The sequence below is a fragment of the Haemorhous mexicanus genome, chromosome 28 (genome assembly GCF_027477595.1).
Source record: "Haemorhous mexicanus isolate bHaeMex1 chromosome 28, bHaeMex1.pri, whole genome shotgun sequence".
In the NCBI taxonomy this organism is placed as follows: domain Eukaryota; kingdom Metazoa; phylum Chordata; class Aves; order Passeriformes; family Fringillidae; genus Haemorhous; species Haemorhous mexicanus.
The window spans coordinates 5,473,282-5,541,444 of record NC_082368.1 but is presented as its reverse complement, the minus strand read 5'-3'; the positions used below and the strand labels follow the sequence as shown (position 1 = coordinate 5,541,444).

Sequence of the window (68,163 nt, the reverse complement as noted above, 5' to 3'; positions counted from 1 at the left end):
AGGATGGGAACAAACACCCAGGGATGGGCAGGGACGATCTGGGATGGACAGGGACCCTCAGGGAAGGGCAGGGAGGATGGGAACAAACACCCAGGAATGGGCAGGGACGATCTGGGATGGACAGGGACCCCCTGGAAAGGGCAGGGAGGATGGGAACAAACACCCAGGGATGGGCAGGGACAATCTGGGAAGGACAGGGACCCCCTGGAAAGGGCAGGGATGATGGGAACAGACACCCAGGAATGGGCAGGGACGATCTGGGATGGACAGGGACCCCCAGGGAAGGGCAGGGAGGACGGGCACAGCCCCGGGCAGGCTCTCAGGCCGTTTCCCCCTCTCTCCCAGCAGCTCCCAAGGCCGAGGGCAGCCCCTACTCGGCGCTGCCGGCCAGCAAGCAGGAGGAGGTGGAGAAGCTGCTGGGCAGCTCGGCCGAGGACACGTGGCGGCAGCTGGCCGGGGAGCTGGGCTACAAGGAGGAGCTGATCGAGTCGTTCACGCGCGAGGAGGCGCCGGCGCGGGCGCTGCTGGCGCACTGGGCCGGCCGCGAGTCGGCCACGCTGGACGCGCTCCTGGCCGCCCTGCGCCGCCTGCAGCGCGGCGACATCGCCGACAGCCTGGCCAGCGAGTCCACGGCCACCTCGCCCGTCTGAAGGGTGGCCCCGGAGGGGCTGTCCCCGCCCGGTTTTGGCGGGGATGTGGTGGGGTCACCCCCGGTGCAGCTCCCGGTTACGGTACCGGCTCCTGATCTCAAATCCCGGCTGTGGGATGGACGGACAGATGGACAGATGGACACGGGAGAGACCGCCGTGCTCTCAGCCCTCTCCTCTCCTCTCCTTCCAGCTCCTTCTTCCTGGGGCTCCTCTTCCTCCTGCCTCGCCCGTTTCCCTCCAGCACCCCCAAATCCGGCGGCTTTCCCCCCAAACCGGGGGCTCTGGAGCCGCCCCCCGGGATTTGGGGGCTCCGAGGGGCTGGGGGAGGGGACCCGGCTCCCCACACTGTGAAATTCGGGGTGCGGCCCCCCCACAGCTCCACGGGGATTTGGGGGGAGCAGCCGGGACCACCCCAGCCACCGAGGAGCAGATTTTGGGGTGCCACGACCCCCCCGTGGGGGCTGCAGGGGACACCGAGGGGACACCGAGGGGACATCGAGGGGACACTGAAGGTGGAAAGCGCTGACCAAGTGCCTGCCCCGCGGGGACACCCCCAGGGCTCTGCTCCTCCCTCCCGCCCTGTCCCCGCTGTCCCCGAGCTGGACCAGGCCACCCTGCCACCACTGCACTGTCCCCGAGCTGGGCCAGGCCACCCTGCCACCACTGCACTGTCCCCACTGTCCCCACCCTGCTGAAAGGGCTCCTGCTGTGCCAGCACTGTGAAGGGTGGCTCGGGAATGTCCCCGCGGGTCCCTCTGTCACCTCCCGGGGAGGTGACATCACTCAAAGGGCGTTTTGGGGGCCCGGCTGGGTGAGCTGGAGCTGCCACCAGCCTGGGGAGTGTCCCCTGAGCTGCCACCATCCTGGGGAGTGTCCCCTGGGCTGTCACCATCCTGGGGATGTCCCCATGGCTGTCACCATCCTGGGGAGTGTCCCCTGGGCTGTCACCAGCCTGGGGATGTCCCCTGGGCTGCCACTGGCCTGGGGATGTCCCCTGAGCTGCCACCAAGCTCCCAGCAATGTCCCCAAGGCCAGGTATGGGCACTGCCCCGGGCCAGGTGTGGCCGCTCCCTCCCCTCTGGATTCATCCCAAAATTCCTCCCCGAAGGCAGAACGGAATTTTCCCAGAACAGGATTTTCCCAGAACGGGATTTTTTTTCCCAGAACGGGATTTTCCCAGAACAGGATTTTCCAGGAACGGGATTTTCCCAGAACGGGATTTTCCAGAACGGGATTTTTTTCCCTGAACAGGATTTTCCCGGAATGGGATTTTCCCAGAATGGGATTTTTCCCAGAATGGGACTTTCCCAGAACGGGATTTTCCCAGAACAGGATTTTCCCTGAGCAGGATTTTCCCTGAACAGGATTTTCCCGGAAGGGGATTTTCCAGGACAGGATTTTCCCAGAATAGGATTTTCCCAAAACAGGATTTTCCCAGAACAGGATTTTCCCTGAACGGGATTTTCCCTGAACAGGATTTTCCCAGAACGGGATTTTTTTCCCAGAATGGGATTTTCCAGGAACGGGATTTTCCCAGAACGGGATTTTCCCGGAACGGGATTTTCCCAGAATGGGATTTTCCCGGAACGGGATTTTCCCTGAACAGGATTTTCCGGCCCTCCCAGAGGAGAGATCTGTAAATAGGACTTTGGTGTTTGACCAGTGCTCGATGTGACCCCCTTGGGGACAGCCCTGTCCCCTCTCCACTTCCCGCTGGGAATTCCCATCCCAACCCTTTGGTCCCTAAAGGCTCCACGGGGAGCCAGAGGAACGTTCACCCCAAAACCCCACGGCAGGGTCGGGATGTGCCCGGCAGAGCTCGGAGTCTCCCGGGGGCTGGAGCTGCATCCATGGGATTCCAGATCCCCCAGATTGTTCTGGAAATTTCCCTCCTGCTGTGCTCTGGATGGTGGAGAACCCAGGCTGGGATCTGGAGGGTTCCAGCCAAGTTTCCCCAGAATGTTCTGGAAATTTCCCTCCCTGCTATGCTCTGGATGGTGGAGAACCCAGGCTGGGATTTGGGGGATTCCAGATCCCCCCAGAAGCTTCTGGAACTTTCCCTCCCTGCTGTGCTCTGGATGTTGTTGAACCCAGGCTGGGATCTGGAGGGTTCTAGCCAAGATCCCCCCAGAATGTTCTGGAAATTTCCCTCCCTGCTGTGCTCTTTATGATGGAGAACCCAGGATGGGATTTGGAGGATTCCAGATCCCCCAGAATCTTCTGGAAATTTCCCTCCCTGCTGTGCTCTGGATGGTGGAGAACCCAGGCTGGGATTTGGGGGATTCCAGATCCCCCAGAATGTTCTGGAAATTTCCCTCCCTGTTGTGGTCTTTATGATGGAGAACCCAGGCTGGGATTTGGAGGATTCCAGATCCCCCAGAATGTTCTGGAAATTTCCCTTCCTGCTGTGCTCTGGATGGTGGAGAACCCAGGCTGGGATCTGGAGGGTTCCAGCACCCAGATCCCCCAGAATGTTCTGGAAATTTCCCTCCTGCTGCACTCTGGATGGTGGAGAACCCAGGCTGGGATCTGGGGGGTTCCAGCACCCAGATCCCCCAGAATGTTCTGGAACTTTCCCTCCCTGCTGTGCTCTGGATGTTGTTGAACCCAGGCTGGGATCTGGAGGGTTCCAGCACCCCCAGAATGTTCTGGAAATTTCCCTCCCTGTTGTGGTCTTTATGATGGAGAACCCAGGATGGGATTTGGAGGATTCCAGATCCCCCAGAATCTTCTGGAAATTTCCCTCCCGGTTGTGGTCTTTATGATGGAGAACCCAGGCTGGGATTTGGGGGATTCCAGATCCCCCAGAATCTTCTGGAAATTTCCCTCCCTGCTGTGCTCTGAATGTTGGAGAACCCAGGCTGGGATCTGGGGGATTCCTGCCAAGATCCCTTGGGAAGAGCCACCCCGGGCTGGAAGGGCTGCAAATCCCAAATCCCGGTCCCAAACTCCTCCCATCACCCAAATCCAAGGAAATTTACCCCAAATTTCCAACCCCACTCACGGTGGGCACCTCTGGGCTGGGAACCCCCAGCTCCGGCCAGACCGAGCCACACGAGGGGGTGGATTTGGGGTGGATTTGGGATGGATGTGGGTGATGGATTTGGGATGGATTTGGGAGATGGATTTGGGATGGATTTGGGAGATGGATTTGGGGTGGATTTGGGGTGGATTTGGGGGATGGATTTGGGAGATGGATTTTGGATAGATTTGGGGTGGATTTGGGATGGATTTGGGGTGAATTTTGGATGGATTTGGGGTGGATTTGGGGTGAATTTGGGATGGATTTGGGATAGATTTGGGGTGAATTTGGGATGGATTTGGGAGATGGATTTGGGGGATGGATTTGGGATAGATTTGGGGTGAATTTGGGATGGATTTGGGGTGGATTTGGGAGATGGATTTGGGATGGATTTGGGGTGGATTTCGGATGGATTTGGGGTGAATTTGGGATGGATTTGGGGGATGGATTTGGGGTGAATTTGGGGGATGGATTTGGGGGATGAATTTGGGATGGATCTGGAATGGATTTTGGACTAATTTTGGGATGGATTTGGGATGAACTTGGGATAAATTTTGGACTAATTTTGGGATGGATTTTGGATGGATTTGGGGGATGGATTTTGGACTAAATTTGGGATGAATTCAGGATGGATTCGGGATGAATTTGGGATGGACTTGGGGGATGGATTTGGGGTGAATTTTGGGGATGAATTCAGGATGGATTTGGGATGAATTTTGGACTAACTTTGGGATGGATTTTGGATGGATTTGGGGGATGGATTTGGGGTGAATTCAGAATGGATTTGGGATGGATTCCGTCACTGGCCACCCTCAGGTATTTCCCATTGTTCTGGGTTTTTTGGAAAGCCACTCCAGGACAAGCTGAGGGTGCCTGGAAGGAGCTGCCCAAACCCAAACTGAATTTCCTGGAGGATCCAGCCCAGCCCGGCCTCTCCCACAGGGAATTCCATTCCTCAGGACATCCCTGCCTCACCCTCAGGTTTTCATTGCCACGGGAAGGGATTTCAGCACCCCCAATCCCAAAAATCAGATTTTCAGGGCTGTGGGAACCGGGACAAACTCAGCACCCAAAGAGGAGCCGGGGGCTGCCTCAAACCCCCCTGGCTGAGGGGAAAAAAATGAAATAAAATTTAAAAAAAAAACCCAAAAAAACCACCAAAAAAACACCAAAACCCCAAAGCCAGGAGGGAAACCCAAGCCAAAGTCAGAGCTCGTTTTGTGTCGTACCAAGCCTGTGTGTTCCTCCACTCCCCACTCTGTAATTCCAGGGCCGATTTCGTAGGAAGTAGAAGGATTTGGGGGGGTCTGGGGGGGTCTGGGGCAGCATGAGCCGGGGGGGATGCACGGGGGAGGCCCAGGGGGGTGGAATTTGTCCGTGTGTATCCTTGGGATGCCAATAAAGAGCATCGTTGTCGTCGTCCCGCTCGCTCCTTCCCGCTCTCCCAAAAAATAAAATCCCGGGAAACCAGGATGGGAATGAGCCCTGGAGGCCTTCCTGATGGGATTTTCACCCTTTTCCATTTCCCATTCTGATCCTAAATCCCTGAATTCCCAGAGCAGGAAACGAGGCGGGCTTCGTGTGTGGGATCAGGGACAGCAGATTTATGGGGAGAGAGGAAAAAAAAAAGGGAAAATTGGGAATAAATCTGGGAAGGGGCCTGAGGGAAATCCCTGGAAAAGCTCCTTCCCCTTTTTTATGGGACACTGGGGAGGGCCAGAGCTGCTTAATCCCACATCTGCTGCCAGTGGGGGGAGACAGGGCCAGATCCCCGCTGGATCCACCGGGAAAAATCCCAAACCCCTCCCCAGCCCCAGGCCCTGGGAAAACGCAGGAATGGCTGGGAAAAAACGAGGGGAAAATTCCAAATTAAACTCGGCAGAGGCGCTTTTCCCTCACCCCCCGTGGGGAGCCGGGAGCTTCCCTTGGAGAGGGACCGAGCAGGGAAAGGAAATCCGGGAAGGGAAAAGTGGGAAGGGAAAAGTGGGAAGGGAAAAGCGGGAAGGGAAAAGTGGGAAGGGAAATCCGGGAAGGGAAAAGTGGGAAGGGAAAAGTGGGAAGGGAAAAGTGGGAAAGGAAAATTGGGAAGGGAAAAGCAGGAAGGGAAAAGCAGGAAGGGAAAAGTGGGAAAGGAAAAGTGGGAAGGGAAAAGTGGGAAGGGAAAAGCGGGAAAGGAAAGTGGGAAGGGAAAATTGGGAAGGGAAAAGTGGGAAGGGAAAAGTGGGAAAGGAAAATTGGGAAGGGAAAAGTGGGAAGGGAAAAGTGGGAAAGGAAAATTGGGAAGGGAAAATTGGGAAGGGAAAATTGGGAAGGGAAAAGCGGGAAGGGAAAAGCAGGAAGGGAAATTTGGATTTCCCGGGCCAGCTGCAGATGACGATCCCAAATCTCCCCCGAATTCCCTCCCGGAGCTGCCCCCAAACTTCCCCCGTGTTCCCGCAGGTTCCTCCCGGTTTCCATCCCGGATTTTGGGGCGTTCGGAGCCGTTCCCGATCCCCCGCGGGATCTGAGCCCCCCGATCCCCCCCAAAGGCTCAATCTGCCTCCCAGATGGAGCCGCATTCCCCAATAATGGGAAGCAGTTGGAGCCAAGGGCGCTGCTCCATCCCCCGGGCCCAGCTGGAGCCCAGGATTTTCCAAAATATCCCGCGGGAAGCTCATCCCGGCCACTCTGCACCCGCTTTAACCCCTCCAGGACCCTCGGGCGAGCCGGGAACGCCCCCCCTGGGAGGGGATTTAATTCCAATTTCCTCCTCTGGGATCGCGGTTGAGCCTTTAATCCCCCCCTGGCGCGGGGGTCGCGACCCCGGCCCCGCCTCCCGCTCCCATTTCCCGATCCCGGCCCCTTCCCAGTCTGGACTGGGACAGACCGGGCCGGGCCGGGGTCCTGGGGATCCCCTGGGGGAGGGGACCCTGCCCCAGCCCATCCCTGGGATCCCCCCGGGATGGGGGAGAACCCAAAGAGCCCCAACCCCCACCTGGGATGGGCACGGAGGGGTTTGGGATCTGCAGGGGTTTGGGATCTGGAGGGATTTGGGATCCAGAGGGATATGGGATCTGCAGGGGTTTGGGATCTGGAGGGGTTTGGGATCTGGAGGGATTCAGAGTCCAGAGGGATTTGGGGTCTGGAGGGATTTGGGGTCCAGAAGGATTTGGGATCTGCAGGGATTAAGGATCTGGAAGGATTTGTGGTCCAGAGGGATTTGGGATCTGGAAGGATTTGGGGTCTGGAAGGATTTGGGATCTGCAGGGATTCGGGATCCAGAGGGATTTGGGATCCAGAGGAATTTGGGATCAGGAGGGATTTGGGATCTGGAGGGATTTGGGATCCAGAGGGATTTGGAGTCCAGAGGGATTTGGGATCCAGAGGGATTTGGGATCTGGAAGGATTTGGGGTACAGAGGGATTTGGGATCTGCAGGAATTTGGGATCTGCAGGGATTTGGGATCCAGAGGGATTTGAGATCCAGAGGGATATGGGGTCTGCAGGGATTTGGGATCTGGAAGGATTTGGGATCTGCAGGGATTTGGGATCCTGAGGGATTTGGGATCTGCAGGGATTTGTGGTCCAGAGGGATTTGGGATCCAGAAGGATTTGGGATCCTGAGGGATTTGGGATCTGGAAGGATTTGGGGTCCAGAGGGGTTTGGGATCTGGAAGGATTTGGGATCTGCAGGGGTTTGGGATCTGCAGGGATTTGGGATCCCGAGGGATTTGTTCCCCCCGGGTTCCCAAACCCCAATCCCGGTTTAGGAACCCCGGGGACATCTTGGGGCTGCTGAATCCAGGGGGGCTCCTCTGGGTGGGGATGGACCCGCAGCTCCCCGGGACCACCTGGAAAAGGAGAATTTTCCCAGGAAAAATTCCCGGCTCCAGCTCCCCCCACACTTCCCACACTCCGGGAGAGCCGAGGAAAATCCAGCTGCACCTGCAGGGGGGATGGAGGGGGGGATGTGGGAATTTGGGGGAATTTAGGGGGGATGTGGGAATTTGGGGGGATGAGGGAATTTGGGGGAGATGTGGGAATTTGGGGGGATGAGGGAATTTGGGGGGGATGTGGGAATTTGGGGGGGATGTGGGAATTTGGGGGAATTTAGGGGGGATGTGGGAATTTGGGGGGGATGTGGGAATTTGGGGGGATGTGGGAATTTGGGGGGGATGTGGGAATTTGGGGGGATGAGGGAATTTGGGGGGGATGAGGGAATTTAGGGGGGATGTGGGAATTTGGGGGGATGTGGGAATTTGGGGGAATTTAGGGGGGATGTGGGAATTTAGGGGGGATGTGGGAATTTGGGGGGGGATGAGGGAATTTGGGAGGATGTGGGAATTTGGGAGGATGTGGGAATTTGGGAGGATGTGGGAATTTGGGGGGGATGAGGGAATTTGGGGGGATGTGGGAATTCCAGGATGGATACAGGGCCGGGACTGGGATCCCTTATCCTTTGGGAAGGGACTTGACTCCCCGAGTTCCCTGGAATGGGATCCCTGGAATGAGATCCCGGGGATCCACAGATGAGACCTTGGCTGGATTTGCGTGGGAATCTCAGGACGGGATTTCGTGGGAATTCCGAGGCTGGAAGGAGCTGGGAGCTCTTTCCCTGGATTGATGCCGGAAGGAAGGAAAAATCCCGGAGCTTTTCGGCAGGAAAAAAAATTCCCCAGCTGAGGCCGAGGGAAAAGCTGCGGGGTTTTAGTGCTCCATAAATCCCCCCCAGGCCGGGATCATCCCGGGAAATCATCACCTCCTCCCGAACAAAGCCCAGCACCGGCACCACGGGAAACCTTATCCCGATTTTCCTCCCCGCTTCCCCCCCGGGAGAGGTTTGGGGCGAATATTCCCAGAATCGGAGTTTCCAGCAGCTGACACTTCCCTGCTTTCTGTCAGCTGCGGGGGCTCGGATTCCCAGGGAAAGGAAAGAGACAAAGGAATTCCAGCTCCTTAAAAACCGCCCCGCTCCGAGGAGATCGGGGCTGAAATGGAAACCCGGCATCCTGCTGGCCAAAAAAAAAACCGGGAGAGGGGGAAAGGAGGGAGAGGAGCAGCTCCCGAGGCTCCCTGGGCTCGCATCCCGGGTTTGGGGGGAGAGGAGAGGAAAAACTGGGAGCAGGGAAGGGCTGGGAGCCGGGAATGCCGCGGAATCCTCGAGTTTTGGGGTGCTCCCCTTTCCCCCATTCCCGGGGATCCATCCTGGGCCATTCCCGGGAATGTCCTGGGAGCCCAGTCCCAGCTTCCCCGGAGGGAGGGAATTCGGGAAATGTTCGGGAAATATTCGGGAATTAGGGAAATACTCGGGAAATATTCGGGAAATATTCGGGAAATACTCGGGAAATATTCGGGAATTCGGGAAATATTCGAGAATTAGGGAAATATTCGGGAAATATTTGAGAATTAGGGAAATGTTCGGGAAATATTCGGGAAATATTCGGGAATTCGGGAAATATTCGGGAAATATTCCGGAAATACTTGGGAATTAGGGAAATATTCGGGAATTCTCCCTTTTCCTCCCGCTCCCGGGGCGATCGTTGGCTCTGGATTGATTGGAGCCATTTCCTGGCAATGCCTCGGGGATAAATCCTCCGGGATCGATGGATGCCCCGAGGGTGCCCGGGAATTCTGCTGCCCTCAGCAGGACCTGCGCAGCCCCTCATTAATCCCGAATTCCTGCTAATTAATTAACCCTGCCACAATTAACCCCGCCCCACTTTCCGAGCCTGGATCCCGGGAGTTCACGGGGTTGAATCCCAGATTTGGGGTGGGAGCGGGATTTGGGGTTCCCCCTTTTGCACCCCAAAGCCGGAGGAGGCCGCGGCGGCTCCCGGAGAAGATTCCAGAGCCTCTGCTCCGTCCATCTGTCCGTCCGTGCCGCGGGTATCGCCTTCCCGGCGGGCAGAGCTCCCGGCCCGGGGGCGGCGGCGGGATGGGAAAGGCAGCTGGACACAGCCCCGGCCCGCGGGAGGTCCGGGAGGAGGAGGAGGAGGAGGAGGAGGAGGAGGAGGGGGAGGAGGAGGAGCAGATCCCTGTGCCAGGACATGGATATCCCAGCCAGGCCTGGAATCTGGGAAAGCGCTCAGCCCCATCCCAGTTCATCCCAGCTCCATCCCAGCTCATCCCAGTTCATCCCAGCTCCATCCCAGTCCATCCCAGTCCATCCCAGCTCCATCCCAGTTCATGCCAGTTCATCCCAGCCCTTCCCAGTCCATCCCAGCCCATCCCAGTCCATCCCAATCCATCCCAGTTCATCCCAGCTCCATCCCAGTTCATCCCAGTTCCATCCCAGTTCCATCCCAGCTCCATCCCAGTTCATCCCAGTTCATCCCAGCTCATCCCAGCTCCATCCCAGCTCCATCCCAGCTCCATCCCAGCTCCATCCCAGCTCATCCCAGCTCCATCCCAGTTCATCCCAGTTCATCCCAGTTCATCCCAGCTCCATCCCAGCTCCATCCCCACGACATTCCCACTTCTCATCCCTGCCCAAATCCGTCCCCTTTTCCCACCTGCCCCATAGGATGGGCACGGAGAGGCTCTGACAGCACCCGGATCACAACCCTGGGTGAATCCCAATAAAAATCCCATTCCACTGAAAATCCCAAGTGAATCCCAATAAAAATCCCATTCCCAATGAAAATCCTGAGTGAATCCCACCAAAATTCCCATTGTGACTGAGAATCCTGAGTGAATCCCGATAACATCCAAAGACACGTCAAAAACATCCCAAAACATCCCAGAACATCCCAAAAATATCCTTGAACATCCCAAAGACACCCCTAAGGCATCCAGAAACATCCCAAAAACATCCAAAAAACATCCCAAAACATCCCAAAACGATCCCAGAACACCCCAAAACATCCCAAAACCACTCCAAAACATCCCCAAAACATCCCCAAAACCATCCCAGACCATCCCAAAACCATCCCAGAACATCCCAAAACCATCCCAGAACATCCAGAACATCCCAAAACATCCCCAAACCATCCCAAAACCATCCCCAAACCATCACAAAACCATCCCAGAACATCCCAAAAATATCCTAAAACATCCCAAAGCCATCCCAAAAACATCCCAAAACATCCCAAAACCATCCCAAAACATCCCAAAAACATCCCAGAACATCCCAAAACATTCCCAAACCATCCCAAAACGTCCCAGAACATCCCAAAAATATCCTAAAACATCCCAAAGTCACCCCTAAGACATCCAAAACCATCCCAAAACATCCCAAAACCATCCCAGACCATCCCAAAACCATCCCAAAAACATCCCAGAACATCCCAAAACATTCCCAAACCATCCCAAAACATCCCAGAACATCCCAAAAATATCCCAAAACATCCCAAAAACATCCCAAAAACATCCCAAACACATCCCAAAACCATCCCCAAACATCCCAAAACCACTCCAAAACATCCCAAAACATCCCAAAAATATCCTAAAACATCCCAGAACATCCCAAAAACATCCCAAAACCATCCCAAACCCATCCCAGAACCTCCCAAACCATCCCAAACCATCCCAGCCCAGAGCCAGGCCAGGCCAGACCTCCCAGACTCCATCCCAGCCCTAATTAACCCGGCGTTAATTAGGGATCCCAGCCCAGCCGAGGCCGGGAGGAGCTCTGGGCTCCCGGGGGATTTTCCCCGTTTGTTTTTCTGGGATTTTTCCGCTGCCCTGACCCTGCAGATTCCGTTCCAACCCCGGGCTGGGATCCTAAAAATATCCCTGATTATCCCCGGGTGATTCCCTGCTGATTTCCCAGCCCTGGGGTTGTTTTTTCCTTCCCAATCCCGACCTCCCAGATCCTGCTCCCGGCTGGTCCCGCAGCCGGAGGGGTTCGGAGGAGCTGCGGAAGTTTGGCCACCCCGAGTGGTGTCCCTGGGGACCCAAATCCCAAATCCTCCCTGGAAGGGACCCAAATCCCCCCTGGAAGGACCAAAATCCTCCCTGGAAGGACCCAAATCCCCCCTGGAAGGACCCAAATCCCCCCTGGAAGGACCCAAATCCCTCTGGAAGGACCCAAATCCCCCCTGGAGGGACCCAAATCCTCCCTGGAAGGACCCAAATCCCCCTGGAAGGACCTAAATCCCCCCTGAAGGGACCCAAATCCTCCCTGGAAGGACCCAAACCCCCCCTGGAAGGACCCAAATCCTCCCTGGAAGGACCCAAATCCCCCTGGAAGGACCCAAATCCCCCTGGAAGGACCCAAATCCCCCTGGAAGGACCCAAATCCCCCTGGAGGGTCCCAAATCCCCCCTGGAAGGACCCAAATCCCCCTTGGAGGGACCCAAATCCCCCTGGAAGGACCCAAATTCCCCTGGAGGGACCAAAATCCCCCCTGGAAGGACCCAAATTCCCCTGGAAGGACCCAAATCCTCCCTGGAAGGACCAAAATCCCCCCTGGAAGGACCCAAATCCTCCCTGGAAGGACCCAAATCCCCCTGGACGGACCCAAATCCTCCCTGGAAGGACCCAAATCCTCCCTGGAAGGACCCAAATCCCCCCTGGAAGGACCCAAATCCTCCCTGGAAGGACCCAAATCCCTCTGGAAGGACCCAAATCCTCCCTGGAAGGACCCAAATCCTCCCTGGAAGGACCCAAATCCCCCTGGAGGGTCCCAAATCCCCCCTGGAAGGACCCAAATCCCCCTGGAGGGTCCCAAATCCTCCCTGGAAGGACCCAAATCCCCCCTGGAAGGACCCAAATCCCCCTGGAAGGACCCAAATTCCCCTGGAGGGACCAAAATCCCCCCTGGAAGGACCCAAATCCCCCCTGGAAGGACCCAAATCCCCCCTGGAAGGACCCAAATCCCCCCTGGACCCCTTCCCGTGGCCGGAGCTGGCTGGAAACGCCGGATCCAGCTGGGAATCTCTGGGATGAGCCCCGGGACCCCCCTGGCTGAGCCAAGGCGCCCGTCCAGCCCCACCTGGGGACACCTGGGGACACCTGGGGACACCTTTGGGGCCTGTGGTGGCCACGACCCTGAGCCAGGAGGGGATCCTGGCCCTCAGCTCCTGCTGGTGGAAACATCGGGAATTCCTTGGTGAGAACATCGGGAATTCCTTGGGGAAAACATTGGGAATTCCTTGGGGAAAACATCGGGAATTCCTTGGTGAGAACATTGGGAACTCACTGGGGGAAAAATCAGGAATTCACTGGTGGAAACATCGGGAATTCCTTGGTGAGAACATTGGGAATTCCTCGGTGAAACATCGGGAATTATCTGGGGGAAAAATCAGGAATTCCTTGGTGAGAACATTGGGAATTCTCAGGGGGAAAAATCAGGAATTCCTTGGTGAGAACATTGGGAATTCTCTGGGGGAAACATTGGAATTCACTAGTGGGAACATTGGGAATTCTCTGGGGGAAACGTCGGGAATTCCTTGATGAGAACATCAGGAATTGGCTGGGGGAAACATCGGGAATTATCTGGGAGAAAAATCAGGAATTCACGGGTGGAAACACTGGGAATTCTCTGAGGGAAAAATCAGGAATTAGCTGGTGAAAACATCGGGAACTGACTGGTGAAACATCAGGAATTGACTGGTGGAAAAATCAGGAATTCTCTGGTGAGAACCTCGGGAATTGGCTCTGCCTCCGGCCGGGAAGGAGGAAGGACGGAGATAAACCCCCGATTGTGGGGACAGCGCCCTGAGTCACATCCCGACCCTGAAAGGTCCCTTTGTCCCCATCCCGGCCCCGGCGCCGGCCCGGCCGAGCCTCGGGAATGCCGAGAGCCCCGGGAAGGAGCCGGGGGGGCTCGGCCGCGCCCTCTGCGCCTCCCAAATCCCTCGGGAGCCGCTCCCGTGCCGCCAGAACTGCGCTGGTACCCCAGATTTCCGGTTCCAGACCAGATTTTGGGGTTCCAGCCGGGATTTTGGCGTGCCCGCCCCCCATTCCCACCCCGAATTTGGGATCCGATCCCTCCAAAGGATCCTGCCCCTGTCCCAACCCCAGCCTGGGATGCAGCCAAGCGGTTCCGGGATGAATTCCTGCAGATATTCCCACTTTCCCAGGGAGGTCTGGGATGGTTTTTTTCCCTCCCAGCCGGCTCTGGCATCAGCGGGGCTCGGCTCGGGTTTCACCCTCCGCACATTTCCAGCTCCGGAGCCGCCGTTCCCAGCGGGGGGAGCTCGGGAAGCTCGGCCCGAGCGGGAACACGCGGGGCCAGGCCGGGAATGTGAGCGGGATCCCGGGAAATCAGAGCCGGGATCACCGGGAGAGGGGCGGGAAGGGCTCGGAAAAACGGGGATAAAGAGGCTGGAAAAGGGACAGAGGGAAAGGGATGAGGGACGGGAGAGGGGATGGAAGGAATCCCTGCAGCAACCGGGGGGAATCCGGTGAAATTCCCACTGAAATGGGGGAAAATCCAATGAAAATCCCCCTGGAACGGCCACAAATCCTGGGAATTCCAGGGCTCCTGGCTCCCGGACCTTTCCCACCCCGCAAATCCCGGGATTTGGGGCCGGGCTGTGCCGGCGGCTGCGAGCAGCTGGGGCCAGACCCTGGGAATGGGAAAAGTCCCACTGGAATTGCGAGATTCCCACTGGAATTGGAGAGATTCCTGCTGGAATTGGGAGATTCTCACTGGAATGGGGAGATTCCTGCTGGAATTGGGAGATTCTCACTGGAATTGGGAGATTCCTGCTGGAATTGGGGAGATTCCCACTGGAATTGGGGAGATTCCTGCTGGAATTGGGGAGATTCTCACTGGAATTGGGGAGATTCCCACTGGAATTGGGGAGATTCCTGCTGGAATTGGGAGATTCTCACTGGAATTGGGGAGATTCCTGCTGGAATTGGGGAGATTCCTGCTGGAATTGGGGAGATTCCTGCTGGAATGGGGAGATTCTCACTGGAATTGGGAGAGTCTCACTGGAATTGGGGAGATTCCCACTGGAATTGGGAGATTCCCGCTGGAATTGGGGAGATTCTCACTGGAATTGGGGAGATTCCTGCTGGAATTGAGAGATTCCCACTGGAATTGGGGAGATTCCTGCTGGAATTGGGAGATTCTCACTGGAATTGAGAGATTCCCACTGGAATTGGGAGATTCCTGCTGGAATTGGGGAAATTCTCACTGGAATGGGGAGATTCCCGCTGGAATTGGGGAGATTCCCACTGGAATTGGGAAGATTCCTGCTGGAATTGGGAGATTCCCACTGGAATTGGGAGATTCTCACTGGAATTGAGGAGATTCCTGCTGGAATTGGGGAGATTCCCGCTGGAATTGGGAAGATTCCCACTGGAATTGGGGAGACTCCTGCTGGAATTGGGGAGATTCCTCCTGAAATTGGGAGATTCTCACTGGATCCTGATTTTTACCTGGAAAAACCATCCCTGGCTTCATCTCAACTGGGGGGGAGGAAGCTCGATTTTCCCACCAGGAAAATTCCATTTTTCCCATGGAATTGGGGCTTTTCCCTGCCCTGCTGGGGGCTCCCGCTGTTCCCCCAGAAGGTCCTCGATATTTTGATTTTTTTCCCCCAAAAAAATCCCCAAGATTTTCCCTGAATTCTCAGCTCAGGGAGCTGCCAGGCCTCGGACAGATGTTTTCCATAAATAACCAAACAAGGAGTGCACGGGAAGAGGGAAAGCAAATCCAATTAGGCTGGAGAAATTCTCTGGAAAAGGGCTGCGCTTTAATCAGCTCTGTATCAAAATAACAGATTTCAGCCCCAAATTCCGCCGTTTTTCCAGACAAAGCCTGGCTGGGAGCGTGTCCTCCTCCCTCTCTCCTTAAATCTCACTTCAGCCTCCTCATCCCGACCCTTTAGAAAAAAGAACAGGGACATCTGAGCCAAAAAAAATTAAAAAGGCAGGGAAAAAAAGGGTTTTGCAGACAGAAGGGAGAAAGCCTCAGAGTTTGTTCGATTTTCTCGGATAAAAATTGATTTTTCTCCTGCTGCTGGCTGGGATTTTGGCTCGGGATCGGGATCCCCTGGGACTGGGATTCGCAGTGTGGGTTTCACTCAAATGGACAATTTGTAGCTTTAATTGGTTAAAACCTCAAAAGCCACAACAAGAGCGGCTGGGGGAGCCACAGGAGCCGATCCTGCCCTTTTCCTTCCTTCCTTCTTTTCCTTCCTTCTTTTCCTTCCTTCCTTCCTTCCTTCCTTCCTTCCTTCCTTCCTTCCTTCCTTCCTTCCTTCCTTCCTTCCTTCCTTCCTTCCTTCCTTCCTTCCTTCCTTCCTTCCTTCCTTCCTTCCTTCCTTCCTTCCTTCCTTCCTTCCTTCCTTCCTTCCTTCCTTCCTTCCTTCCTTCCTTCCTTCCTTCCTTCCTCTCCTCCCTCTCCTCCCTCTCCTTCCCCTCCCTCCCTCCCCTCCCTATCCCGGGATAATCCGGGATTCAGCCCCATCATTATCCCGCTCACGCCTTTCCCAGCTCGGATCCATCTGCGCCGTTCCCGGGGGAGTCTGAGCCCGTCCGCGCCAGCTCCGCCTCCTGCTCCGCCGGGATTCCCTGGAATGCGCCCGGGATGAGTCCCCCGAGAGGCTGAGCTGGCTCCCCCAAACCTCCCCTGCCCCCAGGAAATTCCCAAACCTCCCCTGCCCCCAGGAAATTCCCGTTCCCTCCTGGTTCTGTCTCTCCCATCCCCATTCTGTAACACCTCGTGAGGAAAACTCTTCCCAAAAGCAGAGCCGGGAATGGGGAGCGGATTTGGGAGCGGATTTGGGGCTCTCCACCCCCGTTTCCCTCCTTTCCCGGCTCTCATCCCGCGCTTTCCCGGCAGGGCTGAGCCCCCCCAGCGCCCCCAGTCCCGGCCGCTCTTCCCAGCGCCGGGTCCCGCTAGAGGGCAACAGAAAACCGGGAAAGAATCTCCGGGAAAGGGCCTGGCAGCATCGCCTCGGCTCGGCTTCCACCTCGGCGGCGCCCAAAACCGCTCGGGCTCTCCTGGATCCCGGGAATTTACCGGCCCTGGGTGCCCGGGAGGGTTTCTGGAGGGATCCGTCACTTTTTTGCTGCCATTGGAGCAGGAACCGGGATCTCCTCTGGGATTGAGGAGGAGCCTGAGAATGGCAGGATGGAAAGGTTGGGAAAGGCTCCGAGGCCATCAAATCCCACCTTTCCCTGAGGAATCCATTCCCGCCGAGGTGCCACATCCCCCCTGTCCTCCCGTGTCCCCGAGTGCCACCACGCCAGGTGGAATAAAACCCGACCCAGCTCCCAGGAAATTCCTGCCCAAGCAGGATTCGGCTTTCCAAGAATGCCAGGAGGAGCCGAGCAGCGCTGCAGGAGCCTCAGCCTGGCTCCCCTTCCCAAAAATCGGCGGCCAGAGCCGGTCCTGCCGGGCGGATGGGGCAGGAGGGGCTCCGGCAGCGATCCTGCACCATTCCCGGATCGTTCCCGGGAATTCGCCCCATTTTTTGCTTCCCGAAGCAGCTCAGGGAAAGGGGGGATGAGGGAGGGATGCGGAGAGGAGCACCAAGGGATGTAAAGAAAAGGGATTTTCTCCTCAGAGCGGCAGAATCCCGGGTTTGATCCCAGTCAAGTTAATTCCCGGTATTCCAACTTCTCCTGAAAGGTGGGAAAAGGAGAACTGCTGCCCTCCACGGGCTAAAAGCCGTCACAGATCCCGACCCAGCGGCCTCTGGCTCCTTTCTTAGGGATCCCTGGCGTTCCTTTAGGGATAAACTGGGACCGAGGTGACCAAGGGCTTTGCCTTTCCCTGGAGGGGAAAGGGCATGGGGCCCATCCCAGAGGGCGATGCCGGCGACAAGGACAGACCCCCGCGGGTCCCCCCATCCCAGTCCGCTCCCGTTCTCCCAGTCCTGCCCCAGCCTGGGCTGCCCCTCCCGAGGGAGCCATGGGGACTTTGCCAGAGCCCCCTGAGCCCCCCAGCCCCACCCCCCCATCCCCCAGGGACCCCCTCGGGGGGCTCTGCTGGGCCGCGGGCAGCAAAGGGTTACTCCGGAGGTGCCGCTCGGCCCCGGCACCTGGCGGGGGAGGCGGGAGCGGAGCCGGAGCGGGGCTGGAGCGAGCAGGGATGGAGCGAGCCGGGGATGGAGCGGAGTTTCCCTGAGACTCGGGCGAGCGGCGGGCGGGGGAGCGGAGGGGCGGCCGAGGGGGCCGGGAGGCGGCGGGGCAGGCAGGGGGACAGGGGAGGGGACAGCCAAGGGGACACGGGGACGGCAGCGGCCGCAGGTGAAGCCGCCGCGCCTCGCCCGGAGCGGCCCCGCGGGGCGGGAGCTGCCGGGGCCACCATGGGCCGGGGGGGGCCGTAGGGAGCCGCTCCGCAGGGGGACCCCCCCTTCCCCTCGCTGACGCCGGAGAAGAAGGGAGGGAAAGACGGAAAAAGGAGGAAAATCCCGGCGAAACCCTCCCCAAAGCGGAGCCGCCGAGAAGGCGGCGGCGCCGGCTGGAAAATGCATCTTCCTCGGAGCTGCGTCCTCCTCCTCCTCCAGGGCAGCATCGCGCTGCTGGTGAGCGCCGGGAGGGCAGGGCAGGGGGGAGCCGGGGGCTGCGGGCACCGGGGGTCGCGCAGCCACGGGGATGGGGCGTGAGAGGAGCCTGCAGCGATCCCCAAAGCCGTGCCCGCATTCCCTGCCCGCCCCCGGGAAGAAAAAGGCGTCCCAAAACTTCTGTTATTTGGCCGCGGGGAGCGGGCAGGGCTGCCGAGGAGAAGGCTCCGGATCACCCCAGAAATCCGCACCCCCAGCCCCGCCGGCGGCCCGGGGAGGGCTGGGGCAGAGCCGGGGCCGGGCCGGCTCCGGGCTCCGCTTCCCGCTGCCTCCTCGGCCAGCTCAGCCCCGGGCACCCCGCGGATTTTCCGGGTCCCCCAGCCCCGGGCCATGCTGCTGCAGCCCCCCCGGGTGCCCCCAGCCCCCCCGGTGCCCCTGGACGGGGCGGTTTGGGGGTTCCGGGAGCGGAGCTGGCGGAGGAGCCCGGGGCAGCTCCCGGGTGACAACTCCGCTCTGCTGTCCCTTGTCCTGCGCCGTCCCCCTGCCCCGGGTGTCCCCAGGCCCTGGCGGGGGTTGGAGGGGGGCAGGGGTGGGGGTGAGGGCACAGGGGGTGCAGGAGCTGAGCCCCGAGCCGGCAGAGAGCGAATCCCGGCTCCTCTCACCCATTCCCGGAGCAGCCGGGAGGGAGGAGGGCGGGAGGTGCCGCTGCCGGAGGGGAAACACAGAACAGAATAAAGGGGAAATCGGGGCAGGGAAAGGGGCTGGCAGGGTGGGTGACCCTGGGGAAGGGGTTGGTAGGGGTGGGTGACCCTGGGGATGGGGCTGGCAGGGGTGGGTGACCCTGGGGAAGGGGCTGGCAGGGGTGGGTGACACTGGGGAAGGAGTTGGCAGGGGTGGGTGACCCTGGGGAAGGGGCTGGCAGGGCTCGGTGACCTTGGGGACGGGGCTGGCAGGGGTGGGTGACACTGGGGAAGGGGCTGGCAGGGGTGGGTGACACTGGGGATGGGGCTGACAGGGGTGGGTGACACTGGGGATGGGGCTGGCAGGGGTGGGTGACCCTGGGGAAGGGGCTGACAGGGGTGGGTGACACTGGGGATGGGGCTGGCAGGGGTGGGTGACCCTGGGGAAGGGGCTGGCAGGGCTTGGTGACACTGGGGAAGGGGCTGGCAGGGCTTGGTGACACTGGGGATGGGGCTGGCAGGGCTTGGTGACACTGGGGAAGGACTTGGCAGGGGTGGGTGACCCTGGGGAAGGGGCTGAGAGGGGTGGGTGACCCTGGGGAAGGGGCTGGCAGGGCTCGGTGACCTTGGGGACGGGGCTGGCAGGGGTGGGTGACACTGGGGATGGGGCTGGCAGGGGTAGGTGACACTGGGGAAGGGGCTGGCAGGGGTGGGGGGCCCTGGGGAAGGGGCTGGCAGGGCTTGGTGACACTGGGGAAGGAGTTGGCAGGGGTGGGTGACCCTGGGGAAGGGGCTGGCAGGGGTGGGTGACCCTGGGGAAGGGGCTGGCAGGTGTGGGTGACCCTGGGGAAGGGGCTGGCAGGGTGGGTGACCCTGGGGAAGGGGCTGACAGGGGTGGGTGACCCTGGGGATGGGGCTGGCAGGGCTTGGTGACACTGGGGAAGGAGTTGGCAGGGGTGGGTGACCCTGGGGAAGGCGCTGGCAAGGGTGAGTGACCCTGGGGAAGGGGCTGGCAGGGGTGGGTGACCCTGGGGAAGGCGCTGGCAAGGGTGAGTGACCCTGGGGAAGGGGCTGGCAGGGGTGGGTGACCCTGGGGACGGGGCTGGCAGGGCTTGGTGACACTGGGGAAGGAGTTGGCAGGGGTGGGTGACCCTGGGGAAGGGGCTGGCAGGGGTGGGTGACACTGGGGAAGGAGTTGGCAGGGGTGGGTGACCCTGGGGAAGGGGCTGGCAGGGGTGGGTGACCCTGGGGAAGGGGCTGGCAGGGGTGGGTGACACTGGGGAAGGGGCTGGCAGGGCTCGGTGACCTTGGGGACGGGGCTGGCAGGGGTGGGTGACACTGGGGATGGGGCTGGCAGGGGTAGGTGACCCTGGGGAAGGGGCTGAGAGGGGTGGGTAACCCTGGGGAAGGAGTTGGCAGGGGTGGGTGACACTGGGGAAGGGGCTGGCAGGTGTGGGTGACCCTGGGGAAGGGGCTGGCAGGGTGGGTGACCCTGGGGATGGGGCTGGCAGGGCTTGGTGACACTGGGGAAGGAGTTGGCAGGTGTGGGTGACCCTGGGGAAGGGGCTGGCAGGGGTAGGTGACCCTGGGGAAGGAGTTGGCAGGGGTGGGTGACCTTGGGGACGGGGCTGGCAGGGGTGGGTGACCTTGGGGACGGGGCTGGCAGGGGTGAGGGGCCCTGGGGAAGGAGCTGGCAGGGCTTGGTGACACTGGGGAAGGAGTTGGCAGGGGTGGGTGACCCTGGGGAAGGCGCTGGCAGGGCTCGGTGACCCTGGGGAAGGGGCTGGCAGGGCTCGGTGCCACCCCCAGCCCGCAGCTCCTCCATCCACGTGTCCCCAGGTGCTCTGCGCTCCAGAGGAACCCGGGAAAGGAGCGGATCCAGGCGAGCCCCGGGCCCGCGGGAGAGCCCCGAAACTGCGGGAGCTGCTCTCCCCAAAGCCCCTCCCGAGCCTGAGCCCGGGCCCGCGGCAGAACCGGACCCTGCCGGGACCGGGCAGCGGCTCCCGGGAGCTCGGGGGAGCCCTGGAGAACCGGGCCGGGCCGGAGCTCGGCCCGCGGGCACAGCGGGACCCGCGGCCGGCCCCGGGCAGGCTGCAGAAGCTTTTCGGCTGGGGAGATTTTTACTCCAACATCAAGACGGTGAAGCTGAACCTGCTGATCACAGGCAAGGTGGTGGATCACGGCAACGGCAGCGTCAACGTCTTCTTCCAGCACAACTCCACGGGCCACGGCAACATCTCCGTGAGCCTCGTGCCCCCCACCAAGGCCGTGGAGTTCCACCTGGAGCAGCAAATCTTCATCGAGGCCAAGGAGTCCAAGGTGTTCAACTGCCGCGTGGAGTCGGAGCAGGTGGCCCGGGCCAGGAAGACCTCGCTGTGCACCTTCGACCCGGCCAAGACGTGCTCGCAGGAGCACACGCAGAGCCGCGCCGCCTGGCTGTGCTCGCAGCCCTTCCGGGCCGTGTGCGTGTACATCACCTTCTACAGCAGCGACTACCGCCTGGTGCAGAAGGTGTGTCCCGACTACAACAACCACAGCCGCCGGCCCTACTTCCCCTCGGGATGAGCCCCGCGCCGCCATTCCCGCCATTCCCGGGGCAGCGATTCCCGGGCAGGGATTCCCGGGCCGGGATTCCCGGGGCAGAGATTCCCGGGCAGAGATTCCCGGGCCGGGATTCCCGGGCAGAGATTCCCAGGCCGGGATTCCCGGGCAGAGATTCCCGGGCCGGGATTTCCGGGCAGGGATTCCCAGGCCGGGATTCCAGGATTGCGATTCCCCGGGCAACAATTCCCGGGCAGAGATTCCCGGGCCGGGATTCCCGGGCAGAGATTCCCAGGCGGGGATTCCCGGGCAGCGATTCCGGTGCTGAGATTCCCGGGCCGGGATTCCAGGATTGCGATTCCCCGGGCAGCGATTCCCGGGCAGAGATTCCCAGGCCGGGATTCCGGGGCCGAGATTCCCGGCCCGCGATTCCAGGACTGCGATTCCCCGGGCAGCGATTCCCGGGGTCCCGCAGGCTCCAGGGGCGGGGGGGAGGGATGAGGGTGGTTTTGGAGCTGGGGATGCTCCCTGGAAACCGCAGGCCAGGAAGGAAGAGGAGAATTTCCCGTTTTCCCCGGTGGGAAGAGCGGCAGCGGCGTCCCCGGGATGGGGAGCGAGGGCTGGATTTGGGATGTGGGAACAGGACTGAGCCACGGTCGGGACTCGAGGTCCTCAGTGCAATAATGGCTCGGCCTGGATGGGGGATTCCAGGTGAAGAGGGCTCCGGAGGAATTGTCACAACCCCTGGAGGCCGGGAAGAGCTCGGGAAAGGGGGGGAAAGGCCACCCGATGGTGCCACTGTCCCCGGGCACCCCCCGATCCCGGCTCTGCAGGAGCTGGGGGGGAGTTCTCCCATCCCAAAGGCTCCCGGGATGGGCAGGGGCGCTTGGGGGCTCGGAGCTGCATTCCCGGGCGGAGCAATCCCAACGGAACGGCTCCGGTGTGCGGGCACAGCGAGGGATCCCCGCGGGTGCTGACTCACGGCCTGGGTCCCCTCCATCCCCTCCCTGCCCCGACCCCTGCCCCGACCCCTGCCCCGCCGCTCCCGGGCAGAGGGGTGGGAGCGGGAGCTCAGGGCCGGGATTTCATTCCCAGGGAAGGAACGGGAACTCCCCCGCGCCGCCCCGGGGAGGGAATAAAGAGCTCACGGTGGCACCGAGGCAGGGCCGGAGTTTTTTTGTGGAAGTGTCGGCAGGAGAGGGAAAACAAACGTGTGGGGTTGGGAATGATGGCCACGATCCAGGCCTGAATCCAGCTCCTTCCTGGGAATGGGCTCCAGCTTTGGGCTGCCAGGACCTGGACTCCCGGACTCCCTTTATGTGGGTATTCCCAATTTCCTCCCTTTCCCCAGGAATCCAAACCTCAGGCTCCCATTTTTGTGGTATTCCCAATTCCCTCCCCTTCCCCAGACATCCGAATTTCAGTCTCTCACCTATTTGGGCATTCTCAGCTCCCAGGTGTTCCCAATCTTCTCCCCTTCCCAGACATCCAAATTTCAGGCTCCTATTTTTGGGGCATTCACAACCTCCTCCCCTTCCCAGACATCCAAACTTCCGTCTCCCACTTCCACTGGCACATTCCCTCCTCCAGAAAAGACCAAAAAAAGCCATTTCCCTTCCCTTTCCCCCCTGAATTCCCTGAATCCAGAGCACCAGGCCAACTCCAAAAATTCCTTCCCACCCTCACAGGACAGGTCCTGCCCCCGAGCAGGGTTTGTACTTCCCAAAATTTATTTATTCTCAGAATAAATCCCTTCTCCAGAGCTCTTTGCTGGCTGCTGGCAGTTTCAGGATGAGCTCTCACATCCAGCCAGGAGCTGCTCCCCAAAACCCACGGAGGCTCCAGAATCCATGAGGAGATTTTTCCTCACAGAGCCCTAAAAGTTGGGAAAAGCTCTGGGAAATTTCGTCTTTCCAGGAAATAAGGGGAGCGAGGTTTGGATTGAGGAGGGGAAACGTGGGGAACTAAAAACATTCCCGAAGGACTCAGGTTTGTGGGAGGAAGGTGACACAAAAATCGTTAAGATCTCAGTGAGGCGACATCCAAAAACAAACCAAAACCAAAAAAAAAAAAAAAAAAAAAAAAATCCCGGCACAAAAGTTGGAGAAATCTGGAGGAATTCCAGAGAATCGCGGCCGGGAGCAGCCCCGGGAGCGGGCGGGAGCAGGAGGAGGCTCCAAGGATGCGCGGCTGCCGGAGGGATGCGGAGCCGCGGTTTCTAAGGAGACCAGGACGGGCCATTATTCCAGCCTGGAGAGGAGAATTCCTGCTCCAGGAGCCGGGGAGGAGCTGCAGGAGCCCGAGGAAAAATCCCCGCATCCCAAAGCCATTCCCGGGACCGAGCATTCCTGGAATTCCCGGTGCTGGGGGCTGTCGCTGCCCAGGGCAGCCTGCCAGGAGTTATCCCAGTTTTCCCCATCCCAGCCAGATCCCAAAGGCCGGCCCTGCCCCACAAACATTCCCGGTTTTCCAGCAGGCTCTGGGATCGTTTTCCCTCCCATCCACGGCCCAGGACAAAGCTCTCCCCATCCATGGATTATCCTGTGCTGTGGGGGAGGGAAAACCTTGGGAATCCCACCCCAAACCCTCTCCCAGCATCCAGGGGTGGATTTTAGGGAGGGAAGGATCCCAGCTGCTTCCACACGGCCGCATTCCCAAAGGATTGGGATGCAACCCCAAAGGAAGAGGCTGGATGGCTCCAGTGCCAGCCTGGCTCCTGCCAGGTTTTCCATGGATTTTCCAGCTCCAGGGGCTCCTGCCGAGGGCTGCAGGAGGTGCCTGGATCCCCCGGGATCAGCTCCTGGGAATGCTGGAACCCAGCACAGGAGAAGCATCGGGATCACAGGAGAGGAAGTTTGGGAGGATGGAAAACACAGCTCAGACCTGGAATAAAACCACAGGGAAAGCTGTCAAGGACAGGAATGGAAAACTCATCCAGCTCCAGCCCAAATCCCTCCAGACTCCAAGGGCTCAGCAGAGAATTCCCAGCTCAGATCCCAGCCCTGCCTGCAGTGGGAACGCCGTCAATAATTCAGGATGGGCTCCGGAGCCGCGGGAACGGCTCAGGAAGGCTGGGATGGAGCAGCCCCCACCCCAATCCAGGGGGGCTCCCGGGTTTGGGAGCTGCTGCTCCCACATTCCATGGAACTGTGGTGGCTGTGGAAATCCGGGAATGCCTCGGAGGATAAAGCAGGGAGGAGGGAGGGCTCCCGCATTCCCAGGCTTTTCCAATGTCTCTGTTCCAAACTGCTTCCCAAATGGCCACTTCCACCCAGGGGATTTTCCCACAGGAGAGAAAATCCCACTGCTGCGGGAGAACAGCCCAGAGAGGGAGGGGATCCCGAGCTCCAGGCACGGGGGCTCTGGAATGTCGTGTCCTGCTCAGGAAAACACAATTCCAACGGCAAACCCGGGGAAGAGACGGCGCTGAAGGAGATTCCTGATGGATTCTGTGCAGGGAATGATGGAAAAACGAGGGGGGAGGCAGTGCTGGAGCCCCCCGGGGCCCTGCTGTGCCTGTGGAGCACTTTGGGATCTCCTGGTGTTTTCCAAACCTTGGGAATTGCAGCCTGATTTTAACCCTGCTCCCTCTCCTCAGCACAGGATCTGACACATCCCCCTGGATGCCAAAATCCAGCCTGGAATATTCCCGTTTCCATCCCCATTCCCATTTTACTCCCGTTTATTCCCATTCCCATTTTATTCACATTCCCATTTTACTCCTGTTTATTTCCATTCCCATTTTATTCCCATTCCCATTTTACTCCCATTCCCATTCCCATTCCCATTCCACTCCTATTCCTGTTCCCATTTTATTCCCATTCCCATTTTATTCCCATTTATTTCCATCCCCATTTTATTCCCATTCCCATTTTACTCCCATTCCCATTCCCATTTTATTCCCATCTCCATTTTACTCCCGTTTAATTCCATTCCCATTTTATTCCCATTCCCATTTTACTCCCATTTATTCCCATTCCCATTTTATTCCCATTCCCATTCCATTCCCATTTTACTCCCATTCCCATTCCCATCCCCATTTTATTCCCATCCCCATTCCCATTCCCATCCCCATTTTATTCCCATTCCCATTTTACTCCCATTCCCATTTCACTCCCATCTCCATTCCCACTCCCATTCCCATTTTACTCCCGTTCCCATTCCCATCCCCATTTTATTCCCATTCCCATTCCCATTCCCATTCCCATTTTATTCCCATTCCCATTCCCATTTTATTCCCATTCCCATTTTACTCCCATTTATTCCCATTCCCATTTTATTCCCATTCCCATTTTATTCCCGTTCCCATTCCCATCCCCATTTTATTCCCATTCCCATTCCCATTTTATTCCCATTCCCATTTTACTCCCATTCCCATTCCATTCCCATTCCCGTTCCCATTTTATTCCCATTCCCATTCCCATCCCCATTTTATTCCCATCCCCATTCCTATTCCCATTCCCATCCCCATTTTATTCCCATTCCCATTTCACTCCCATCTCCATTCCCACTCCCATTCCCATTTTACTCCCGTTCCCATTCCCATCCCCATTTTATTCCCATTCCCATTCCCATTCCCATTTTATTCCCATTCCCATTTTATTCCCATCCCCATTCCACTCCCATTCCCGTTCCCATTTTATTCCCATTCCCATTCCCATCCCCATTTTACTCCCATTCCCATTCCCATTTTACTCCCATCCCCATTTTACTCCCATTCCCATTCCCATTCCCATTCCCATTTTATTCCCATTCCCACCTGCTCCCATCTCCAGCTGTTTTTTCCCAGGAGGAACCAGAGCCATTCCTGGATTTTCCCTCACCCCAGCCCCGCTCCCGCCGGATTTTCCCAGATTTTGGGATTTGCTCATCCCAGCCCCGGGGGGGGTCACAGCAAACCTCGGGATCTTTAATTAACGCCCTCCTTGGCTCCGGGCTCAGCCAGATGGAGCTTAATTTAATTAGGAGGTTTTAATTACCCACAATGGCAGGATTTCCAAAGCACGGAGAGGAGCCAGAGGTTTTGGGATCAGCCCCAATCCCCCCCTGGAGCTGCCCATGGGAATGTTGGTCACTGCTTTCCCAAAAATGGCCGGAATTGATCAACATTCCAGGGAATTTTGGGCACAGCCAAACAAATCCACTGGGAAACTCCATCCATCCATGCCCAAACCCTCAGCAGGGGAAGGGCTGAGCCCGGGGGAGCTCTGGGAACAACATCCAGGGGTTTTTGTGCTCCAGGGATCAGAATTTGCCAAGGAATGGGGGCAAAAATTCCAGAGGGACCCCCAGGACCTCATCCCTGCCCCGAGGGCTGGGGCTGTCCCAGTTCTCCCAGTTTGGCCAGTTCATCCCTCACCAGCTGCATGAAATCCATGAAATCCATGAAATCCATAAAATCCACAAAATCCATAAAATCCATAAAATCCTTGCCTTTCCTGCTGTTCCTGGGGGAATCAGGGATCCGGGGAGCTGCTGCTGGGAGCAAGAGGAGAATAATCAATAAATGACTTAAAAATAATAAACCAATAAAATAATAAAAAGGAAATACATCAATTTTATATATTACATCTATATAATAAAAATTTAAAAAGATGATGATGATGATGATGATGATGATGATGATGATGATGATGATAATAATAATAATAATAATAATAATAATAATAATAATAATAATAATAATAATAATAATAACAATAATGATTCCAAGAGGAGCCCTCGGTGCCCTCCTCTCCTTCCCAGGATCCCTCCTCATTCCACACCACAATTCCCCACTTCTCCCCAGCCCTTCCCAATCCTCTCCCTCAATTAACACAGCTCCTCCAGGGATTTGAATAATTCAGTCCCAGGGATGGAATCCGATGGAAGGAGCAGCAAAAATCCCAATTCTGCTTGAACCCAAGCCGGGCTGGATTTCCCTGCCCACGCTTTGCCCAGGAAACTTCAAAAAGCCAAATCCTAGGGAGCTGCTCCTGCTTTATTTATCCAGTTTATTTTCCAAAAGCCTCCCAGGCCATTTATTTCCCCAATTATTTCATGTGCTGCTCTTTTATTTTTCTCTGTTTTCTCCCCCAGTTTCTTTTTCCTGCCCCACTCAGGGAAGTCTCTCCCCCTTTTTGTGCATCCACAGCACCCCAAGATTTAAATGAAATTAAATTAAAATTAAATTTGTATTTATATTTCAATTAAATTGAAATCAAACACACCCAAGAATCTGGGATTGCCAAATTTCCTGCAGCCTGAGCCTGGAACTGCAGCCAAGGAGCAAAGTGGGCAGCAGGTCAGGAGAGAACAAATAAACCCAACCAAACCCTCTCTAATTAAATGTCTTCATATTAAATTTACTCCAAAAAAAGAAAAAGTCATTGGGAACAAGGAGGGGATTTGGGACACCAGGATGGAGATGGAGGAAAAGGGAGGGAGAATTTCAGAGAAAAAATCCCCAGGAAAAGGAGAAAGCTTCAAAAATGGAGTCTAAAAAAAAAAGAAATTAAATCAAAATTTGCTCCATTCCCTTCCCTGGGAGCGCTCCCACAGCCAGGAAAATCCTGCAGGAAACAGCTGGAACAGCCAGGGACAAATGGGGACAAATCCAGGGACAGGGAAAAGTGTCCAGGTTTGGATGCTCCAAGGGGCAGGGACAGGGCAGGGATCCATTCCAGGGATTCAGGGATCCAGGGATCCATTCCAGGGATCCTAGGAGCTGTTCCTGGGGCATTCAGGGATCCCTGGAACCATTCCTGGGGGATTCAGGGAGCCAGGGATTCAGGGATCCATTCCAGGGATTCAGGAGTCCATTCCTGAGTGATTCAGGGATTCAGGGATCCATTCCAGTGATTCAGGGATCCAGGGATCCATTCCAAGGATCCTGGGAGCTGTTCCTGGGGGATTCAGGGATCCATTCTAGGGATTAAGGGATCAATTCCTGAGTGATTCAGGGACTCAGGGATCCATTCCAGGGATTCAGGGATCTGTTCCTGAGTGATTTAGGGATTCAGGGATCCATTCCTGGGGGGTCCAGGGACTCAGGGATTCATCCCTGGGGGGTCCAGGGACTCAGGGATCCATTCCAGGGATTCAGGGATCCATTCCTGAGTGATTCAGAGATCCATTCCCGTGGGATCCAGGGACTCAGGGATCCATTCCAGGGATTCAGGGATCCATTCCTGGGGGATCCAGGGACTCAGGGATCCATTCCAGGGATCCATGGGTCCATTCCTGGGGGATTCAGGGATCCCTGGAGCTGCTCCAGGGGAGAACAGGGAGAAGGAGGCACATCAAGGATGGCCCCGGGGGATGAGATGTCCCTGTCTGATCCCTGAGCAAAGGGAAGAGCAGGAATTCAAAGCTGGAATTCAAAGCAGCAGCACGAGGTCCGGGCTCAGCGTGGCTCCTCTGGAAAGCTGAATGTGAAATATTCCCTGTGCCCGAGGAATTCCCAGCTCTGGAAAGCTGATTGTTAAATATTCCCAGCTCTGGAAAGCTGATTGTTAAATATTCCCAGCTCTGGAAAGCTGATTGTTAAATATTCCCTGTGCCCAAGGAATTCCCAGCTCTGGAAAGCTGATTGTTAAATATTCCCAGCTCTGGAAAGCTGAATGTTAAACATTCCCTGTGCCCGAGGAATTCCCAGCTCTGGAAAGATGAATGTTAAATATTCCCAGCTCTGGAAAGCTGAATGTTAAATATTCCCTGTGCCTGTGGAATTCCCAGCTCTGGAAAGCTGATTGTTAAATATTCCCAGCTCTGGAAAGCTGAATGTGAAATATTCCTTGTGCCTGAGGAATTCCCAGCTCTGGAAAGCTGATTGTTAAATATTCCCTGTGCCTGAGGAATTCCCAGCTCTGGAAAGCTGAATGTTAAATATTCCCTGAAGCCCCTGGGGGTGGAAAAAGGAGGGAGAGGAGCTCTCCTTGCTCCAGGGATGGAAAATCCGGGGCAGGAGATCCCTGATCCATTCCCTGGGATCCACCCCCTGCTCAGATCCCTCTGGAACTGCTCCCAGGGGATTTGGGGCTCATCCCAACATTCCTGGCTGCTGTCCCTTGTCCCAGCCATCCTGGATCCCATCAGGATTGTCCTGCTCTCCCTCCTCACTTCCCGACAGGTGCAGGTGAAGGGAAGGACCCAGGGCTGGAATCCTGCAGGAATCATTAAAAACTCTGGAATTTTGACCTCACCTGCAAGGAGAAACAACAGATTTGTATTGAAATTCCCTGTGCAACATTCCCAAAAAAACTGCCCTGGCTTCCAGGAACCTCAGGGCACCAGCAGGACACGGCAGAGCGAGGAGAACCTGAGGAGGTTCAAACCAAAAAATTACAAAATAACAACGGAAAGAAAAGGTCGGAGATACCACAGGGTACAAAATAGGAATTATTTATATTTTCCAAAAGAAAAACAAAAAGAGTTCCCAGCTATTGAAACATCTCTGCTGTAAGAAGTGACTAAATAGAAAGGGACAGGGCTGGCCCCAGACAGCCAGACCAGGTACAAACAGTGTAAGAATCACGGAGCAACTCAGGGACGTCGCACGCAGCCGTCAGCAAGAGTGAAATTCATCCTGGGGGGGTTTTGGGGTTTTTTTCTTTCGTTAAAAAAAGAGGGAGGAAAGGGGAAATAAAGCAGGGAAATGCTCTGGGCATTTCCCACAACGTTTGAAACAGAAACCGTCGGTGCCGCTCTCGGCTCGAGGGGTCTGCAGTCCTCTCCCAGCACAGCCTTCACCGCCCCTCGCGCTCCGAGCTGACATTTCATAGAAAAAGGGGGTTTTGAACCATTTTTTTTTTCTGTTTGCAGTGGACACACAAGTGCTAAAACAGCAAATTCATCTCCTGGCCGAGGGCAGCGGGGCACAGGCGCACGTCCAGCTCAGCTCGGCCGCCAGGACTTTGGGAACGTTTGCCATCAATCCTCCTGGAGGTCTCCTCCCCAAAACCTCGGTGGAACTTCTGCCTCCACTCTGCCGAGGAGCGAGCAGAGTCCTCTGCCCCAGGCATCCCACACACACAGAGCCCCGGGCCGGGGGTCCCGGGGGAACAGCCGGATCCTGGAGGGCCTCAGGCGGGTGCAAGGGAACACACAGACACAGGGAATCGCAGGAACAGCCCCAGAGCCCACCCTCCCCCCTTTTCCCAAAGTTTCTCGGTGCTGTTGGACAAAGTCTGGATGTCACACGGAGCAGCCTCTTCCCCCCAACAACAGAGTCCAAGCTCCACGGGCCTCGCCGGCTCCCCGGTGGTCAAGGGCTGGGCAGCAGCGGCAGCAGCAGCTGGGGCCGCTTCCAGAAAAGCTCGGGATGAGGGGCGGCGGTTTAGGATTGCTTCAGCCGCTTGCGGGGCGGGCCCAGGAACGGGCACTGCGCCGAGGCCAGCGAGCGATAGGCCTCGGCCACCAGGTGGGGGTGGGACACCACCATGGACTTCCAGCCCGACGTCTCCATCACGTCCGAGGCGTGGCTGCAACACAGACAGGGCCGGCCTGAGCGGCTGGGGCAACTGGGAGCCAACTGGGAATGGGGGCTGGGGCAACTGGGAGCCAACTGGGAATGGGGGCTGGGGCAACTGGGAGCCAACTGGGAATGGGGACTGGGAGCAAACTGGGAATGGGGACTGGGGTAACTGGGAGCAAACTGGGAATGGGGGCTGGGGTAACTGGGAATGGGGGCTATGAGCAAACTGGGAATGGGGACTGGGAGCAAACTGGGAATGGGGACTGGGAGCAAACTGGGAATGGGGACTGGGGTAACTGGGAGCAAACTGGGAATGGGGGCTGGGGTAACTGGGAATGGGGGCTATGAGCAAACTGGGAATGGGGACTGGGAGCAAACTGGGAATGGGGGCTGGGGTAACTGGGAATGGAGACTGGGGTAACTGGGAGCAAACTGGGAATGGGGGCTGGGGTAACTCGGAATGGGGGCTGGGGTAACTGGGAGCAAACTGGGAATGGGGACGGGGTGAGGAACTGGGATAACAGGGAGCAAACTGGGATTAGGGACTAGAATAACCAGGAACAAACCAGGATCAGGGACTGGGAGAATGGGAATAATAAAATAAACCAGGATGAGGGATGGGAGCAAACTGGGATGAGGGACCAGGATAATGGGAGCAAACTGGGATTAGGGACCAGGATAACTGGGGGCAAACTGGGATTAGGGACCAGGATAATGGGAGCAAAGTGGGATGAGGGACCAGGATAACTGGGAGCAAACTGGGATTAGGGACCAGGATAATGGGAGCAAACTGGGATTAGGGACAGGGATAACTGGGAGCAAACTGGGATTAGGGACCAGGATAATGGGAGCAAACTGGGATGAGGGACCAGGATAATGGGAGCAAACTGGGATGAGGGACCAGGATAATGGGAGCAAACTGGGATGAGGGACCAGGATAATGGGAGCAGCCCTCCAGGTTCCTCCCAGGGCCCTGAGGAACTCGGGGGTTTGCTCCTCCTGGGCTCCCTCAGGTGTCTGAGGGGTTTGGCCCCATTGCAGGCTTGGAGCTCAGCAGGAAAAGCTGCAGCAGATTCCAGGTGGGATGGCAGAACACAGAGCTCATCCCAAGGCCAGCTCTGGGCACAGGAATGGTTTAAATCGATATAAAAAGCACTGGAAGAAGTGCACCGAGTGACAGAAATGTTCCATTTATTAAAGCTTGGCAGGGATTTTCCATCTGCTGCTGGATTCAGAGCTGGAATCAATCCCTCAGCATCAAATCATGGAATGCTTTGGGGTGGAAGGACCTTAAAGTTCATCCAGCTCCACGGGCAGGGATGGCTCCTGCTATCCCAGGCTGCTCCAGCCAGGACAATTCCAGGATCAGAACTCCCTGCTCCTGCCCTGCCTGCACCTTCTGGTGATCCCAGGAAGCTTCAGAGCAGCTCCCAGGCTGTTCCCACTCTGGACAACCCCAAGGGACAAGGCTGAGCTGGGTTTGGGGCAATTCCACGAGTGGAATGCTGGATAAACCATGGATCACAGGGAGGGAGCTCAAAAATGGCAGAGGAGAACCTTCCCTGCACGGGCCAGTGCAGCAGAGGAACAGCTAACAACAAATCCTGGAATCTTGGGGGAGGGAGGGAGCCCAGCCTTGGTTTGTTTGGAGTGAGCAGAGAGAGAGTGAGAGAGGGAAGGGGAAAGGGAAGGGGGAAAGGGAAGGGGGAAAGGGAAGGGGGGAAAAGGAAGGGGGGAAAAGGAAGGGGGGAAAAGGAAGGGGGGAAAAGGAAGGGGGGAAAAGGAAGGGGGGAAAAGGAAGGGGGGAAAAGGAAGGGGGGAAAAGGAAGGGGGGAAAAGGAAGGGGGGGAAAAGGAAGGGGGGAAAAGGAAGGGGGGAAAAGGAAGGGGGGAAAAGGAAGGGGGGAAAAGGAAGGGGGGAAAAGGAAGGGGGGAAAAGGAAGGGGGGAAAAGGAAGGGGGGAAAAGGAAGGGGGGAAAAGGAAGGGGGGAAAAGGAAGGGGGGAAAAGGAAGGGGGGAAAAGGAAGGGGGGAAAAGGAAGGGGGGAAAAGGAAGGGGGGAAAAGGAAGGGGGGAAAAGGAAGGGGGGAAAAGGAAGGGGGGAAAAGGAAGGGGGGAAAAGGAAGGGGGGAAAAGGAAGGGGGGAAAAGGAAGGGGGGAAAAGGAAGGGGGGAAAAGGAAGGGGGGAAAAGGAAGGGGGGAAAAGGAAGGGGGGAAAAGGAAGGGGGGAAAAGGAAGGGGGGAAAAGGAAGGGGGGAAAAGGAAGGGGGAAAGGGAAGGGGGGAAAAGGAAGGGGGGAAAAGGAAGGGGGGAAAAGGAAGGGGGGAAAAGGAAGGGGGGAAAAGGAAGGGGGGAAAAGGAAGGGGGGAAAAGGAAGGGGGGAAAAGGAAGGGGGGAAAAGGAAGGGGGGAAAGGGAAGGGGGGAAAGGGAAGGGGGGAAAGGGAAGGGGGGAAAGGGAAGGGGGGAAAGGGAAGGGGGGAAAGGGAAGGGGGGAAAGGGAAGGGGGGAAAGGGAAGGGGGGAAAGGGAAGGGGGGAAAGGGAAGGGGGAAAAAGGAAGGGGGAAAAGGAATGGGGAAAAGGAAGGGGGGAAAAGGAAGGGGGGAAAAGGAAGGGGGGAAAGGAAGGGGGAAAAGGAAGGGGGGGAAAGGAAGGGGGGAAAAGGAAGGGAGAAAAGGAAGGGAGAAAAGGAAGAGAGAAAGGGAAGGGAGAAAAGGAAGGGGGGAAAAGGAAGGGGGGAAAAGGAAGGGGGGAAAGGAAGGGGGGAAAGGAAGGGGGGAAAAGGAATGGGGGAAAAGGAATGGGGGAAAAGGAGGGGGGAAAAGGAATGGGGGAAAAGGAGGGGGGAAAAGGAATGGGGGGAAAAGGAAGGGGGGAAAAGGAAGGGGGGAAAAGGAGGGGGGAAAGGGAAAGGTTTGTCCATCCTGGAGCAATTACTCACTAATTAATGAAGTCCACGGCCTGGGTTTTGAGCTGGTCTGCGCTGTGCAGGTCAGCCAGGATCAGGATCTCAGCAGCGTTCTCCACGGACAGGTTACTGCAGAGAGCATCCTCACACATCACCTTCAGCCTCTCCAGGGCATACTGGGACAAAACCATGGAATTACACCCAAAATTACACCCAGGGACCCTCACACATCACCTTCAGCCTCTCCAGGGCATACTGGGACAAAACCATGGAATTACACCCAAATTACACCCAGGGACCCTCAGACATCACCTTCAGCCTCTCCAGGGCATACTGGGACAAAACCATGGAATTACACCCAAAATTACACCCAGGGACCCTCAGACATCCCCTTCAGCCTCTCCAGGGCATACTGGGACAAAACCATGGAATTACACCCAAAATTACACCCAGGTACTGCAGAGCATCCTCACACACCACCTTCAGCCTCTCCAGGGCACACTGGGACAAAACCATGGAATTACACCCAAAATTACACCCAGGGACCCTCACACATCACCTTCAGCCTCTCCTGGGCACACTGGGACAAAACCATGGAATTACACCCAAAATTACACCCAGGGACCCTCACACATCACCTTCAGCCTCTCCTGGGCACACTGGGACAAAACCATGGAATTACACCCAAAATTACACCCAGGGACCCTCACACATCCCCTTCAGCCTCCCCCAGGGCACACTGGGACAAAACCATGGAATTACACCCAAAATTACACCCAGGGACCCTCACACATCCCCTTCAGCCTCTCCTGGGCACACTGGGACAAAACCATGGAATTACACCCAAAATTACACCCAGGTACTGCAGAGAGCATCCTCACACATCACCTTCAGCCTCTCCTGGGCACACTGGGACAAAACCATGGAATTACACCCAAAATTACACCCAGGGACCCTCACACATCCCCTTCAGCCTCTCCAGGGCACACTGGGACAAACCCATGGAATTACAGCAGGGAACCCTCAAGCTGGGCTCCCCCACTTCAGGTTTGTAGCCAGGAATGTTCTGTGCCCTGAGCTGGGATCCATTTGTGGGATCTTTGCCACGGGATCTGCTCCATCACTATAAATTGATTTATTGATGAATTGATTTTAGGTTCTGACTGAGATTTCCCCCTGTCAGGATTGGATTTAAATGCAGAATTCCAGCTCATGAACCCCATTTTCCCTGAAGCCTGGCTGATAACAGAGGCAGAGCACTCGGAGTTTTCTCTGGCAAATTGAGAGGGCAAATCAAATTTCTTTGCTAATCTGTCTCAATAAATAAAGCAGTTTATGGGGCCAGCCATGAGTTTGGATAATTGCCTGTCAGAGCCTCGAAATGTAACAAATAAAGCTGGGCACTCTCTTGCTGCAGATGGAACATTCTCCTCCATGTATCCACTTTTTAGTTTCATTTTTGCTACAAATAACTCATTTTTAATTACATTGTTGGCCCCGAGTGGCCACTGTGGGCTCTCTGCAGCAACATTTCCCCTTCCTCCTTTTTTAATTCCACCTCAACTGCCCCCAGCCTGCTGCACTGGGAGCTCCTGGAGTTGAATTTTGCTTGGTTTTGGGCTGATTACAGCTTTTTCCTAAGAGACAGCAGAGCTCTGAGGGAGCTGCTTCAGTCCCTGGGGTAAATATTGGATGCTTTATGTGTTTTCATGGAGGAGTTTTTTATTCCTGCTTTTAAGGCACACAATGAGCTGGAAAGGGAAAGCAAAGCTGTGTTAAAAGGCAGCAAAGTCAGAATTGAAGCTCTCCCTGCCCTAAGTGCTGCTCCTCTGGTCAATACCTTGGAGAAATGTGGGGATGCTTGTGTGGAATCTCCTGGCTCTGAATTCCCACCTCAATCCCAGCTGGAATGGAGCTTTCTCTCTGATCCAGCCTGGGATGGAGCCCAGGGACACAAAGGGGCACAAAGCATCCCCAGCCCAAAGCCCCCAGCCCAGGAGAACCCCAGGAGCAGGGAGAACCCCAGGATTCCAGGAACAGGAAAAATCCCTGGACTTCAGGAGCAGGGGAGAACCCCAGGATTCCAGGAACAGGAAAAATCTCAGGATTTCAGGAACACGAAAAATCCCAGGATTCCAGGAGCAGGGGAGAATCTCAGGATTTCAGGAACAGGAAAAATCCCAGGATTTCAAGAGCAGGGGGAGAACCCCAGGTTTCTAGGAGCAGGGAGAACCCCAGGATCCCAGGAACAGGGCAGAATCCCAGGATTCCAGGAGCAGGGAGAATCCCAGGATCCCAGGAGCAGGAAAAATCCCAGGATTTCAGGATCAAGAAAAGTCCCTGGATTCAGGCTCCAGATTGGATCTTTCCCTAGCACTGAGTCACTTCTAAGGGGGAAAAAAAGAAGAAAAAGGGAACAGTTTGGGTTGTAAATGATGGATTTCAGGGGTTAACAGAGCTCTCACTGCCATCTTTGGGGCTGCAAAGGGGAGGGGAAGAGCTCCAGGGAATTCCAGCGGCTCCCAGGAGCAGCAGGGACTGGCACTGCAGCAGGAAAACCAACACCATTTCCCACCCCTGGATTTCCAGAGCCTCAGGGCTGACAGGAGGCAGGGCAGGAGGAGAACTGTTTGTCCAGACTCAGCACTGCTCCGGGGATTTGGGAATAACCACATGGAAAAACATCCCTGGGTCTGCTCTGTAATTGTCTCCTCAGCCCAGCTCGGATCATGCTGAACAGGCTCTTCTGGGACCTCCAAAAATCCTTAAAAATGAGCAGCAGAGCAAAAATTCCTGATGGTTTAATGGGAAGATCTGCAGCAGAGTCCTCTGGAAGCTTCAAAAATGCTTAAAAATGAGCAGTGGAGACAGAAATCCTGATGGATCTGTGCAGCTCCAGGTGTGTTCTCTGTCAACCTGCTGGTCCAGGTGTGTTTCCAGGTTTCCCTGAAGCCTCAATTCCAAGGACCCTGCCCATCCCAGGGCTCTGGGAGCACTGTGGGAAGGAAATCCCATGGCATTCCAGCTCCCATAAATCCCAAGTTTACCTTGTCAGCAGCTGCCAGCAGATCATCAGCCATCTTGTCCAGGTTTGGGGCCTTCCCAGTGTAAATGAAACACATCATCTCCTTAAAAACCTCGGGCTCCACGTCGTTGATCTCAACCCGGTTCTGCAAGGGGAGAAAGGAGGAAAAGGAGGAAAAGGAGAAAAAGGAGCCTTTTGGGGTCTGCCAAGGGGCTCCAGGGCTGCTCCTACCCCAAAACCCTTCAGAGAAATGGGTTACAAGGAGTTGAACTTGAGAAAGGGGGAAAAGGAGGGGGAAAAAGGAGAGGAGGGAAAGGAGGGGAGGGAAAGGAGGGGGAAAAAGGAGGGGGAAAAAGGAAGGGGGAAAAAGGAAGGGGGGAAAAGGAAGGGGGGAAAAGGAAGGGGGGAAAAGGAAGGGGGGAAAAGGAAGGGGGAAAAAGGAAGGGGGAAAAAGGAAGGGGGAAAAAGGAAGGGGGAAAAAGGAAGGGGGAAAAAGGAAGGGGGAAAAGGAAGGGGGGAAAAGGAGGGGGGGAAAAGGAAGGGGGGAAAAGGAAGGGGGGAAAAGGAAGGGGGGAAAAGGAAGGGGGGAAAAGGAAGGGAGTGAAAGGAGGGGGGAAGGAAGTATGTGGATGGAGCAAGAACAACTCCAAGCTGTATCCCACAGTCTCCACTTCTCCCCGTCCCCCCCAGCCTCCTTCCCAAGGGAACAAAGGGACATTTGATCCCGGATCCCTCCTCCCCCGCTCCCTTCAGGAGCAGAGGTGTCCCTGTGTGAGAGGAGCAGCTGAAGGTGCCAGAGGGGGATCCCAGCAGGGATCACCTGAGCAGGACCTTTCCCTGCTGGGGTGCCCCTCCCCTGGCTCTCACCTTTTTGCTCTCCTCCATCTCGTGCTCGAACATGGCGCTGAACACGGGGGAGCGTGCTGTGGGGGGAACAGAACTTGCTGGGAATGCTGCATCCCCTGGGAAGGGCTGGCTGCTGCTCCAGCACCTCCCCAGCCCCCAGCTCTCCCCACCAGGGACTGCCTTCCCAGAGCAGCTGTGCCTGCTCCTGGAACCCTGGAAGTGTCCCAGGCCAGGCTGGATGGGGCTGGGAGCACCCTGAGATTGTGGAAGGTGTCTCTGCCATGGATGAGCTCTGAGATCCCTTCATTCCCCCATTGCCTCCATCCCAAACCATTCCTTCCATTGCCTCCATCCCAAACCATTGTCTCCATCCCAAACCATTCCTTCCATTGCCTCCATCCCAAACCATTGTCTCCATCCCAAACCATTCCCCCATTGTCTCCATCCCAAACCATTCCTTCCATTGCCTCCATCCCAAACCATTGTCTCCATCCCAAACCATTGCCTCCATCCCAAACCACTGTCTCCATCCCAAACCATTGTCTCCCCCATTCCCCCATTCTGTCCACACCCCCAATCCCTCCATCCTAAACCATTCCCTCCCATTCCCCCCATTCCCTCCATCCCAAACCACTCCCCACATTCCCTCCCATCCCAAACCACTCCCCCCATGCCAAACCACTCCCTCCCATCCCAAACCACTCCCCCCATCCCAAACCATTTCCCCCATCCCAAACCACTCCCCCCATCCCAAACCACTCCCCCATCCCAAACCACTCCCTCCCATCCCAAACCACTCCCTCCATCCCAAACCACTCCCTCCATCCCAAACCATCCCCCCCATGCCAAACCATTTCCCCATCCCAAACCATTTCCCCCATCCCAAACCATCCCCCCCATTCCCCCCATCCCAAACCACTCCCCCGTCCCCTCCATCCCCCCGGGGCAGTCCCACCTGCCAGGATGGCTTTGTGGCCCTTGAACTCCTGGCCGGCCACGCAGAGGCAGCAGTCGGTGAAGCGCGAGTTCTCCCAGAGCCCGCCCAGCTCGTCGGCCAGGCGGCACTCGGGCACCTTGACCATGTTCATGGTGTTCTGGCCCGAGATGTTCACCGAGTCCTGCACCACGCTCACCTGGGGACAGGGACACTCTCACTGCCCTGGCCCTGCAGGAGCCTTTGCTCCCAGGGCACACCCGCAGCCCTGGCTTCAGGCACCGCGGGGTTAAAAACTCCCCACTCCTAAAGGATCCTCTGCAGAGATCCCTGCACCAGGGTGTCCATCCCAAACCCCAAACCCCAAACGCAGATTTTCCTCCCAGTCCCACACTGACAGCACATCCATGCAATCCATGAGGAGGTTTCTGAAGGAAGTGGAACCGGATTTTTGCTCTTTCCGGATTTTTTCCAGACACCACACCTGACCCAGTTTCTCCTTCCAATCAATAATGCAACAGCCACCACCCCAGGGGAGATGAGGGACACACAGAGCTCCCAGAGCCCAGCACGGACCCCACAGGGCAGGGGCTGACCCCTCAGTGCCCTCCTGCTTCTCCTTCAGGAGAGCTGAATATTCCACAACACAACCAAACCCCACTCCAGACTGAGTCCAACAAATCCCAGCTTATGTCAGACATGAGGGAGATGTGGAGGAGGCAATTCCCAATCCCTGCTCCAAGGTGAGGAATTCCAGAAGGGCCCACAGGGAGCCTGTGCAGCACCAACCCCGTGGTTAAACCCAGGTAAATCACAGCTGCAGCAGAGCCCAATTAGCAAAGCTCTGATTAATTGTGCCCTGCTGCAATCAGGAGTGATGGAGGAGAAGCAGAGGTGAAGCCATTCCCTGGATTTGCCCTGGATTTTCCTTGCAGCCCAAGGAAAATTCCAGTTCTGTTCAGGACCAGTGGCCAAGAGAGAGGAAGGACAGCCAGGGAAGCTGGAAGTGAAGGAAAAGGAAAGGGAAAGGGAAAGGGAAAAGGAAATGGAGAGGGAAAAGGAGAGGGAAAAGGAGAGGGAAAAGGAGAGGGAAAAGGAGAGGGAAAAGGAGAGGGAAAAGGAAAAAGGAAAAGGAAAAAGGAAAAGGAAAGGGAAAAGGAAAGGGAAAAGGAAAAAGGAAAAGGAAAAAGGAAAAAGGAAAAAGGAAAAAGGAAAAAGGAAAAAGGAAAAAGGAAAAAGGAAAAAGGAAAAAGAAAAGGGAAAAGGAAAAAGGAAAAGGAAAAGGAAAGGGAAAAGGAAAGGAAAAAGGAAAAGGGAAAAGGAAAAAGAAAAAGGGGAAAAGGAAAGGGAAAAGGAAAGGGAAAAGGAAAAAGGAAAAGGAAAAAGGAAAAAGGAAAAGGAAAAAGGAAAAAGGAAAAAGGAAAAAGGAAAAAGGAAAAAGGAAAGGGATCCCAGCCTTGGATGCCAAACCAGGCAAGGATTTGTTTCTGCCATGCCAGACTCTCCTTTCTCCTCCCATTTTGAGCTCAAGGAAGGGCTCCCTCCATCCCTAGGAATTTCTGCTGCTGATCAAACATCCTTGAGATGTTTGTTCATTTAAACATGTGCATGATTATGATGGCCAAAACCTGCAAAAAAACCCACCTAAAAACAAACCAAAACCCTCCCAAAAATCCCAGCTGTCAAAGGACTTTGAAGCCCTTCTTTTATTCCTGAAAAGAAAAGACTCCCAGGAAAAAAGTGCAGGAGATGCAAGGAGAGAACAACTTGTTCTGCTCTCTTCTGGCAAAAAAAAACAGCTCCAGGAGGGGGTTTGCAGTTAAAAAGACAATGGGAGCGAGGCAGAAGAAGCTCTGAAGACACTAAATTAGAGTTTCTATTTGCTCATTAAGGTTTTTCAACTTAAATCTCTGGGTTTGGAAATAACTGGCTGCATCTTTGCCTGGAATAGCACAAGTGAAATAATAATGATGTTGTAGAAAAACACAAACACAATGACCAGAAAATGGTGATTACTGCAAAATCTCCTTTTCTCACATTTTTTCTCCTTGCTGGCTGTGCAGACACATTGAAGGAAATAAAGAGAAGCTCTCTTTTATTGAGCAGGGCAGTTCCCAGTGCAGATCCAGGCTGTGATTATCCCAAGCAAGCCCCACATCAAGGAGCACAAACAGAGGGATGGGAACACCAAAGCACCAGGAAATGATCATCAAACCTGCCCAATTCCCACCACCATTCCAGGGAAAAGCCGAGCAGGAAGCAGCCAAAAGGCAGAGGGATGAACCAGGAGGGGAAAAGGCACAGCCAGAGCAGAGAATGGCAGGGACAGAACAGCCAGCAGTGATCCTGACCTGGGAGAGGGGGTGAGGGAAGGGCCAGCCCTGCCTGGGCTGGGGGAGCTGTGTGGGGCTGGAGCAGGGCTGGGGGAGCTCTGTGGGGCTGGAGCAGGGCTGGGGGAGCTCTGTGGGGCTGGCCCTGGGCTGGGGGAGCTCTGTGGGGCTGGAGCAGGGCTGGGGGAGCTCTGTGGGGCTGGAGCAGGGCTGGGGGAGCTCTGTGGGGCTGGCCCTGGGCTGGGGGAGCTCTGTGGGGCTGGCCCTGCCTGCATGGGGGAGCTCTGTGGGGCTGGCCCTGCCTGCATGGGGGAGCTCTGTGGGGCTGGCCCTGGGCTGGGGGAGCTCTGTGGGGCTGGAGCAGGGCTGGGGGAGCTCTGTGGGGCTGGAGCAGGGCTGGGGGAGCTGTGTGGGGCTGGCCCTGGGCTGGGGGAGCTCTGTGGGGCTGGAGCAGGGCTGGGGGAACTCCTGCCTGCACTGGGGAGCTCTGTGGGGCTGGAGCAGGGCTGGGGGAGCTCTGTGGGGCTGGAGCAGGGCTGGGGGAGCTGTGTGGGGCTGGCCCTGGGCTGGGGGAGCTGTGTGGGGCTGGAGCAGGACTGGGGGAGCTCTGTGGGGCTGGAGCAGGGCTGGGGGAACTCCTGCCTGCACTGGGGAGCTCTGTGGGGCTGGAGCAGGGCTGGGGGAGCTCTGTGGGGCTGGAGCAGGGCTGGGGGAGCTGTGTGGGGCTGGAGCAGGGCTGGGGGAGCTCTGTGGGGCTGGCCCTGCCTGCACTGGGGAGCTCTGTGGGGCTGGCCCTGGGCTGGGGGAGCTCTGTGGGGCTGGCCCTGCCTGCACTGGGGAGCTCTGTGGGGCTGGCCCTGGGCTGGGGGAGCTCTGTGGGGCTGGAGAGCTGTGTGGGGCTGGAGCAGGGCTGGGGGAGCTCTGTGGAGCTGGCCCTGCCTGCATGGGGGAGCTCTGTGGGGCTGGAGCAGGGCTGGGGGAGCTCTGTGGGGCCGGCCCTGGGCTGGGGGAGCTCTGTGGGGCTGGCCCTGCCTGCACTGGGGAGCTCTGTGGGGCTGGCCCTGGGCTGGGGGAGCTCTGTGGGGCCGGCCCTGGGCTGGGGGAGCTCTGTGGGGCTGGCCCTGGGCTGGGGGAGCTGTGTGGGGCTGGAGCAGGGCTCACCTCACAGAACAGGGTCAGTTTGTCATCTGGCAGGAGCCCGTTGGCCTCATCCAGCAGGAAATCTCTCCTGATGAACTTCTTGAAGCCCCAGTCCTTGCCTTGCACGAAGCGATAGGCGCGCTGGCTCTCTGTGGATAGGCCTGGCTTAACCCGGGCCAGGGGCACAGCAAAGCCCAAACCCTGGCCCAGCTCATCCCAAGGAAGGGGTTCACCCACCCCAGGGGGGGTCTCCCTCCCCCAGAGGGGTCTCACTCACCCATGGCCTTGGTCTCCTCTCCCTTGGCGTTGAGGATGGAGAATTTGAACTTGGCCCTGACCTCGCTCTTGGGGCAGCTCACCAGCAGCAGGTACAGGGACAGGTAATCCTTGCTCTCCTCGTCCAGGCCCTTGGGGTTCACACGTAAACACCTGGAAAAGGGGGATTGGGGATGCCAGCAGGTCAGGGATGCCTCCAAAGGAAGGGCACTGTGGGATTTTCACATTTGCACAGCAAACGAGGGCTGAAAACAACCCCTGAGCCCCAGGGGAGCACGGGGGCTGAAAGGAGCAGAGCTGGGGTACAGCTGTACCCCCACACTGAGAAAAACACCCAGGAATTATGGGCAGCCCAGCAAATCCCTAGGGAAAAGGGCAGGGAGAAGGGCTGGAATCACTGAGGAGCAGCCAGGATACCAATCCTCAAAAAAGGAAAGTGAAATAAATAAAATGGAGGCAGTGGGCTTGAGGAAGTGCAACAAACACAGAGAAATGGTTGATAAAATGCCACAGGAGGCAACTGCAAGGAACAAGAGATTTCTGGAAGGCTGGTGGTTCTTCAACAAAAAAAAAATACCAGGGTTAAAAGGAAAAACTCCTCCTGTGTGAAGAAAAGGCAGGAAGAGGCTCTTCCATGACCTGAAACATGACACAGAATCCACCAAGAACAAAAAGCAAACAGCTAATGAACAGCTCCCACACACAGGGACCAAATCCACAGATCCAGATGTTCCAGGGAGGGCTGAGAGCAGAGGGGACAAAGGTGACAGGAACAAAGGCAGGCCAAGGAAAGCACAGCTCTGCCACCCAAAGGAGGGAACTCACACTGTATCCCATGGATACAATTCATCCAGGGGCTGATTTCCCAGCAGTGGTACTGAAAAGGGAAATTCTGAACCACTCAGCAGCAGATAAAACCAGGAATCAGAGGCCATGGATGCACCAGGACACGGCTCAGAGCAGACACAGGCTCTGAGCAAGGTCCACTCTGAGTTACTGGAAATGATTGAGGCCTCAGGGAAGATAAGGAAGGTTTAGAGGAAAGGGAAAGGCTCCAAATGAGGTCACCCTGAAGAGGCAGCAGCTCCTGGGCAGAAGCAATGAGAGGACATTGGCATTTGCCTCATCCCTGTGTCCTCCACGGCCACAAAAAGCTGCCACTCACAGAAAGGGATTTCACAGCAGGAAAAATTCACTTTGGAACCCCATGGAGTATGAGGGGCTGGAAGTGGGAGGGTGAAATGGGCTGTGCACCCTCACGGCCTCACCTGGGCTCATAACAGGAATCTGTTTTGAGGGCAAACATTGGTTTGTGTGCAAACACTGCTGAGGCACTGGGGCTTTCATGCTCGGGATAACGACGTTTCCATGGATTCCCCTGTCCCAGCCCCAAAGCCCAGCCCAGCTGGGATGAACCCCTCCCTCTCCCTGGGCCTCACCACTTGAGTTTGTCGTTGGCTCCAGAGGAAAAGGTCGAGCTCTTGATGACCTCCCCCATCTCCTCCCGGCAGAAGCTGAAGTTGTTGATGGTCCACATGTAGGAGAACTTCACCACCTTGATCTGGATGGAGAGAACAGGAGCTCTGGGTCAGCCCTGTCCATCCCACAGGGACAAAGTGCAGCCCCCAGCTCTGGGTGGGGGATCTGGAATTCTGGGAATGGCTCCAGGGGCTCCTGCAGGGCACGGGGAGCTTTGGCTGTTCCTGTGTGACAACTGCAGTGTGGGGCTGGTGGAACTGCTGTGGAACTGCTGTGGAACTGCTGTAATTGCTCTGTGTGCAAGTGCTGTGTGCAAGTGCTGTGTGCAAGTAGAGTGTGTAACTGCAGTGTGTGACTGATGAGTGTAACTTCAGTGTGTAACTCCCCCGTGTAAATGCCCTGTGTGTAACTGCAGTGTGTGATTGCCGAGTGTAACTCCCTGTGTGTAAATGCCCTGTGTGTAACTGCAGTGTGTAAATGCCCTGTGTGTAACTCCCTGTGTGTAACTGCAGTGTGTAAATGCCCTGTGTGTAACCACCTGTGTGTACCTGCAGTGTGTAACTCCCTGGGTGTACCTGCACCCTCAGCAGCCCCACAGCCCAGGGCTGCTGACCTGTGTGTACCTGCAGTGTGTAACTCCCTGTGTGTAACTCCCAGTGTGTAACTCCCAGTGTGTAAATGCCCTGTGTGTAACTCCCTGTGTGTACCTGCAGCGTGTACCTGCCCAGTGTGTAACTCCCTGTGTGTACCTGCACCCCCAGGAGCCCCAGAGCCCCCCACAGCCCAGGGCTGCTGACCTGTGTATAACTGCAGTGTGTAACTCCCTGTGTGTAACTAACTCCCTGTGTGTACCTGCAGTGTGTAACTCCCTGTGTACCTGCAGTGTGTAACTCCCTGTGCGTACCTGCAGTGTGTAACTCCCTGTGCGTACCTGCAGTGTGTAACTCCCTGTGTGTACCTGCAGTGTGTAACTCCCTGTGTGTAAATGCCCTGTGAGTAACTCCCTGTGTGTACCTGCACCCCCAGCAGCCCCACAGCCCCCCACAGCCCAGGGCTGCTGACCTGTGTGTACCTGCAGTGTGTAACTCCCTGTGTGTAACTCCCTGTGTGTACCTGCACCCCCAGCAGCCCCACAGACCCCCACAGCCCAGGGCTGCTGACCTGTGTGTACCTGCAGTGTGTAACTCCCAGTGTGTACCTGCAGTGTGTAACTCCCTGTGAGTAACTCCCTGTGTGTAAATGCCCTGTGAGTTACTCCCTGTGTGTACCTGCACCCCCAGAGCCCCCCACAGCCCAGGGCTGCTGACCTGTGTGTAGCACCAGCTCTCGGCCACGGGCCCGCTGGACATCTCTGCCGGAGGGGGGGGACTCGGCACCCTGGACATCGCCAGCTTGGAATCGGGCAGGGCACAGGCACAGGAAACGGAGCTCAGCTGCACCTGGGGGAGAGAGGAACCACAGAAATCAGCAACCAGCATGGGAATGGGGCTGAACTTCCCCTGGGGGGGAGAGGAACACCAAAATCAGCAACCAGCATGGGAATGGGGCTCAGCTGCACCTGGGGGAGAGGAATGACCAAAATCAGTAACCAGCATGGGAATGGGGCTGAGCTGCACCTGGGGGAGAGAGGAATGACCAAAATCAGCAACCAGCATGGGAATGGGGCTGAGCTGCACCTGGGGGGGAGAGGAATGACCAAAATCAGCAACCAGCATGGGAATGGGGCTGAGCTGCCCCTGGGGGAGAGAGGAATGACCAAAATCAGCAACCAGCATGGGAATGGGGCTGAGCTGCACCTGGGGGAGAGAGGAACCACCAAAATCAGCAACCTGCATGGGAATGGGGCTGAGCTGCACCTGGGGGGGAAAAGGGACCATTGAAATCAGTAACCAGCATGGGAATGGGGCTGAACTGCACCTGGGGGAGAGAGGAACCATCAAAATCAGTAACCAGCATGGGAATGGGGCTGAACTTCACTTGGGAGGGAAAAGGGACCATTGAAATCAGTAACCAGCATGGGAATGGGGCTGAACTTCACTTGGGGGAGAGAGGAATGACCAAAATCAGCAACCAGCATGGGAATGGGGCTGAACTTCACTTGGGGGGGGAAAAGGGACCATTGAAATCAGTAACCAGCATGGGAATGGGGCTGAGCTGCACCTGGGGGAGAGAGGAATGACCAAAATCAGCAACCAGCATGGGAATGGGGCTGAGCTGCACCTGGGGGAGAGAGGAATGACCAAAATCAGCAACCAGCACGGGAATGGGGCTGAGCTGCACCTGGGGGAGAGGAATGACCAAAATCAGCAACCAGCATGGGAATGGGGCTGAGCTGCACCTGGGGGAGAGGAACACCAAAATCAGCATGGGAATGGGAGCTGAACTGAGAGGGTCTCCCTGGAGGGAGAGAGGAACCAACAAAATCAGCAACCAGCATGGGAATGGGGGCTCAGCTGCACCTGAGGGGGAAAGGAACCACAGAAATCAGCAACCAGCATGGGAATGGGGCTGAATTTCACCTGGGAGGGGAATGGAACCACAGAAATCAGCAACCAGCATGGGAGTGGGGGTTCTGCTGCATCTGGGGGGCACAGAGAGACAGCAACCATCAGAACTGAGGACAGATCAAACCAACTGGAGGGATTCAATCTCCCAGGACACAAATTTCTCTCTCCTCTCTGAACACCTTCAAAATGTGATGTTGCACTGGAAGGTTCCATGGAAACATTTCCAGCAAACACAAAGCACCCCAAAGGCCAGCCTGGAGCCCAGGATGGAGGGATTTGGCAGAGGGAAGAGCCTGGCTGAGCCTTCTGCTCACAGCTTTGTGTCCTGCAGCACCTCACACACAACAGGGTCACAGATTCCTGCAGCAGGAGCAGCAGCCAGGGAAGGCAGGCAGGGTTTTTGGGATTGGCCACCTGTCTGCACGCTGAGCTACAAGATGGTCAGGGATGGAAAGGCTTCAGCAGAAGGAAACACAGGGAATGAATAAATAAACCATGAGAGCAGGCCATGAAACTGGATTTTGGTGTTAAAATTGCGGTAAATTTCACTTTTTTACTCGTTGCCATGCAAGGTATTCTGATCTCTGAAAATGCAACAGAAGAGTTAAAAGGAGACACAAAACCAACTTAAAATAATTTGGGAATCCCCTGGAACAGCAATTCCATGGCCCCTCCATCATCCCTGGCCAGAAGGTGGGAGTGAAACCTCCAGCCACAACCAGCTCCAGGTCTGCTCCCTGACAGGGAATTCTCCACTGGCTGGGTTTGCCTGCTCAGGACACTTCAGGTGTCACCAGGTGTCACCTCCCCAGCGGTGCTGGCACCTCTGCACTGGAGCTGGGTGGAAAAGCACGGCAGGCACAGAGGTTTGAGGGAAATATTTGGGAAATAATTCAGATATCACAGCCCAGGAGAGGCAGGGACACACGTCAGGCACAGGCAGAAATATCAAAACACAGGAAACAAAACAGAAAATATTATTTTATGGCCCCCTGTGTACCGTGAGAGTTTGCTACTCCTTGGCTATAAATAACAAACTCCTGGCTCGGGACAGAGTTAAAATCACAGCTCAGAGCAGAGCGATTCTCACCCCACTCCCAAGCACTTCCAGATGGAGACATTCGATCCCAGGGCAGAGCCAGAGCACCTGGGGAAGCACAGGAAATGTTCCCTTGTCACCCTGTCCTGCCAAAATCCCCTCCGGGCTCCACAGATCAGCTCTGCCTTCAACAGGGAAATCCCTGAGACCTCACCTGCCACAGGTGGGCACAGAAACCCAACAAACAATCCTGGAACAGACTCCAGAATCACCAGATTTTTGTCCTAAAACTCGGTGATTTTCTGCTTCTCAGGATAAACCAATTCCCTCCTAAGAAACACAGCAGAAATTCCCAGGAATTTCCACTTCCAGCCAGGTTTATCCACGGAAAGGGAACTCAGGGGAGGCTGGGAAGGAAGGAGATTTTTAATTGAGGGGTTCAGAAGCTAAGTGGCTGCTCCTGGGGCCAGCAAAGCATCAAAGAGTAGCCAGCAACAGCTCAGGGAGAGGGAGCAGGACGGGATCATGGAGCAGGAAAACAAGGGATGAGGCAGGAAAAGCTCCTTTACTCCCTGCACCCTTCAAAGCCTCGGGAAGGACAGCAGAAGGTTGGCTTTGGAATGGGAAAAGGGGAAAAGGGCAGGGAATGGAAGGGCAGAGCTCTGCTGGCCCTGCCAGGCCGGTGCCACCACGGGGGCAGTGCCAGCTGTCCCCTCTGAAATCCTGGGCAGGGGTTTCACCTGGTGAAAAGTCTCTGCATGACACGACCCAAGATGTCCCTGAATGCCACCAAATTCAATGTTTATACCCCGAGCACTCCAGAGTATTTTCACCAATGTTCCTGACCTTACAAGACCCCTAATATCTAAAATTAGCCCATTTTCAGATTAACCTCTGGACGTCTGCTGTGCTTAATTCTGTCCCAGGTGTGCACAAGGCCACTCTCTGCTGCTGGAAAATTATCACAAGTTGGATCAATTTTCAAAGCCCCAGCATTGCTGTGTTTAATTCACAGCCCGAGTGTGACACCAGACCCAGCCTCAAATGCACAACTTCAACCTTGTCTTTGTGCCTAAAGCCATTTTCAAATCCTAAACCAGAATTTCCCAGGAGGATCTGTGACACAGGTTGAGAAAAGCTGAGCCAAGGTCTTAATATGAAAATTTCATCCCTATTTTCTCTAAAATCAGCAGATCCTCCCGAGTTCTGCTGCATCCATGGCCAAACCAGCACCTTCCAGATGGGAATGTGTAATCCCTGCCATGATCCTGACTTTGTGAACTCTACAGATGCCTAAAAATAAACTTTATAAACTCCACAGATGTCTAAAATTCCCTGGAGCTGTGAGGCCAGCGACACCTCGGATCACAGCAGTGCAAGCCCTGCCTGCAGCCAGAGAATTCCCTTGCAGGACACCCAGGAATTCCCCAGGCACTGACCACTGCCTTTGGTGCCTTTCCAGCCCTAAAAAGGTGGAGGGAAAACCCCAAAACAACGCCAGCCCCCCCAGTTCCAGCTCATCCCTGCTCTGTGCTCTCCTCCTCCTCCTCCTCAGCCGTGCACAGCAGCACAGAGACTTCCAGAACCTCTCGTGGAGCAGCACAAAACCCACAGGGATCACCCACAGCTCCTGCCTCTGCACAGGACATCCCAAAATCCCATCCCAGGGCAGCTTTGAGAATGTGTCCATTCTCTGGGGAGCTGTTCCAGTGCCCCACCACCCTCTGGGGGAAGAGCTTTTCCCTAAAATCCTCCCTAAATCCCTACAATCCACCCCAAATCCCTCCTGACACAGCCCTTGGGTCCTGTCCCTGCTCAGCAGAGAGAAGAGCTCAACACTCAATTACCACTCAACTCCTTCCTCCCACAGCAAGCGCTGAAGGGACATTTAAAAACACACAAAAACAACAATAAAACCATCCAGTCTATTTCCAGATCAGCCTCTGAACACCAGCAGCTCCTCTGCCTCCTCAGGGGTACAAACACCTCACCCCACAGCAGCTTCCTGCCCCATCAGGTGTTTCTGGACTTGGCCACACGTTTCCATTCCAGGGCTCCCAACTCCAAGCACAGACTCCCAGCAGCAGCTCCTGGGCTGAGAACGAAGGAGCAGCTCTCTCACTGAAAGGCTTTTGGCCGTCCCTGTTTGTTTATTTTGGGCTTTCTCCATTTTCCGACAGGTTTCTGCCGTGAGCAGCAAACCCCAGCAGAGCCAGGCTGAGGAACAACCAGAGGGATCTTACATAACCCTCCAGCCGTGCAGCAGGGCAGGGTGGGGAGCAGGGATCCCACAGAATTCCCTGGAATTCCCAGCAGAGCTCCCCCAGCTCGGGGAGCAGCAGCACTCCCAGCTCCCTGCAGGGATAACCCTGGCACGGGATGGTCCCGGGTTCCCAGGTGGGCAGGAGTGGGCAGTGCCAGGAGCCAGGCTGGGATGTCACTGGTGCCCACCACAATCCCACTGGCAGCACGCTCAGCCCGCAGTCCCTGCCCAGGAGAGGCTCAGGGCACTCCCAGATTAACCCCAGTGCAAACTGGGCCAGGAGCTGCTCAGGTAACTGGTTTAACTTTGAGCAGGGACATGGGCAGCACCCGAGCCTCCTCCACAGGAAACCAGCAGGAAACTGGAGTAATGATGGCACCAGAAATTATGGTTTAATTTATGTTTAAAAACACTTCAGTGTGGGCTGGGCCAGCAGCGATGCCCTCACTTTAACCCCCCTCCCCGAGCTGTGTTTGTGCCCAAATCCCCGGGATTTTGAGGAGAAAAGGGGGAGTTTTATAACAGGAACTCCACTCCAGCGAATCAGGCTGTCAAATGTGGCAGCAGTTTCCATTTGATGGGCTCAATTCTGTGCCACTGTCCCCTGCTGATGGAGGGACAGGATGACAGCCTCCCTGCTGGGCTCTCCTGAGCTCAATCCCACCCACAACAAAGTAACAAAAAGGGGAAAAATTCCCCCAATCTGTTTTTTCTTCAGGTTGCAACAAAACTAGGGAGAAAATGACACCAAGTCGTTGTGGGCAGCTGGTTGGAAAATGTCACTGAAAGAGAAATCAGGTGGATGTTTCACTGAAATAACTCAGGGTTTAGAGTTCTGTTTTATAAAGCATAAATAAGTGTCGTTCTTCAAACTCTCACAGGGCTTCACAACAAGCCACCACTTAGAACTCCAAAGGCGAAGTGGAAAAAAGAGGAAATGAGGGAAAAGTGTTTCTTTTCCTTATGTCAGGACGATGCTGTAGAACCACAACACAAACACATTCAGCCATGCTGAGTTAGAGAGAGCTGACAGCAGATCTCATCACACCTGAGATCTTCCTGCCCCTCTAAGAACTCCTGTCAGACCCAGACAATCCCATCTCCCACTCCAGGCGCTCTGTTTTCCCTTTGGAACACCAGGAATGCGGACGATGCTCGGCAGCAGCAGCGGCAGCGCTCCAGGATGGCCCCAGCTCCCCGGCAAAGGGAATTATTTCCCTTTCCACACTGCAGGATGATGCACCATTTCCTCCAAAGAGCACCACAGGCCCGACACTCGCCTGGGGAGCAGAGCCGCGATCCCGGCTCGTATTCCCAGCGAGCCCAGCTTGGTTCCTGCCTCGGGAATGGGCTCACACTGGGGCCAGGCCACAACCTGTCACCCCTGAGCGCTGATGCTGCTGCTCCTCATCGCAGCGCTCCCACTCCGGCCCGCTTCGCTGTTTCCCACTCGTGAGCCCTCAGCCGGCTCCAGGCACCCCACAGCCCCTGTCCCCCAGCCTGGCGATCTCCAGGAATCCCCGCTCCAGGTTTTTCCCCAACTTTTCTCCGCCGCACCCCCCCCCGCCTCGTCCCTCAGGCCCTGAGCTCTCCCCCCCCCCCCCCCCTCACAACTCCTTCCCCTCCGCTCTCACCTCGCGGCCCGAGGAGCGGCCCCGCCGGCGGTGCGGCGCTGCTGGGAGGCCGGAGGGAGGCGGGGAGCGGTGCCCGGGCAGGTGCGGTGTGTGGGGACGGCCCCGGACCCCGCAGCCCCCTCAGGAGACCACCAGCAGCTAAGGATCACTATTTGGCAGCATGTCCTCCCGGGCCGGTCTCCGCCGAGCGCGACCTGGGGATCACTATTGCGCAGGTGCCCGCAGCAGCTCAGCGCGCATGCGCGTGGTGGCGGGGCGGCGGGGGGGGGGCCGGGATATGGCGCTGCCCAGCGCTCCCCTCACGGCCGCGCACGCGCACTGCGGGACTTACACCGCCGGCCACGCCCACCGCCTTTTATGGCCGTGCGCCCGTCGCGCGAGACCTCCCCCCCCGCCGCGAGCACGCGCGGCCGGGCCGGCTCCTGCGCATGCGCTATGACTCAAATCCCACTTAGTGGCAGGTCCCGTTCCTCCTGCGCTTTCACGGACAGATCACTTTGTGGCAGGCGTGCCCCGGCGGCCCTGCCCCTCTGCTCCCCGCTGATGAATGCTGGGATGGCAGCGCCGCTCAGCGTGCGCCCTGTGTCTCGCTGGCCCCGCTGTTCCCGTTCGGTACCGGCTGCTGCTGTCGCAGTGCCGTTTCACCGCGGGGTCGGCGCGGGCGGCGCTCTCGCTGCCCTCATGTCCGCCACACATGGCCCTCGCAGGAGGCACCGCCTTTGCCCCGTCCCTGGGGAGGTTTCTGAGCATGCCATTGCCCTTTTCCTCGCGGCTCCGTGAGGGGACACCTGCCTGAGGGAATGGCGGGAGTCATCTCCCCTCACAGCTCCATGAGGGGACACCTGTCTGACAGAATGGGGGGAGCCATCTCTCCTTCCCTCACAGCTCCATGACAGGACATCTGCCCGAGGGAATGGTGGGAGCCATCTACCCTCACAGCTCCATGAGGAGACACCTGCCTGAGGGAATGGCGGGTGCCATCTCTCCTTCCCTCACAGCTCCATGAGGGGACACCTGCCTGAGGGAATGGCGGGAACCATCTCCCCTCACAGCTCCATGAGGAGACACCTGCCCGAGGGAATGGCAGGAGCCATCTCTCCTTCCCTCACAGCTCCATGAGGGGACATCTGTCTGAGGGAATGGCGGGAACCATCTCCCCTCACAGCTCCATGAGGGGACACCTGCCCGAGGGAATGGCGGGTACAATCTCTCCTTCCCTCACAGCTCCATGAGGGGACACCTGCCTGAGGGAATGGCGAGAACCATCTTTCCTTCCCTCACAGCTCCATGACAGGACACCTGCCCGAGGGAATGGCGGGAGCCATCTCTCCTTCCCTCACAGCTCCATGACAGGACACCTGCCTGAGGGAATGGCGGGAGCCATCTCTCCTTCCCTCACAGCTCCATGACAGGACATCTGTCTGAGGGAATGGCAGGAGCCATCTCTCCTTCCCTCACAGCTCCATGAGGGGACACCTGCCCGAGGGAATGGCGGGAACCATCTCTCCTCACAGCTCCATGAGGGGACACCTGCCTGAGGGAATGGCGGGAGCCATCTCTCCTTCCCTCACAGCTCCATGACAGGACATCTGCCTGAGGGAATGGTGGGAACCATCTCCCCTCACAGCTCCATGAGGGGACACCTGCCCAAGGGAATGGCGGGAGCCATCTCTCCTTCCCTCACGGCTCCATGAGGGCCTGTCTGCCTGAGGGAATGGCAGGAGCCATCTCTCCTTCCCTCACAGCTCCATGACAGGACACCTGCCCGAGGGAATGGCGGGAACCATCTCCCCTCACAGCTCCATGAGGAGACACCTGCCTGAGGGAATGGCGGGTACAATCTCTCCTTCCCTCACAGCTCCATGAGGGGACATCTGTCTGAGGGAATGGCAGGAGCCATCTCTCCTTCCCTCAGGGCTCCATGAGGGGACACCTGTCTGAAGTAATGGTGGGTACAATCTCTCCTTCCCTCACGGCTCCATGAGGGGACACCTGCCCGAGGGAATGGCAGGAACCATCTTTCCTTCCCTCATGGCTCCATGAGGGGACACCTGTCTGAAGTAATGGTGGGTGCCATCTCTCCTTCCCTCACGGCTCCATGAGGGCCTGTCTGCCTGAGGGAATGGTGGGTGCCATTTCCCCTCACAGCTCTGTGAGGAAGTGTTACCAAAATCCTCCAAAACCAGTGAAAAATAAGACTCCACCCGTTTTTCAGTGTTATCGAGTCTGGCCTTGCTTTCTCCTTGGCCCAGGCTCGTGTGTGGCTGACAAAGTTGCTCCACACCCATGCTGATATAAAACTTTTAAACTTATTTATACATTTTAAGCAAAGGAAGCAATTAATTCATTAGTATGGCTCTTCTCTGCTACTTTGTAGTGGTTTGTAACCAGTGAAGCAAAGATGTCATTGTTACCAGTTCTTAATTACCTGCAGGTTTGTGGAGAAGTTTATCCAGAGCAGCCTTCCCCTCCTCACTTCCAGCCTCAGGGTGAATTAATTCCACTCCACACAAAGCACCCCAAGAACCAAATTACCCAGGTTCCACAGCACAGCCACGCTTATTGAAATGGGAAATGCAAAATATTTTTGTCTTCTCTCTCCTTCTCCCAGGTGAGAAATGCTGCTCTGGGCCAGGGGCTGGCTCCTGGATTATTGGGAATATTCTCCACCGTGTCCCAGGTTTTCCTGGCAAGCGAATTCTCCTCTGAGCAATCCTCGGGTCCTGCTGCATTCCTTGGTGTCCCCAAGTGCTGCCCGTGGTGACAGAGCAGCAGGTGATGCTGTGCTGATGGAGGAATGGCTCTGCGAGGTGCAGGGCTGGTGTTTGCATTCCCATGCTGGCCACACTCTCCTCCTGGAAACCGCCTTTCATCCCTCTCCCATTCCCGTTTGTATTCCCACCTAAGCTGCTGGTTTTTAGTGATGGGTTTCTCCTCTTAGAGCTGAAGTAGCAGAGGAAATTACAGCACCAGTTTTAGAGACAACAAAGAGATTCCTCCCCTCCTCTCTGTGACCAGAACAAACAGAAATTCTCCTTTAATCCAGCACCGGCCAAGTGTCACTCTGCAGTGGGGAATTCAAGCTCCTTTTCAGGTTCTCCTGATCAAAATTCTCTTGTTCCTAGGAAGTGAAAAATTAAATTAGGCACCTGTGGAAACGGAGGTGGAATTTCACCTCTCCTCCCTTTGCTAAAGTTATTTTGGCTCAGCTCTGTCCCCCTTGGTGGCTGGGAGAAGAGAATTATTGTCACTTCTTCATGCCTGGGACACGATTCTGTGATAAATAAACAATTCCAGGTGCTCGAACCTTGGATATTGGGATGGGGATTTTGGCGTGTGTGAAGGGAGAGCTCTGAATTCCCGGCTCTAGGGACAATTCCCACCTGGATGGCGGCAGGCAGGTGGCATTTCCCTGTGACAAGGGACACCAAATGCTGCAGCACCCCCAGGTCTGGAGGTGTCACCCTCTCACTTTGATTTCCACGGGAAGCTGATTAAACCGACGGCTCTGACAGGAGCTGTGTGCAAGAATTTTAACTAGCTGCTGCTTTTTAATATTCACTTCCTCTTCGGGTTTAATTATTTTGTTCCTGCGTTTTCCCTTTCAATTTACGAAAACTCCAGAAATGTAATTAGGGAGAGGCTGAGCTGCAGAGAGCTGCCAGTGATGAAACGGAGCAGCCCAGCCTCCAGCTCGGGCTGCAGGACAGGATTCCAATCATTATCCCCTTATCCAGGAAGGATCTGCGGCACGGCGGGATCAGAGCTATTGAAAATGCAGCACTAATTAAACTCCCCTATCAGGAGAGGATGAAAACGCAGTTATTTCATTATTTCCTGGATTTGCCAGCTCTGTTACGAACCCAAACAAACCCGCTGCAAACAAAGCCCGGCTCAATCACGGGGGAGACTTAATGAGGCTTTAATTAGTGCAGCGCTCACGGAGCCGGGCCGAGGTGCTGCTCCCCTCTGCCCGTGCCAGGGGCACCTGTGGAGCCCATTTCCCATCTGGAGAGCACCAGGAACGCTGTGCCACAGATTGCCACGGAGCCTCGGCCAGCTCTGGGGACACGCTTGCTTGGCGTGCGATTTAAATCATTAAATAACGCCGATACCACAGGCGGCGATGGTTTCCTTGTGAAATGGTCATTTTTTGGTCGCAGCCAATTACGGATCCGTTCTCTCCCGCTGGTGCCGGGGTGTTTCCATCCCTCGCAGATCTCCTGCTCCCCCCAGCCCCTCTGGAGGTTTCTCCTGTCACAGCAGCCTCGGCTCTGTCACCTCAGCGTGCCCCAGGGGATGCACGGGGGCTGGCGACAGAGCTGCTGGATCCTGCAATCCCTGAACCGTGGAGGGCTGAGCATCCTCCCGGGAAGGGGAATGGAGAGCCTGGGTTTTTGGATTTTAAAAAATTTGTTTTTGCTGCAGCCCTTCTCCTCCGGGTGGGATTCACAGTGGAACAGCAAATCCTGAGCGGGAGGCTGAGCCCAGCAGTGCCAGCTTCCCTTCCCTGTGAATCCACGGGGCAGGAGGGGAAGGGAAATATCCCCACCTGCAACAGCTCCTCGGGTGGAGAGAGGCTAAGCAGTCATTTTCGTGTGTAAATAAAATATCGGTGTCTCTTACAGAAATACATCAAATATGGATGGTTTTTATGTATGTGTAGAAAAGAGTGGGGGAATTGGCTCCTTCCAGGTTTGAGGAGGGAATCCAGAGGGCTGCAGGATTTTCTTTCAGGTGGATTTTCCTTCCCTGGGAAGGCAGGGATGGAATTCCCAGAGCAGCTGTGGCTGCCCCTGGATCCCTGGGAGTGTCCCAGCCAGGCTGGACATTGGGGCTTGGAGCCCCCTGGGACAGTGGCAGGTGCCCTGGATGGAACTGGATGAGCTTTGGGGTCCTTCCAACCCAAACCCACTCTGGAATTGTGTGATGGAGGCACACAGATCCCAAACCTCCACAGTCCAGCACAGCCCTAAACTCAGTGCAAACCCACAGGGACCAGCCCAGCCCTCCCATGAGGGAATTCCTGCTGCTCTGCAGGGACAGTTCCCTCTCCAACCATTCCCAGCTCCCTGCTCTGAACATTTCCCACCCAGATTTCCTTCCCAAACACCACCAGAAACCCTGCCTCTGTCCTTGCTGCTATGATTAAAAGCCACTTTTGTTTGGGAGAAAACAAACACCGCTTAAAACAAACCCTGCCCGGGAGGTTTCAATCGCAGGGAATCTGCTGGGTTGCTATTTTTACCTGGATTGGAGAGGCATCAAAGCTGATTTTGGAGGAGAGGAGGAACTCAGCCCTTAAACTGAGGCAGCAGCTCCCCCAGCCCTGAGCGGGCTTTGGTGCTCGTTAGCAGCGGCTCCTGATGAGGCTGCTCTTGTTTTCCAGGCTGCTTTTGATCCCACACTCATTAAAACCTGGTCCTGCTGTGGAATTGTTTCCCCCTCCCCACACCACGGCACCTGCAGGGTTGGGGGGTGGGGGGGCCTGAGCGTTGTCCCAAAATCCCCCAAATTCATCCCAAAGCAGCTTTTCCCCACCCACAGGAGCTCATCCTCATGGAGCACAGCCTCCAGCCCAGCTCCCTCCCAGCCCAAACCATTCCAGGATTTTGTTCTCCCAGCCATGCTCACCACAAAACAAATTCACAAATTTTATTGCCTAGGAAGATTCAGGGTTTGGGATATTTGGAGCAGAGTTTTCTGCTGGCCACGGGGAGAGGCCTCTGCTCCTGCCCCAGGGCTGCCTCCAGGTCCCTCCTGGGGGCTCCAAACCGGGAGTTCATGAAGGGAAAATCCCAATATTTGATTCGATGTGGGGGCAATTAAACCAAACCTGCAGGGAAGCAAATCATTAAATCATCAAATCCTTCACCAGCCTGAAAACCTTTCCTTGCTGTCCCCAAAACATCCTCGAGGTATTTCAAAGGAACACCAAGATCCCGGGGGAATCACAACAATTCCTTATCCACCTTTACTCTCCCATGACCAGAAAATCATCACTGACAGGATTATCTCCATCCCTACAAAATATCCAAAATTTCAGTCCCCTCTCCAAACATTTGGGGTTTTTTTCTGAGCCATCTGCTACTGGAGCTGCTGGAGCTGCAGGAGGAGCAGCGGGGATGAAAGGAGAGGGAGCAGAGCTGCCAAATTCCCCCTGCAGGAGCTGGGCTCAGCTCCTCGATCCCCCCTCCCCTCCCTGCCCGGTCCCGATCCCCCACCCGGGACGGAGCTTCCCGAGAGGATTCCAGCGGAGATGTTCCCCCAGGCAGAATTCCAGCGGGAATGTCCCCCAAGCAGAATTCCAGTGGGAATGTCCCCCAGGCAGGATTTCAGCTCCCAGCCCGGCTCCGGGGGGCTCTGCTGGTGGCCGGGAAGGATTAAACTCAATGAAAATGGGGGGAAAAAATGGAGAAAAGCTGGAATTGCAGCCGGTTTTGGCTCCAGCAGCACGGCTCGAGCAGGGGTGGCACAGGAGCCGCTTCTTGCTGGTTTTTTGTTGGGTTTCTCCCGGTGTTGGTTGGGAATGGTTAAAGCAGAGTTCCCCCTGCCGGTAACTGAGGCCGGAGTGGCTGAAATTGGGATCCGAAGCCAACAAAAGCCGGGAGGGAGGAAAAGCGGGATGGGTTCAGAGCTGCTCAGCTCGGCCCGAGCCGTCTGCACCCGCCCCAGGGACCCAACAAATTCCCCTCCTGCCCGGGGCCAGCCCGTGGGGGAGCAACCCCCGGAATTCCCTGCGGGAATGTCCTGCCCAGCCAGGCCAGCCCCAGAACATTCCAGAGCCTCACTCCTACCCCAGAATTCCTGCTGGGAAAGAGCTCCTGATCCCAAAGCTGCACGGGCCGAGGGAGATCCCAGGGCTGAAAAACCCCCAAAATCTTTGATTTACCTGGATTTGCCTCCCATGAGCTGGAGAAGGTCTGGTCCAAGCTGGGACTGAGCTGGGGCAGGTGAAGCCCAGAGAGCTGTGGAGGGCCTGGGCACTGGGATTTGTCCCTTGGGAATTCTGAGCTGCCTCCTGGTGCACTTACACTGGGAATCACGGAATGGTTGGGGCTGGAAGGGACCTTAAACCCCCTCCAGTCCCACCCTGGGACAGCTCCCAGGATGCCAGGGCAGGATGGGGCTCCCTCAGTCACTTCCTGCCAGGAATAAACCCAACAGGCCTTGGCAGCAGGAATTAAAATCCCTTCTGCCCTTCCCTGGATGCTCTGGCAGCACTTTGTGCATCTCTGCCCTTCCCTGGGAACAGGAGGAGTTTCCTGACCTTTCTCCCCAGCCCAAGCCCTGCCCTGGGATGGGAAAAAGGAGCAGAGCCCAAAACCCACGGAACAGAAAGTGCCTTGGAGAAGAAAAAGCAGCAGAGGATGGAAATTCCTTGAATCCCACCCCGTTCCTTTGGGATTTATTCCAAGGGACAGCTGGATCCAGGCAGGAACATCCCAAAGGCTCTTCAGGAGGGGTCAGGAGCCCCAGAGAGCAGCTCTGGGAATTCCTGCTGGGGCATCCCAGGGGATGGGAGAGAGGAGCTGTCCCAAATTCAGGGAATTCTCATTTCCTGAGGCACATTCAGGATTTCCCTGCTGACACATCCCAGTAGGAGAAAATCCAAGGGGCTGCTCTGACCCTCTGGAAAAACCCACAACAGGAAAGCCTCCAACAAGGCTTTAATCCCAGGATCACCCCAAAGGATTGGGATCATTCCTCTCCCTCCCTGGAGAGCAGAGCTGGGTCCCCCCACCAAATCACCCAAATCCCCAACAAAAGTCCTGGAGAAGCAGCCATTGTCTGGTTTTCTTTAATAAAGATAGGAAGGATTTGTGTTTTCCTGTTAAGGCAAGGATCTGCTGCTGCTGCTGCTCGGCTCAGGGGGCAGCTCTGATTACACAAAAAAAAGCAAAATTACACCTCAAACTAAAGGATTACATTTTAAGAGACCATTTAGAATTAAAAAACCAAACCAAACTCAACCCAAAAATAAATTCCACACGGTTTCCTTCTGATTCTCTGTCCTGAGTCCAGTTCCACATCAGATTCTGAGGTACAAGACAATAAATTAAAAGTTCATTCCAACTGCGGGATCGCCCGATCCACCTCAATGCGACGTCTTCTTCACTCCCTTCCCGAATTTGGCATCCAGCCCAAGGCCTGGCAGGAGACAAAACACCAGGATTGAGTTCTTCCAGCCAGCAGGGAGATGGGAATTTTGGGAAAAATCAGCTGAATGTCCCCAAATTTACACAAGGAATGAGCTGTGGGGAAGGGACCGAATCGATCCACGCTCCCTGCAGAGGCTCCCATGGGTTTGAGGAGCTCCCAGGGCAGGGATCCCGTGGGGTTTTGCCCCCAGACTCACCCAGGAACACCAGGACGGTGCCCACCCACTGCATGGGGCTGATGGGGTTGGCAAAGAGCACCACGGAGGCCAGGATGGTGAAGAACTTGCGGGTGGTGGTGATGATGGAGCAGGTCAGGGGCCCGAAGTACACCACGGTCATGAAGATGAAACTCTGCCTCGCCAGAACAGAGCCCCTGTCACTGGCACTGCCAGGACAGGCAGCCAGGGGGAAATCCCAAAGGATCTCCCTTCAAATCCTGGCTTTTCCTGGGTTTCAGCAGGTTTATGGTGTTCTGGAATGGCCTTGGAGCTCATCCAGGGACACCTTCCCCTATCCCAAAGGATCTCCCTAAAATCCTGCTTTTCCTGGGTTTAAGCAGGTTTATGGTGTCCTAGAACAAGCTGGAAGGGCCTTGGAGCTCATCCAGGGACACCTTCCCCCACCCCAAAGGATCTCCCTTCAAATCCTGGCTTTAAGCAGGTTTATAGTGTTCTGGAATGAGCTGGAAGGGCCTTGGAGCTCATCCAGGGACACCTTCCCCTATCCCAAAGGATCTCCCTTCAAATCCTGGCTTTCAGCAGGTTTATGGTGTCCTAGAATGAGCTGGAAGGGCCTTGGAGCTCATCCAGGGACACCTTCCCCCATCCCAAAGGATCTCCCTTCAAATCCTGGCTTTTCCTGGCTTTCAGCAGGTTTATGGTGTTCTGGAATGAGCTGGAAGGGCCTTGGAGCTCATCCAGGGACACCTTCCCCTATCCCAGGGTGCTCCAGCCTGGCCTGGGATGGGGCAGCCACAGATTCCCTGGGAATTCCATCCCAGCCCCTCGCAGGGAAGCAAAGCCCACCCAAAATCCCACCCCTGACCCCTGACCTGGCCCAGGGCACTGGTGAGGCCGAAGAGGAGGATGTTGGAGATGATGCTGGGATAACGCTCCGTGAAACTCAGGAACTCCCAGAGCTCCCCCGTGAACAGGATCCCTGGAAAACAGCCAGGAGGAGCAGCCTGGATGGGGATCCCCACCCTCGTGGGGTCAGGCTGGGCTCAGAACCCCCAAACAGGCAGTGAACCCCACAAACTGCAGCAGGAAACAGCAGCAGCAGAGCAATCGCCCTCCTGGTTAATTAGTGAAAGAAGATCATTAACTGGGATCAAATTCCAACAGAGCAGTCCCCAGCAATCAATCAGGAGTGCTAATCCTGGAATGGTTTGGGCTGGGAGGGACCTTAAAGCTGCTCCAGTGCCAGGGGCAGCTCCCAGCCCTCCTGGGCTCCAGTTTGTGCTCCCAGCTGGAGCAGGAGCTGCTCTGGGAGCTGCAGGAGAGCCCAGGAGGGCTGGGCCAGGAGCAAAACCCCAAAAAAACCCCAAAAACCCAAGTTCCAGAGGGCTCCAGGCCAGGGCAGGGCCTGGATGCAGCCCTGGCTCCTCACCTGCCCCCAGGAACAGCGTGGACCAGAGGTTGACGTTGAGCATCATGTGGTTGGAGCCTGTCTGGTAGTGAGCCCTCATGTGGTCCTGGGACACGCCCGTGAGCCCGTCCAGGGTCAGTGACAGCAGCTGGGCACCCACAGACAGACAGACAGACAGACAGGGGACACACAGACAGGGGACACTGTCAGGCAACTCCCCCTCTCACAGCAGTCACCGACAGGGATTGTCACCGGGGCTGCAGGAGGCTCCTCACAGCTCACCTGGCCTGCTGCAGCCCCAGGGCACACCTGGGAGCTTGGGATTATCCCAGGTGAGGGTAAATCCCACCTGGGAGCTTGGGATTATCCCAGGTAAATCCCACCTGGGAGCTTGGGTTTATCCCAGGTAAATCCCACCTGGGAGCTCAGGTGTATCCTGGTGTAAAGCCCACCTGGGAGCCTGGGGTTGATCCTGGGGTAAATCCCACCTGGGAGCCCAGGTTTATACCAGGTGAGGGTAAATCCCACCTGGGAGCTTGGGTTTATCCCAGGTAAATCCCACCTGGGAGCTCAGGTTTATCCCAGGTAAATCCCACCTGGGAGCCTGGGGTTGATCCTGGTGTAAATTCCACCTGGGAGCCCAGGTGTATCCCAGGTGTAAAGCCCACCTGGGAGCCCAGGTGTATCCCAGGTGTAAATTCCACCTAGGAGCACAGGTGTATCCCAGGTGTAAAGCCCACCTGGGAGCCCAGGTGTATCCCAGGTGTAAAGCCCACCTGAGGGTTTATCCCAGGTAAATCCCACTTGGGAGCCCAGGTGTATCTCAGGTGTAAAGCCTACCTGAGAGCCTGGGGTTGATCCTGGTGTAAATCCCACCTGGGTGCTCAGGTTTATCCCAGATAAATCTCACCTGGGAGCCCAGGTGTATCCCAGGTGTAAATCCCACCTGGGAGCCTGGTGTTGATCCTGGTGTAAAGCCCACCTGGGAGCCCAGGTGTATCCCAGGTGTAAAGCCCACCTGAGGGTTTATCCCAGGAGCAAATCCCACCTGGGAGCCCAGGTGTATCCCAGGTGTAAATCCCACCTGGGAGCCCAGGTGTATCCCAGGTGTAAATCCCACCTGGGAGCCCAGGTGTATCCCAGGTGTAAATCCCCCCTAAAACCCTGGAATTTTTTCCAGGTGTAAATCCCCCCTGAAACCCTGGAATTTATCCCAGGTGAGGGGTAAATCCCACCTGAGTGCCCCGGGGCTCCTCCCAGGTGCCACCCCACAAGTCCCAGCACTCACCAGGAGCAGCTCCCCGTAGCCAAAGACGTGCTCGGTGTCCCCTGTCCCTTTTTTGGGCTTGTAGAGGAACAGGGCCACCCCTGCCACGATGAGCAGCACGCACAGGTACTTGGCTGGGGGGTACCTCTTCCTCAGCAGGGTCACCCCCAGCAGCATCACTGGGAAAAGAGAGGTCAGAAACTGCCCTAAAGCCACTCAAAGGGATTCAAACCCTAAAAATCACCCCTAGCAGCATCACAGGGAAAAAGGACATCAGAAACTGCCCTAAAGCCACTCAAAGGGATTAAAACCCTAAAAATCACCCCTAGCAGCATCACTGGGAAAAGAGAGGTCAGAAACTGCCCTAAAGCCACTCAAAGGGATTCAAACCCTAAAAATCACCCCTAGCAGCATCACAGGGAAAAAGGACATCAGAAACTGCCCTAAAGCCACTCAAAGGGATTCAAACCCTAAAAATCACCCCCAGAGAATCACTGGGAAAAACGACATCAAAAAGTGACCCTAAATCCACTCAAAGGGATTAAAACCCTAAAAATCACCCCTAGAGCATCACTGGGAAAAGGGATATCAAAAACTGACCCTAAATCCACCCAAAGGGATTAAAACCCTAAAGATAACCCCCAGAGAATCACTGGGAAAAGGGACATCAAAAACTGACCCTAAATCCACCCAAAGGGATTAAAACCCTAAAAATCACCCCCAGAGAATCACAGGGAAAAAGGACATCAGAAACTGCCCTGAATCCACTCAAAGGGATTAAAACCCTAAAAATCACCCCTAGCAGCATCACTGGGAAAAGAGAGGTCAGAAACTGCCCTAAATCCACTCAAAGGGATTCAAACCCTAAAAATCACCCCTAGCAGCATCACAGGGAAAAAGGACATCAGAAACTGCCCTAAAGCCACTCAAAGGGATTAAAACCCTAAAAATCACCCCCAGAGAATCACAGGGAAAAAGGACATCAAAAAGTGACCCTAAAGCCACTCAAAGGGATTAAAACCCTAAAAATCACCCCTAGCAGCATCACTGGGAAAAGAGAGGTCAGAAACTGCCCCTAAATCCACCCAAATAAATTAAACCCCTAAAAAATCACCCCCAGCAGTGTCACTGGGAAAAGGGATATCAAAAACTGCCCCTAAATCCACCCACAGGAATTAAACCTCTAAAAATCACCCCCAGAGCATCACTGGGAAAAGGGATATCAAAAAGTGCCCCTAAATCCTCTCAGAGGAATTAAACCCCCCAAAAGTCATTCCCAAATCATGGCTGGGGAGACAGAACGTCACCAGCTGATCCCAAACCCTCCCAGGAATCCCAGCCCAGCCCCAGGTGGCTCTGCCAGGGAGGCCCAGAAATCACAACCCCCCCAAAATTCTTTACCTGGGATGGGTTTGCAGGACTTGCCCAGGACCTGGGAAGGGAAGAGGGGCATGAATGGTCCCCACCCCAAAGTGAGACCCCAAAGTGAGACCCCAAAGTGAGACCCCCCCTCCAAACACCCCTGGGGCAGCTGAGCCTCAGCAGGGAGAGCTCAGAGGGAATGACCCCAGCTCCCTGCCAGGTGACACTGCCACCATTTCTGGGGAGTTCTGTCCCTTCTCAGAGCCCTCCCTGCAGGGACCAGGACACAAAAGTGACCCCAGGAAAACGGCAGGGTCGGTGTCACAGCCAGGATCAGTGTCACAGCCAGGGTGAGGGTCATAGCCAGTGTCCCCTGGGTGGGGTAGCTGTGCCCCCATGTCCCCCTGTCCCCGTGCCCACCTGGGTGGGGTAGCTGTGTCACAGCTGTGTCCCTGTGTCCCCATGTCCCCCCTGTCCCTGTGCCCACTTGGGTGGGGTAGCTGTGTCCCCCGTGTCCCTGTGCCCAAGTGGGTGGGGTAGCTGTGTCTCTGTGTCCCCATGTCCCCTCCGTCCCCGTGCCCACCTGGGTGGGGTAGTTGTGTCCCCATGTCCCCCCTGTCCCCATGCCCACCTGGGTTGGGTAGCTGTGTCCCTGTGTCCCCCGTGTCCCCATGTCTCCCTGGGTGGGGTAGCTGTGTCCCCATGTCCCTGTGGCCACCTCGGTGGGGTAGCTGTGTCCCCATGTCCCCCTGTCACCGTGCCCACCTGGGTGGGGTAGCTGTGTCACAGCTGTGTCCCTGTGTCCCCATGTCCCCCCCGTCCCCGTGCCCACCTGGGTGGGGTAGCTGTGTCCCTGTGTCCCCATGTCCCCCCTGTCCCCGTGCCCACCTGGGTGGGGTAGCTGACGAACTGCAGGGCGGAGTTGCTGGACACCATGGCGCCCAGGTAGGACAGCGAGCAGGCCCCGTACAGCCAGCCCCGCGTGCGGTCCGGCCGTGCCGCGTCCACGAAACGGATCACTGCGGGGACAGGGACGGGGACGGGGACGGGGAGGGCTCAGGAGCGGCCCCGGCCCCGCCACAACCGGCCCGGGGCTCCGGGGGGGCCGCACTTACGGAGCTTGGCGAAGGCGGCGTTGATCACGCACTGGATGAACACCAGGGTCAGCGCGTACTTGAACTTCTCCTGCTTCGCGCCCTCCCCGTAGCGGCCCCGGGTGCTGCGGGACGGACAGCGGGACACAGCGGGACAGACACCGGTGACACCGGGCAGAGAACCCATGGCACGGGAAGGAGCGGCGCGCCCCGGCCGGCCCCGGCTGCCCGGGTCTGCCCCGGTCCCTCCTCCCAGCCCCGGGTGTCTCCGTGGCCCCGCGCCCCTCGCCGGTGTCCCCGTCCCGTGTCCGCCCAGCCCCGTTACTCCGCAACTCCTCCCGCCCCGTGTCCCCGCGGTGTGGCTCACATGCTCTCCTGCAGGATGCCGTAGTAGAAGTAGCAGGCGAACACGCCGAGGAAGCAGACGGGCAGGCGGAGGCGCTCGGGCAGCCCCGGGGCCGCGCTCGCTCCCATGGTGGCGGCGGGGCCGCTCAGCGCGGGCGGCACCTCCAGCGCCACATCCCGCGGCGCCCCGGGCGGCCTCATCGGCCCCGCCGCGCCCGCCCCGCCCCGCGCCGCCCCTCGCGCTGCCGGACCCGCCGCAGGGCGAAAGGCGGGAGAGGCGCGCTCGGGACAGCGCGGGGCCGGGCGGGGGCTGCACACCGGGATCTTCGAACCCTCCCCCGGGGCTGCGCCCGCCGCGGTTCGGCCGCGATGGGAGCAGCGGTGTGCGGGCCGGCACAGGCAGTACCTTGGGCACCCCAGCCTTTGGGGCCTTCGCGATGAGCGGCTTGCGCAGGCGCGCCACCCGATGTGGAGAGCGGCGATTGGCTAAACTGAAGGGGCGGGATACAGAAGCAGGCTCTGATTGGTGATCTCGGGGAGAGACTCCGCCTACTCTGTGCGACACTGAGCGGGGCCTTCTGGGGTCCTTCCGCCGGCCCGGGCCCGGTTCGAACCCGGTAGGGCGGAGGTGCCGGGTCCCGGCCGGGGTCGGTTCTGCCCTTCACAAGGCCCCGTTCAGTCGCTCCCGCTGCTCCAAGCCGCGCCTCTGGGAGGTTCCCGGGCTCGGCGGGGTTGGGGAGCAGCGAGACAGGAAAACACTTTGGCCGGGGAGGGACGAACCCCAGGCATGGCACTTTGTCCTTCACAGTTCCTCTCATCCTTACGGGAATTCCGACACGATTCACAATCCCCGGGCCACACATCCCACCTCCAGGGCACCTCTTCCCGCAGGCTCCACGGAGGAGCTGCCGGTGCTGCAATTCTCGAGGCTTTTTCATACCACGAGGGAGCTCTGGAAGCTCCCTCGCCTCGGCTCTGCCCTGCCCGCACTCAACACGGCTGCCTCGGTAACGCGAGCCCCGCCGGCCTCGTGCCCTTATGAAAGATGGCGGCTGCCACTGCCGCCGCTGCCGGGAACCGCTACCCTAATCAAAGATGGCGGCACGCGGCTTCAGTGCCGGCGGCGCCTGCCCGGCTCCAAGATGGCGCGCGGTCACGTGACGGGGGTGTGGGCCGCGTCCCGGCGGAAGCGTGAGGGACCGAGCAGGGACCAGCGGCTGGCGGCGGCGGGAGCGGGGCTGGCGCCGCAGGAGCAGACGTGCCGCAGGACGGGGGACACGGCTGCCACCACGGAGTCCGCTAGCAGCAACACCGCGGCGGCCACCGCCGCTTCGCGGGCCGCGGGCGCCGGGGACCAGGCAACCTCGCTGCCCCCGCCCAGGATGCAGCGCAGGAAGGTGAGCACGGCCGGGAAACGGGGGAGGCGGCCGGCGGGGAGACCGGCGGGCTCGGGCCGCTGCTTTCTACCCTTCCCCAGCCCCTCCGCTCCCTCTCCCGGCTCCAAAACTGGGGGAAAAATAGCGGCCTTGAGCCCCCAGCGCCCGCCTCTCTCACTCTCTGATTGGCTGGAGTACTAGCAGGCCGCGCGCTGATTGGCCGCGCTGCCTGTCACTCGTCACCCCCAACGGCTACCGTTTCCCCTCCCCCGCGCCGGCAGCGGGGCCCGCCCCTTGCCGTTTCCGATTGGACACGCGCTCCGAGAGCTGGCCGCCTATTAGACGGGTCTCCATGCCGGGCTGGCCGCTGATTGGCTATTGCTGCTGTCTATCCCCACCCCCAACGGTCACCTCCCCGCGCGAGCCTTGTTTCTCCCTTCCCCCACTGCGCCGTGTCCCCCCCCCCCGAGGTTGGCGTTGCCGTGGGAGCAAGCCTCGCGCTGATTGGCTGCCGTTCGCTGTCAATCACGCTCGGTGGGGCCCGCCTTTTTGCTCCTCGAGCCGACATTGGTCGGCCTCCCTTTCGGCCCCGCCTATGCGCACTGTGATTGGCTGGGGCCCGCGCGGCTCTGTTGGGTGCAAAACAAAGCGGCGCGGGGGCCTCGCTCCCGCCGCCGGCGCGAGACGCCCCCTCCTTCTCCTCATGGCGGCCGCGTCCCCCCTCGGTCCCCTCACGGCCGCCGCCATCGCCGCCCCCTCCCGGCCCTGCCCGCGCCGGGCTCCCGCTGCCGCCCCCCAGCCACCTGCCGCCACCCCCAGACTCCCGGTGTCCCCTCACGGTGTTACCGTTCAACCGCACCTGGAAATCAGGCACAAGCCTGGAATGGGGGCGGGGAACAAAATTAAAGGTTTTAGGTTGGAGTATGAACGGTTTAATAATGAGAAATGATGTAAAATGCTGTAATAGTGTTCAATAAAGGTGATAACAGAAAGGAAAAGGAGAAAGAATTGCAATTGATGACCGATGCCAGACCCCCTTCCGACATCCAGATTGCTGCCCCTGTTTTGGGATAATTCTGATAATTCCTGCAGTTCATATCCTGGAATGTAATCACCCAGTGCTGGGAATATCCCTTTGGCCATCAGGGATCACCTGTCCCGGTTTGTTTTGGAAACTCCTCACTGGCAGAGCAGGAGACACAAAAAGAAAGGGAAAAAAATGTCCTTGACTTGTCATAAACCCCACAGGTCACCCTCACAGCTGGGAGAACGTGAAATATCCACTCCTTTTTTGTGGTTTTTAGCAATAAGTACAGTTTTTGAGCGCAGTGTGTGCCGTTGCAGAGGAACGCGGGCAGCAGCTCGGATGGAACGGAGGACTCGGATTTCTCCACGGACCCCGAGCACACGGACAGCTCCGAGAGCGACGGCACCTCCCGGCGCTCGGCCCGCGTCACCCGCTCCTCGGCCCGCCTCAGCCAGAGCTCCCAGGGTACGGCGGGCTCCTCTGAGCCTGGGAAAGGCTCCTCCTTAAACTGGGAAAGGCTCTTCCTCAAACTGGGAAAGGCTCCTCCTTAAACTGGGAAAGGCTCCTCCTTAAACTGGGGAAGGGCTCAGCCAGAGCTCCCAGGGTACGGCGGGCCCTCTGAGCCTGGGAAAGGCTCCTCGTTAAACTGGGAAAGGCTCCTCGTTAAACTGGGAAAGGCTCCTCGTTAAACTGGGAAAGGCTCCTCCTTAAACTGGGAAAGGCTCCTCCTCAAACTGGGAAAGGCTCTTCCTCAAACTGGGAAAGGCTCTTCTTTAAACTGGGTAAAGGCTCCTCCTCAAACTGGGAAAGGTTCCTCCTTAAACTGGGA

The 68,163-nt window shown here is 56.9% G+C and overlaps 5 protein-coding genes across 8 annotated transcripts in view; 3 read left to right on the top strand and 2 right to left on the bottom strand.

The window, feature by feature from the left end:
- NGFR (nerve growth factor receptor) overlaps window positions 1-3,313 on the top strand; it is an 18,144-nt gene extending 14,831 nt beyond the window's left edge. The window contains exons 6-7 of one of the 3 annotated variants that reach the window (XR_009489627.1): window positions 346-2,524; window positions 2,696-3,313. Coding sequence is in view for 2 of the 3 variants with exons in the window: in XM_059869447.1 (XP_059725430.1) it covers window positions 346-650 (305 nt within the window). In the remaining variant the exon portion in view is untranslated. Of the gene's footprint in view, window positions 1-345 lie in introns of all 3 variants that reach the window. The other 2 variants (XM_059869449.1, XM_059869447.1) reach the window with 2 other exon arrangements.
- Window positions 3,314-17,822: 14,509 nt separating this feature from the next.
- Window positions 17,823-21,737, top strand: NXPH3 (neurexophilin 3). The gene is made up of 2 exons (XM_059869281.1): window positions 17,823-18,082; window positions 20,581-21,737. The coding sequence occupies exons 1-2, from the start codon at window positions 18,026-18,028 to the stop codon at window positions 21,304-21,306; spliced, it is 783 nt and encodes a 260-aa protein (XP_059725264.1). The 5' UTR covers window positions 17,823-18,025; the 3' UTR covers window positions 21,307-21,737.
- A 7,911-nt stretch (window positions 21,738-29,648) lies between these two features.
- SPOP (speckle type BTB/POZ protein) lies at window positions 29,649-51,378 on the bottom strand. Its single transcript, XM_059869321.1, has 10 exons — window positions 51,115-51,378; window positions 44,979-45,110; window positions 43,632-43,753; window positions 42,194-42,345; window positions 41,938-42,065; window positions 38,468-38,645; window positions 37,534-37,589; window positions 36,689-36,811; window positions 33,675-33,817; window positions 29,649-30,743 (listed from the first exon to the last, which is right to left on the bottom strand). Exons 2-10 carry the CDS (start codon window positions 45,054-45,056, stop codon window positions 30,599-30,601), a joined length of 1,125 nt encoding a protein of 374 aa, XP_059725304.1. The 5' UTR covers window positions 45,057-45,110; window positions 51,115-51,378; the 3' UTR covers window positions 29,649-30,598.
- A 7,521-nt stretch (window positions 51,379-58,899) lies between these two features.
- Window positions 58,900-65,136, bottom strand: SLC35B1 (solute carrier family 35 member B1). Its single transcript, XM_059869134.1, has 9 exons — window positions 64,954-65,136; window positions 64,608-64,711; window positions 64,381-64,511; window positions 63,532-63,562; window positions 62,152-62,309; window positions 60,885-61,011; window positions 60,328-60,434; window positions 59,474-59,627; window positions 58,900-59,265 (listed from the first exon to the last, which is right to left on the bottom strand). Exons 1-9 carry the CDS (start codon window positions 65,130-65,132, stop codon window positions 59,213-59,215), a joined length of 1,044 nt encoding a protein of 347 aa, XP_059725117.1. The 5' UTR covers window positions 65,133-65,136; the 3' UTR covers window positions 58,900-59,212.
- Window positions 65,137-66,099: 963 nt separating this feature from the next.
- Window positions 66,100-68,163, top strand: part of KAT7 (lysine acetyltransferase 7) — a 16,286-nt gene continuing 14,222 nt past the window's right edge. For both annotated transcript variants that reach the window (XR_009489600.1, XM_059869133.1), the window contains exons 1-2: window positions 66,100-66,328; window positions 67,652-67,799. Coding sequence is in view for 1 of the 2 variants with exons in the window: in XM_059869133.1 (XP_059725116.1) it covers window positions 66,314-66,328; window positions 67,652-67,799 (163 nt within the window). In the remaining variant the exon portion in view is untranslated. The remainder of the gene's footprint in view (window positions 66,329-67,651; window positions 67,800-68,163) is intronic.

Coding starts and splice junctions, on each gene's coding strand:
- NXPH3 (XM_059869281.1), top strand. CDS start 18,026: ATGCATCTTCCTCGGAGCTGCGTCCTCCTCCTCCTCCAGGGCAGCATC. Junction 18,083..20,580: donor AGGGCAGCATCGCGCTGCTG/GTGAGCGCCGGG, acceptor ACGTGTCCCCAG/GTGCTCTGCGCTCCAGAGGA.
- SPOP (XM_059869321.1), bottom strand. CDS start 45,056: ATGTCCAGGGTGCCGAGTCCCCCCCCTCCGGCAGAGATGTCCAGCGGG. Junction 38,646..41,937: donor AACTGACCCTGTTCTGTGAG/GTGAGCCCTGCT, acceptor CCCTGTCCCCAG/GTGAGCGTGGTGCAGGACTC. Junction 37,590..38,467: donor CCACAAAGCCATCCTGGCAG/GTGGGACTGCCC, acceptor TTCCCCCCACAG/CACGCTCCCCCGTGTTCAGC.
- SLC35B1 (XM_059869134.1), bottom strand. CDS start 65,132: ATGAGGCCGCCCGGGGCGCCGCGGGATGTGGCGCTGGAGGTGCCGCCC. Junction 64,712..64,953: donor GGCATCCTGCAGGAGAGCAT/GTGAGCCACACC, acceptor TCCGTCCCGCAG/CACCCGGGGCCGCTACGGGG. Junction 59,628..60,327: donor TCACCAGTGCCCTGGGCCAG/GTCAGGGGTCAG, acceptor CTGGCGAGGCAG/AGTTTCATCTTCATGACCGT.